Source organism: Ranitomeya variabilis, chromosome 2 (assembly GCF_051348905.1).
Source record: "Ranitomeya variabilis isolate aRanVar5 chromosome 2, aRanVar5.hap1, whole genome shotgun sequence".
In the NCBI taxonomy this organism is placed as follows: domain Eukaryota; kingdom Metazoa; phylum Chordata; class Amphibia; order Anura; family Dendrobatidae; genus Ranitomeya; species Ranitomeya variabilis.
The window spans coordinates 904046776-904118864 of record NC_135233.1 but is presented as its reverse complement, the minus strand read 5'-3'; positions in this window follow the sequence as shown (position 1 = coordinate 904118864).

The following is a 72089-nucleotide window of genomic DNA, read 5'->3' as shown; positions in this document are numbered from 1 at the left end:
AGTATTAGTGGGCCTCATTTGCTGAATCTGCTTTCACCCCTGTGTATGTGCCTTCCTCTTACCTCACCGTTATTATTTGTTGGGGGCTTCTATATCTTTGGGGATTATTTCTCTGGAGGCAAGTGAGGTCTTTCTTTCTCTCTAGGGGTAGTTAGTTCCTCAGGCTGGCTCGAGACGTCTAGGATTTTAGACTCGTTCACCGGCTACCTTTAGTGTGTTGGATAGGTTCAGATTTGCGGTCAGTCCAGTTTGCCACCTCTCTAGAGCTTGTCCTATGTTTTGTTACTTAGCTGGAGTATTTTCTGATCCTCAACCACTAAGGATCATAACAGTTAGGCTGGTAGTTTTACTACCCCTGCTGATGCGGACATGACCGGTGGTGCATATGGCCTTTTTGGGGTTATCGGCAGAGTCTTTAAAAAACAACCAGACTGTTACGGGGACATTCAGTGTCTTCACCTCCTCATCTCGACCCCTGTCTTTCGGTGTTCCCCAGGTCTAAGTTCTAGGACCCCTACTCTTCTCCATTTACACCTTCTGCATGGAACAGCTCATGTAATGGCACTGTCTGCAATATCATCAGTACGACGATGACACAAAGATCTACCTATCTGTACCTGGCATCACCTTCTTACTGACCCAAATCACACATCTTCCTGCTATTTCATCCTTCTTTTCTGCTCGCTTTCAAAAAGTGGACATGGACAAAATGGAATACATCATCTTTCAACCATCTCACACGGAGAAGACATGAGAGCTGTGTATGCATCATTCGTTACCACTTTAGTAAAAGGGAATTTTTGTTCATGAGAAAACTATTTTCTAGACATTCATGGCCTTTTTTTGCACATTGTTTGCAGCTGTGATCTTCATCTTCTTGGTGGGGATGTGGTAAAGTTCAAAATCGTCATCAATAATATCATCGTCCATATCTTGTAAAGAGGAAATCTGGTGTTTCCAGGGACGTGGTTATGTACGTTTAGTGGCATTCCTTTAACAGTGTTTGTTACACTAGAACGAATAATTTTCAGCTGTGACATTTGTATATTATTGGTAATGTATGGGTGAATATGAAGAACCTTGTGCCACGGGTGTGTTGATACTTACGGACGGTGCACTCTTTAAACTTAGTTTTTCACAAGCATCCATCAGTTTGTTTGGTTTTCCTCCAACACTGATCTGCTTTGTCTAATTCAGCATATCACGAACATGTTGCACTTCACCCTTTAGACAGACACGTGGGTCTTTGGCAACATATTTTTTATGGGCATTTTTTGGGCCGAGCCTCGCACTCGCATGTTACACCGATCTTCTGTCGGGCAAGAAACACATTCTGGTAATTGGTGATGGCTAAACAACTAATCATTGTAGGCTGTATCCTGGATCTTATACCTTCCATAGCCACTGCTGTTATTAATTATGTACGTTCCTATTCCTGTCATTACCATGGCCCTTTTCCTGATCACTTCTTTCAACGATTCGTCTGCCATATTTTTACTAAAAACCTGCAGCTTCCCAGCAGCAACTGATTAGGAAACCACTTTACAGTTTTGCAAGGTGTTTATGATGCCCGTAATCATTTTTTTTTTTAAATGTACCCCCATGGGGAAATGTTTGTCAGCCTATTAACTTAGTGTATGGGCATTACAAGTCTAGGAGACCCGCTCCTTTAAATTGGGCCTATTTTTTAATGATGCCTTCCTTCACGTCTCATCATCCACCGCCACTGGATCACCAGGATTAACGTGTTCCATGCTGCTACAGCCAGTCTATTTTTTGGCAAGGATGTCTATAATTCCCATAAAAAAAATTTTAAAAATGTACCACCCATGAGGAAATGTTTGTCAGCCCTTACACTTAGTGTACGGGCATTATGAGTCTAGGAGACCCGCTCCTTTGTAATGGGACAGTTTTTTTATGAGGCCCTCCCCCATGTTTATTCCAAGGGGGATTGGAGTGCGTGTAAATGTGGGTCAAGGCGGCCCTTGCATTCAATACATAAGGAAACAGTATGGCAGCACCAACTGAAGAATGTGAAGTGGGTTTTCCTGCGGCCATCCAGTACCTGGGTTCAAAGGATTCTTGGGGTGCATATGACTTGATAGCAGGGCAGGCTTTGCATTCAATGCAATATTTTTTCAGGAAGCCCTCCTGTACTTCTCGTGAAAGTGGTATTGGGGTGCGTCGTAAATCTTGGCAGCCCAGCCACTTACTGCATAGGCAATAACAGCATAGGAGACCCACTTTTTAATAATGGCTCTTTAAGAATATTAATGTTTCCTGATGCCCCTCTAAAAATAGGCTTTGTGACTTTAAGAGTCCCTCCTTCATAAATGAAACAAGATGTTTCTCCTTATTTGTCACACACGACATGGTCAGCTAGGGTTGTTAAATGTTACAATGACATTTCCCAGTGAATACATTTGTAATACTTGAGTATTCCAATTTGCTCGACCCGAGCAACGAGCACCCGAGCATTTTAGTGCTCGCCCATCACTAGATGGCTGTAGTGGAAGAGATGTCTATCCCTATTATACTATTTCTAGTCTTGTGAAATTGATGCCACTTTGATGGTGTCTGCAAATAATTTATGTAAATGTGGAGAGTGCTGATTAGGTCTCTCGATCTACTGGGTTGGCTTCAGTGAAAGCGATATCATTCTCCATTATACTACTTCTGTTCTGGTGAAATTGATGCCATTTCAGTGGTGTCAGGCTCTAATTTTTTGAAAATATGAACACTCCTGGTTGAGTGTCCATCTGCTAGATTGTGTGTAGTGGAAGACCTGTCCGTCCTTATTATACTACTTCTACTGTGATGAAAATGATGCCACTTTGGTAGTGTCTGTCACTAATTTTTGAAAATGTGTAGACTCCTGGTTAAGTCTCCTTCATGTGTGTTGCCTGTAGCAGTAGGCTTCTGAGACCATCAGGCCTCCATTTCCTTTAAGTCAACTACCCATCTTACTACTATCCTTAGATTTTTCTGACAATAGTAGTCTATGAAACTGATATTTGTGCCACATGAGTGTGGCCGAGCATGAAAGCAGGTTGAGCTGTTGCATGTGGTATCAGGGCTCCCAACACAGGAGGCCTACATTGATCCCTCACCCACCTTGTCTTATTTTTAAGTTCAATTCAAAGCTATAAATGCTGTCCCAGACTCCAATACCTCATGCGTGGCTGATTGCTACAGTGCCATGCTACAATTTGTACTGTGGATGAATTGAGGCCACTTTCCTGGTGTCTGTCCCTCATTTCATGTGTTTTGGCAGCTTTTGAACCCATTTGAAGATGTTGTGTATGCATTTGGTTTTGCCTCCCATTGACTTGAATGGTGTTCGGCTGTGTTCGGCAAATGTTCTATGAATAATTTGGTGAATATTGCAAATTCATGGATCATAATCCGAACCAAACTTTGAAATATTCGCTCATCTCTATTGGAAATAACTCTGGAACTCTTCAATGGATTCCAGTGATTCTGATAATGTTTTCTTTTGACATATTGTGCTCTATGGTAGCAGTAAAATTTGTTCAATATGAAGCGAGTGTATTTGTAAAAATATTGGAAATTTGATTAAAATTTTGCAATTTTAAAAGAATTATTTCTTATGTACTTAAACCAGAGAGTTATGTTACACAAAATAGTCATTAAATTATATTTACCACAAGTCTACTTTCCATCTGCATAATTTTTGAAGCATCATTTTTTTAATAAAGAAGTTAGAAGAGTTAAAAGTTGATCAGCAATTTTTCATTTTTCCAACAAAATTTACAAAACCATTTTTTTAAAGACCACATAACATTTGAAGGGCTTTGGGGGCTATTTACAGTATCAGAAAATAATCAAATGTGACAACATTCTTAAAACTGCACTGCACTCCTCAAAACCACATTCAAGAAGTGTATTATCTCTTCAGATGCTTCACAAGATTTAATGCAAAGTGGGAGAAAAAGGGAACATTTTTCTTTTTCACAAAATTTTACTTTAGCCTCAAATGTGTTATTTTCACAAGGGTAACATGAGAAAATGGACCCCAAAATGTAGTGTGCAATTTTGTCTCACTACGCCACTACCCTGTATGTGGGGGAAGACTACTGTTTGGGTGCATGGCAGGACTCGGAAGGGAAGGAGCACTGTTTGACTTAATGAACGCAAAAATTGTTGGAATCGAGAAAAGATGCCATGTCGAGTTTAGAGAGCCCCTGATGTACCTAAACAGTAGAAACCCCCCAACAAATAACTTCAACTTGGAAACCCCTCAAGGAATGTTTCTAAATGTTTGGTGAACACCTTGAACTCCCAGGTGCTTCACAGAAATTTATAATGTAGAGCAGTGAAAAAAAAATCCCATTTTTTCTACAAAAATTTTCTTTTAGCCCCAGATTAATTCATTATGCAAGATTAGCTGAAGAAAATAGACCCCAAAATTTGTTGTGCAACATCAACTGAGTATGCTTCAACTGAGTACGACAAAGCACTATTAGCCTCCTGGAGCATAGATTTTCCAAAAATAGTTGGCAGACTCCATATGCAGAGTCCCTAAGTACTAGAAGAGCAGAATCCCCCTGAAGTAATCCCATTTTGTGAAATTATCCATGTTTGTGAATTTATCTACAGATGTAGTGGCGATTTGCCTCCATAGGTGTTTTCCAGAAACAAGCAGCAGTGGGTGTTGCCGATTGCAAATCTGCTATTGTAATGGCCATACATTGTATTGCCCAGTACTTTGTAGTGCCCAGTACAGTGTGCCCTGCTTGTGCTTCTGCAGACATGGACCAATAAATTAGGCATTCTCTTATAGTTACAGAAATGCCAAACATTTGGACGATAAATGTGGTTTAGGCACACTGTAGGGCTCAGAACAGAGAGGGGCATTTGGATATAGGGCTGCTAAATTCTCTGGATTTCATTTGTGGGTTGAGGAGCTATAGCACTTTTCCAGATCCTCTGCTACCAGTAAAGTGAAAGCACCCTAGATTTTTAGTTAACAGATGACAGACCGGAGTGGGGACTTTTTTGTGGCATTGAAGATTTTATTGGGAACATTTTATATAACATTTTGGACCCATGACATTTTTTGATTTCTTTCTATTCTGATTTTTGGGACTGCAGAATATCAGCAATTCAGGAATTTTTTATGCCCTTCCATTTGTGATAAAGTTGATAAGATGACTTTATTCTTTGGGTCACTACGACTACAGTGATAATGCATTTTTATAAAACTTTTTTTTATGTTTTATGACCTTTACAAAATAAACAACTATTTTATAGAAAAAGAATTGTTTTTGCATTGCTGTTTTCTAGGAACTTTAACTTTTTATTTTTCCACTGATGTTGCCGTATGGCGTCGCGTTATTTGGGGGACAAGTAGTGTTGAGCATTCTGATACTGCAAATATCGGGTATCGGCCGATATTTGCTGTATCGGAATTCTGATACAGAGTTCCGATATTTTTGCGATGTTGGAAATCGGAATCGGAAGTGTGCGGTGCGTATGGTTCCCAGGGTCTGGAGGAGAGGAGACTCTCCTTCAGGCCATGGGATCCATATTCATGTAAAAAATAAATAATAAAAATAAAAAATATTGATATACTCACCCCTCCGGCGGATCCTGGCTCTTAGCGGTGCCTCCGTTCCTAAGAATGCAGGGAGTGAAGGACCTTCGATGACGTCGCGGCTTGTGATTGGTCACGTGAGCGGTCACATGAGCGGTCACGCGACCAATCACAAGCCGCGACGTCATCGAAGGTCCTTCACTCCCTGCATTCTTAGGAACGGAGGCAGACGCTTGGACCGGTGAGAGCCGGGGCCGTCTGAGGGGTGAGTATATCAATATTTTTTTATTTTTATTCTTTATTTTATACATGAATATGGATCCCAGGGCCTGAAGGAGAGTTTCCTCTCCTTCAGACCCTGGGAACCATTCCGATATTTTGTGTCCCATTGATATGCATTCGTATCGGGTATCGATATCGGCGATATCCGATATTTTTTGGATATCGGCCGATCCAATCCGATACTGATACCTTTGCATATCGGAAGGTATCGCTCAACACTAGGGACAAGATAACATTTTTAGATATACTATTTTTATTTTCATGCCTTATTTATCGCATTTTATACCACTTTTTGTTCAGCAGTATAATGAAAAGCATAGTATTTTTATTTATTTTTTTAGGTGTTCACTGAAGGGATGAATTAGTGTGACAGCTTTATAGGTCCGTTAGTTCCAGACACAATGATAACAAATATGTGTACTTTTTTTTACATAAAAATATTTATTTTTGGGAACCTATATTTTTTGTAATATTTTGTAATAATATTTCTACAATTTGTTTAACTTTTCTTTTTTGTTTTACTTTTTACTTAGTTCCTTTTTGGCCTTTCACTTTTAGCAGTCTCATTGCTTTTATAAAGCATTGCACAAATATTACAGTGCTTTAGAAACTATCAGTTCTTCTCTCACATAAGTTTGTTAGGCCATTGTCTCAGCATGGTCTAACAAGCTTGCTGGCCTGATGACCCAGATGTCATCATGATGACCTTGGGTCACCATGGCAATGATCGGGCCTCGTGATGACATCGCAGAGGCGCCGATTGGAGGGGAAAGGGAGCCCGTTCTCACGGTCTTCTAAATGATGCGCTCGATATCAATGACAGCATTTAGGGGGTTAAACTGTTGGGAGAAGTGAGAGCCAAATGTCAGCTGTCATATTCGCACACACAAGAACTGTGAGCACAGAAAACCCGGGCTTATCCACTCATCCAAGGCCAAAAAGTCTTTACTAAGCAGAACATATGGATATGTCTAAGGGTACTGTCACACAGTGCCATTTTCATCGCTACGACGGTACGATTCGTGACGTTCTAGCGATATCGTTACGATATCGCAGTGTCTGACACACAGCAGCGATCAGGGACCCTGCTGAGAATCGTACGTCGTAGCAGATCGTTTGGAACTTTCTTTCGTCGCTTGATCACCCGCTGACATCGCTGGATCGTTGTGTGTGACACCGATCCAGCGATGTGTTCGCTTGTAACCAGGGTAAACATCGGGTAACTAAGCGCAGGGCCGCGCTTAGTAACCCGATGTTTATCCTGGTTACCAGCGTAAACGTAAAAAAAACAAACAGTACATACTCACATTCCGGTGTCTGTCCTCCGGCATCTCAGCTTCTCTGCACTGTGAGCGCCTGCCGGCCGGAAAGCGAGCACAGTGGTGACGCGGTGACGTCACCGCTGTGCTTTCCGGCTATGGTGCTTACACAGTGGAGAGAAGCAGAACGCCGGGGGACAGACACCGGAATGTAAGTATGTACTGTTTGTTTTTTTTACGTTTACGCTGGTAACCAGGGTAAACATCGGGTTACTAAGCGCGGCCCTGCGCTTAGTTACCCGATGTTTACCCTGGTTACCCGGGGACTTCGGCATCGCTCCAGCACCGTGATTGCAAAGTGTGACCGCAGTCTACGACGCTGGAGCGATAATCATACGACGCTGCGACGTCACGGATCGTGCCGTCGTAGCGATGAAAATGGCACTGTGTGACAGTACCCTAAGGTCAGAAAGGTGTTATATCAGATTATGTGTCCGGTTATGGTTCAAAAATTGCAGATATCAAATCAGGCCACTAGAGACACTTTGCATAATTCTACAGTACAAGTGAATTTAACCAGTTCAAGACCAGGCCATTTATCCTCATTGCTGACCACGTACATTTTTTTCCTAAAAAGAACTGTGCATTTTTTCTCGCTATGATTTTAAAATAAGTTTTGTATTTTTTTTTCGTAATACGCGGGCCATAATTTTTAGTTATTTTCCTATACTGTTTTGTTTGGTCAATCTGGCGTTGTTGGTGGGGAAGCACAAAAAATGTCTGCTTTTCAGATTTTTTAAAAAAATGTATGAACTAAAAGGACCACTGTTACCCATTATACAGTATAACAATTAGTTTTTTATATCAAACACTTTTTCATGGTGGTGGGGGTAGCAACAATGATTTGGATTGACAGCTGTATTTTGTCTTGCCTATTTATTTCTTTCTTTCTTTTTCATTTATTTCACATATTGTGCCCCCCCCCCCCATGAAAGACATTTGGTGGCATTGCAATATTTAACTAATTTTATTTTTACATAATTTTCCCTGCAATTCGGACTATTACATTAGCCCCCAGATACATGAGAAATTCAGCCTCCTGACTAAATAGCAGAGTTGACTGTGTCTCCTAGAACTCAGACAGTTTCTTCTCTTTATCTACTTCCAGTGATCACAAGAATGCTTGGTCCAGAGCTGGAAACACTGTCAGGGTTTCCTATATGGTATGTACACAACACTTGTCTAGTTTCATCAGGAAGGCAGAAATGGCAATAAGTAGAGATGATTAAAGTTTTTACCCTTCAGTTCAACTATATTTGCCAAACTTCCCGATGTTTGTCGAACAGTTTGCCAAACACCATTGAATTCAATGGGAGGCAAAACGAAACGCATAGACTACACCTTCAAGGGGCCCAAAAGCTGCCAAAACAGCTCAAAATAGGGGCAGACACCAGGAAATGTGGCATCAATTGACCTATCAATTGCGCTATAAATAAATACTAAAACATTTATGTGGGTTCGCCTGTATTTTTGATAATCAGCCAGGCAAAACTGACAGCTTTTGGGTGCAACCCTCAGAATCGAGTTGTCCCCATGCCATTTTTTTTAAATCTTGTAAATAAATAATTTTAAAACACGGCGCAGTGTCCCCCCATTTTTGACAACCAGTCAAGCTAAAACTGATAGCTGGGGACTGATATTCTCTGGCTCATAAGAGACCATGGAATAGCAGCCTGAATCCACCCTAGGAAAGGCACATCTGATGCTCTGCCCAACTCTTCTCACTTGCCCTGTGGTGGTGGCAAGTGGGGTTCATATTTGTGGGATTGATGTTACCTTTGTATTGTCCAATAACATCATGCCCAGCCAGCATATAGCCCAAGAAAGGTGCATCTAGCGCTTTGCCCAGCTCGTATAACTTGCACTGTGGCGGTGGCAAGTGGGGTTCATATTTGTGGGATTAATGTCACCTTTGTATTGTCTGGTAACATCATGCTCAAAGGTTAGTAATGGAGAGGCATCTATAAGACACCCCCATTACTAACCCCATAGTGATATTGTATAAAAAAACTCACCTAGAACAAAGTCCTTTATTTGACATAGAGACACAGAATCCTTCATTGACTCTAAGTTTTAACCATATTCACATCATGGACCAGTCCACTGAAGCCAATGAATTAAAATAGTAAGCAATCATATTCTGCACTTGTCTGAAGTGAAGATATAATCTATAAGGTCCCACAATGATCCTGATGACTTTGTAAACAGTCACTAATGTGACTGATCTACGCAGCAGGCAGTGACAAGCAGTGGTGTCGTAAGTGAGATTACAGGGGCTCATCAGCTGGTGAACTCCAGTGAACTTTCTCACCAAAGCTCAATGCTACACCCCTCCATAGTGATTACACAATCTTGACAGCGTGTAGCCGGCTGCTGGGTACAGCAGTCACGTTAGCAGATTTAACTGCTTTTACAACTGATCTGAATCATTGTGGGACAGTATGGATTATGGCAGATTGGCGAGAGATATGGTGTTTTTTTTATTTTTTCTCTTTTGCAAGTGACATGGGCATCAGGAATTAGGTGTTTTGGTGAGTGTATGGTATTTTTTACATAAGACAATGGCTTCATGGATTAGGTCTTAAGCGAGTACATACTGTGTTTTTTTTCAATATGCATTTATTTTAACTTTTTTCTTTACTTTGATCACAGTTGCCTGCTGGTGGCAACACACCCATCAGCCGCTGCCTGCTCTTGTTGTTACTAGTGACAGCAAGCATAGGGTGATGGGAGTAGGAGTCTCTTATCAGCTGACGCCTATGACCTGTTGTAAGCTTTTTACCGTGGGTTCCAGTCACAGTTGTGGGGTCACGCAGACATTTGACAGCTTGATCCTGCAGCGCTTTCACTGACGGTAATGATCTTACCAGCGGTAATGTTACTGCCAATCAGAGCAGCCAATTGCCCCTAGCCTTAGTGGAAACTTGCTAATTCACCGAACTTAAGCAAAATTTTGCCAAGTTTGAGGAAAATGCTCTGGAAGTCGAACAAGAATCCTAATGTACAACATTTGTGCCGACTTAAAGATTGGTGACTGTTTTCCTCTCTAGTAATAAGCCATAACTTCTCTATGGGGAATCCAGATGTGTCTGGCAGCTGCCTCCCCACATCCACAGCAGAATGACTGCATGCAGCTGCTCTACTATACTGTACACAGGTATTTTAGAATGTCAATGCAAAGTAGAAGGTGGACTGACCGATTGTTTATTGTCTATTTGCAGTCTGGAAGTAGTTAAGAAACCTCACAATAAATCTTAACAGTTAAAGATGATGCTTTCTCAAGTTATGAGTTATGTCCCCCCTTCCTTTCTTCCTTTTGAACTCATCATTCACTCTGAAAAACAGCAAAATTCAATGTTGATCATAATAAGATGAACTGACTACTGAGACCACTGAGGTATCAGAATACAGCTGTCTTTTGAAGCCAATGGAGAGAAAAGGAAAAGGTAAAAGCAAATAGGGACACAAGCAAACCCTATGGTGTCACTGCTTTCTAGTAAATGTCTTACTTTGACCCCAGAGCTGGATTTACAGGAATACACATAAGTACTGCTTTATAATGAACATTGAGATTTGATTTGTAATTCACAAAAAACAACTTGCTTGGCTCCATTTCCCACACTGGTGAAGCATCAGAGAGTTGGCTAATGTCATTATGCATAGCTGAGCAGGCTTCCCCATAATACCCTGCAGCTATAATATCAAATCAAAGTCTATCAATAAGATTATCATACCTTGGTGGTCAGTATATCAGTGGGTCTTCATAGATTGATCGTCCATTCCCAGTGGAGTACAGGCAGGCGTAAGACTATTGGATTCTATACCATCTCCAGATTTACTGGGTAATAGAGATGAGCGAACCTGAACAGTAAAGTTTGGCATCTATATTGAATATCTACTGTTCAGGAATGGACACTGAACACAAACATCACCAGGTAGACTTTGCTATTGTTCGAGTTAGGGCCCCAGAACACAGAGTGTTTGTTGCGCTGTCATGTGCATGTGCAAACACAGTAAAATCAACACCGCCGGTCAAATGACAACATGCACTCTAAATAAATAATTTAAAAAAAATGGCATGGTTCCTCTGTATTTTTAATAATCAGCCAGGCAAAAGTCACAGCTGGGGGCTGCAACCCTCAGCTGTCAGCTTTAGAAAAGCTGGTTAGCAAGAATAGAGGGGTCCCCACTACAATTTTTTAGATTATTTAAATAAATAATTTAAAAAACGGCGTGGGGTCCCACCCATTTTTTACAACCTGCCAAGCTAAAGCAGACACCTAGGGGCTGGTATTCTCAGGATATTGACCCCATAAAAATAGCAGCCCACAGCCACCCAGAAAAGGCACATCTATTAGATGTGCCAATTCTGGCACTTTGCCTTGTAAAGGTAGCAAGTGGGATAATATTTCTGGGGTTGATGTCACCTTTGTATTGTTAGGTGACATCAAGCCCATGAATTAGTAATGGGGAGGCATCTATAAGACACCTATTCATTACTAATCCTATAGTTGTTTTGTAAATAAACACATAGCCAGAATGAAGTCCTTTCTTTGAAATAAAGCAAAACACACTTTTACTTTTTTATTTAAAAATAACAAACACAGTTATACTGACCTAACACCCATTCCATTGAATCCCTCATCTCCTGTAGTAAAACAAAACTAAAAACAACAATATCCCTCAACTGTCCGACATTCTATCCCGTGCCATAATCCATGTCTTGGGATTGCTAGTTTTCAACCTGGACGGTCCCAAGATGCAACAATCCAAGCTGAGACCCACTGGTGAATGAGCTGCTGGGAGCAAAGCATCACTGAACAGCGGTTAACTCATTGAGGTTACTGCAGATCACTGAGGCTTCGTTCCCAGATGGGCCAATGCACTGCGGTGATCTCCCTCCAGTGAGATCCCAACTAGCACAGTGAGAAAAAGTCTCAGTGTGAAGAGGTGAATTCACCGAAGTTAAAATTCACTGCAGTGAAATTCTCCTAGTGAACTGCTGCTTGGCTGGGAACACAGCCTCAGTAACCGTTGGTAACCTCGATGAGGTCACCGCTAGTATCTGATGCTGCGCAGCAGCTCATTCATCAGTGGTTCTCAGGCTGGATGGTCACATCTTGGCACAGTCCAAGTTGAAAACTGTTTAACCCCCAGACATGTAGGACAGAACGATGGACAGGTGAGGGACATTGTTGGTTTTTATTTTTGTTTCAGTGGAATGGGAATTGATGTGAGTATGGTTTAATTTAGAATTATTAAAGGAGTCTGTGTCATTCTTTCAATTAAAGGACTTTATTCTGGGTGTGTGTTTATTTACAATATAACTATGCGATAAGTAATGGATAGGTGTCTTATAGACGCTTCTCATTACTAAGCCGTAGGCTTGATGTCACTGGACAAAAGCAAGGTAACATCAACCCCACAAATATTGCCACACTTGCCACTGCTACAGAACAAGTGGGAAGAGCAGGGCAAAGTGCCACAATTGGCACATCTAATAGATGATAATTTTCTGGGCTGCTGAGGGCTGTTATTATTAGGCTAGGGGGCCAATACCCATGGCCCCTTACCAGCCTGAGAATACCAGCCTCCAGCCGTCTGCTTTAGCTTTGCTGGATGCAAAAAAATGGGGGGGGGACACTTACCAGCCTGAGAATTCCAGCTCCCAGCTGTCTGCTTTAGCTTGGCTGGTTGTCAGTAATGGGGGACCCCACACAGTTTTTTTAATTATTTATTTCAATAATTAAAAAATTTGAAGTGGGCACCCCTCTATTCTTGATAACCAGGCTTGCTGAAGCTGACAGCTGAAGATTGCAGCTGAGTTTTTTTCTTTAAATAACTTATTTATAGTGAAGGCTCAGTTTCATGAATACTCCTATCAGCCGCCACATGCTCTTGCTGCTCATCCGAACCCGCTGGACCCGAACATCGAGGTGTCCACCCATCTATACTGGGTAAGGGAATTAGACAGTTCATACTGAAATGAAATGTATTATTCTTGGGGTCTCTTTCTCTCTTTCTCTTTCTTTCTGTCACATTCTCCCTCCACCCCTCCACCTCACTTCAGTAATGAGGTCCACGTAAATTTATCTGGCACAAAACAAATTTTTGGTGAAAATTTGGAGAAGTCAATGAATTAGAATCTTAAAAGGTATGCTTATCTCTAGAGTATATGATTCCTAGATTGTGATTGATAGCTCTGTGTTTTATTTGGAGTTTTTTTTAGCTTTTTGGGGTGTAAAAGTTTAAGAAGAACATGACTGTAAATACCTACACCCTACAAGACAGTGAAATAGCACTGTATATTACATTTACAAATAGATACCTCAAGTATCTTTCATAGTTCATTTAATCAATACTATATGTTACATTTAAATTTAAATATTTTAGAATATTAAATGCTGCTGATTGCATTCTTTGATTGGGCATATATTTGTCATATGGGAAGTAAGAATAGCATAGCCCTTGACATATTTAACTGGAAGGAAACTTTGTAACTGCTGATATTGTATATATAGTCACATAATTTTGCAGCTGTTCCACTGATATAAGTCTGATTTTTCACATACTGACAATGAAAGGTAATTACTCAGTGCTCTCTAGTGCAGACAAATAAGACAAATGCAAAATCCCCTAAAAGAGATATGGTCATTTGAGTACAAAGATATCTTTTCATGCAAGGTCATTACTGCACATTAAGTCAAGAACAAAAAGTGAATAACATATTCTCTGAAGGTTCATCTGATCCGTTTAAAAGATGTATTGCCTTTGTCATCTTTTATCATTGTTCGTGTGTTCAAAAAGGGAAAAGAAAGAAAAGTAAATTGCACATGTTTATTGTATTTTATATGATATGTGGGAAATGTGTGAATGTATAAACACAAACATATACAGCCTTATATGCACACACACACAAAACATTGGTTTAAAAAAAAGTCATATTTTATTTTACAACAAAACATACTATACATATCAGAAGGTGAATTACATTTTCCATTTAATTTGAAAAAAAAAATAATTAATTTAAAAATTTATGTCAGAAAAACATCTTAAAAATGTGGGACTAGGCTATGTCTACCATTGTATAACATCTCCTCTTTCTTTTATAACAGTCTTGAAATGTCTAAGAAATAAGGAGACCAAATGCTGGAATTTAGAGAGAGCAATGCTGTCCTATTCTTGTCTGATGTAGGATTCTAGCTGTTCAATAGTCCTATGTGTTATTTGACAGATTTTGTGTTTCATAATCAGCCAAATGTTTTCTATTGGTGAAAGCGTTAGACTGTAGACAGCCGGTTTATCATCTTTACTCTTCTGTGAACTGTGCTGTAGTGATGGATGCAGTATGTGGTTTACCATGTCTTGTCGAAAAAAATGCAAGTCCTTCCCTGAAGTACATATTGTCTTGATGTTGTTCTAAACTTCTATATAATGCCCAGTATTTATAGTGCTTTTCAAGATATGTAAGCTGCCCAGGCTATAGGCACTAATACAGCTCCATTCCATCAGAAATGCAGGCTTATGAACTGTGTGTGGATGATAGCTTGATACTCCCTCTCCTCTTGAGTCTGCAGGACCCAACATCCACGAAGACTGTTCATTCAGAGGGCCTATGTATATAAATACCAGCAACTGTTCAGATAAGTATTCTTTTTGGAAGTGACAGTCAGTCTCAGATCTTTATACGTAGGCCCTCTGACAGAGCACTCCACGCATCAGCCTATGGTGGTTTTAATCACAGCAGGATACTCTCTCACCATATAAAATGTAGACCATCAGCCCATGAGAGTAGTCACATTAAATTAAGTTCCCAGCAAAGAAGATTGCCTTGCCATGGTTGCTGAGCACACATGAATTGGACAATTTATGTGCTAAGTATCTTTGTTTTTTCGAGCAGTAATGCAATTCCAATTTCAAATATTTCATGTTTGCATGCTATAGCGCTACAGAGTGCAACTTTATTTGTTAGTTGGATAAGAAAAAGTCCAGGCAGTCTACCTGCCTCCATGAAAAAAAGGGATGATAAAAAGCAGCTATAATGCCACCAGGACAATTTCTGAGAAAAAAATGTTCTGTTTCTTTTGGATGTGTATGCTTACGTGTGACTGTAGTCTCAAACATATCTAAAGCTCCCTAAAGAGTCAATTAGATTCTCTAATCTACTATATAATTGTCCAAGGGTCACTTCCGCCTTTCTTTCTGTCTGTCTTTCTTTCTGTCACGGAAATCCCAAGTTGCTGATTGGTCACGGCAAAACGTCCACGACCAATCAGCGACGAGCACAGTCCGGTGGCAAAATGGCCACTCCATACTCCCCTCCAGTTAGCGTTCACACAGGGTTAATGGCAGCGTTAGCAGACTGCGTTATGCCGCTGTGTAATGCAGTCCATTAACGCTGCTATTAACCCTGTGTGACCAACTTTTTACTATTGATGCTGCCTATGCAGCATCAATAGTAAAAAGATCTAGTGTTAAAAATAATAAAAAAATAAAAAATCATATATTCACCTTCCGGCGCCTTTCCCGCTCCTCGCGATGCTCCGGTTACCGGTCCATGCATTGCGGTCTTGCGAGATGATGACTTAGCGGTCTTACGAGACCGCTACATCATCATCTCACGAGACCACAATGCACTCTTGGGATCGGAGTGTTGCGAGGAGCATCGGTAAATGCCTGGGCTGGATCCGGGGGGGGCCGACAGAAGGTGAGTATATAACTATTTTTTATTTTAATTATTTTTTAACAGGGATATGGTGCCCACATTGCTATATACTACATGGGCTGTGTTAGATACTACATTTCTGTGCTGTATACTATGTGGGCTGGGCAATATATTACATCACTGTGCTCTATACTATGTGGCCTGTGTTATATACTGCATGGGCAGTGTTATATACTAACAAAGAAAAAAAAAACCTCCGCACCGCTGTATCTGAGCTCGACTCTGCTTTTTGAAATCACCCTGTTACTAAAGAGCCGATGTTGAATCCTTTTTATACAACGGGGTGCATCTTGCAAAGTAGTACATAACAGTCCATGAAAAGTGAAAAAAAGTGCACTTACCCGTGTATGCAGAAAGTCACAATTTTATTCGGACATAATTACAACAAAAGCAAGGGAGAGTGTAGAAAAATGCGGACAACGGCCGTTTCGTGCCTCAGCACTTCAACGGGTCCAATACACTGAGAGGAAATAGGGTGGGTCCATATTAGTGTTTGCAGGAAATTCTGCCCCTCCCTCTATTCCTATCAGCATAGTGCAACAACCACCTATATCCAAAATGTGAAAAAAATCGTTAACAACAATAATGCATTAAAAACACGATTAAAAACATAGCAACCAATACATAGACTCTGACCCAGAACATTAACAATGAATTTTACAGAAAAACGGCCATGTCAATCCTTTCATTTAGTGTTCCCTTATTCTTATGAATAAGGGCCGAATGGTCTTGCCAATGTAATAAAAACCGCATATGCGATTTTTTGCCCGTGCGGTTTTTATTACATTGGCAAGACCATTCGGCCCTTATTCATAAGAATAAGGGAACACTTCAATTCTGTGAGAACAGGTAAGGGTGTTCCAAGGTTTATCAATCATGTAAGAAATCAGCATGATGGTAAGATACAGTCTTTACGATTTGCGGGGTTGGAAAAGGTATCCTTACCGAGACAAGGCGGAGACTTGCAGCGCCTGCTGCTGCAGAGAGAAGGGAGATGGATTCTGCGTGCAGGCGCTGTGGGTCCTCTTGGCCTAAATGAAAGGATTGACATGGCCGTTTTTCTGTAAAATTCATTGTTAATGTTCTGGGTCAGAGTCTATGTATTGGTTGCTATGTTTTTAATCGTGTTTTTAATGCATTATTGTTGTTAACGATTTTTTTCACATTTTGGATATAGGTGGTTTTTGCACTACGCTGATAGGAATAGAGGGAGGGGCAGAATTTCCTGCGAACACTAATATGGACCCACCCTATTTCCTCTCAGTGTATTGGACCCGTTGAAGTGCTGAGCTACGAAACGGCCATTGTCCGCATTTTTCTACACTTTCCCTTGCTTTTGTTGTAATTATGTCCGAATAAAATTGTGACTTTCTGCATACATGGGTAAGTGCACTTTTTTTCACTTTTCATGGAGTGTTATATACTACATCTCTGTGCTATATACTATGTGGGCTGTGCTGTATACTACGTGGCTGTGGTATATATTACGTGGCTGGGCAATATACTACATCACTGTGCTCTATACTACGTGGCCAGTATTATATACTGCATGGGCAGTGCTATATACTACGTCTCTGTGCTATATACTACGTCTGTGTGCTATATACTACGTGGCTGTGCAATATATTACGTGGCTGTGCAATATACTACGTAGCTGTGCAATATATTACATGGCTGTGCAATATACTACGTGGCTGTGCTGTATACTACGTGGCTGGGCAATATACTACGTGGCTGAGCAATATACTATGTGTCTGTGCTATATACTATGTGGCGCCCGGCCGCGAACAATCAGCGACAGGCGCAGTCCACCTGCGAATTGGTGCAGAATTTGATCCACACTTTGCTAATTTGTCGCGGCCGGCCAGCCGAATCCTGTGTATAAATTGCATTATTCTGAAAATTTCATAATAAACTACATACATATTCTAGAATACCCAATGAGTTAGAATCGGGCCACCATCTAGTTAAATATAATAGTAGACAGGATAATGGCACGCTATACACCTCCAAATAATTTGCATTGTATCCACAGGAAAATTAGTGTTAGGTTACAATACCACCAAGGAGGAAATAATAGCATATTAAACAATTTGCTGTTTAACCCCTTTCTGCCATTGGATGTAGTATTCCGTCCATGAGGGGTGGGCCCTAATTCCCAAGGACGGAATAGTACATCCAGCAGGATCGGCCGCGCTCACGGGGGGAGCGCGGCCGATCGCAGCCGGGTGTCAGCTGCCTATCGCAGCTGACATCCGGCACTATGTGCCAGGAGCGGTCACGGACTGCCCCCGGCACATTAACCCCCGGCACACCGTGATCAAACATGATCGCGGTGTGCCGGCGGTACAGGGAAGCATCGCACAGGGAGGGGGCTCCCTGCGTGCTTCCCTGAGACCCCCAGAGCAATGCGATGTGATCGCATTGCTGCGAGGGTCTCTTACCTCCTATCCCTGCAGGCCCCGGATCCAAAATGGCCGTGGGGCTGCATCCGGGTCCTGCAGGGATTACTTCCGGGTGCCGTGCAGGTGCTGGTAAGCCTGCACAGCTGTAAGTGAGATCGGTGATCTGACAGAGTGCTGTGCACACTGTCAGATCACCGATCTGTGATGTCCCCCCCTGGGACAAAGTAAAAAAGTAAAAAAAAAAAATTCCCACATGTGTAAAAAAAAAAAAAAGAGAAAAAAAATTCCTAAATAAAGAAAAAAAATAAAATATTATTCCCATAAATACATTTCTATATCTAAATAAAAAAATCAAACAATAAAAGTACACATATTTAGTATCGCCGTGTCCGTAACGACCCCACCTATAAAACTATATCACTAGTTAACCCCTTCAGTGAACACCGTAAAAAAAAAAAAAAAAACCGAGGCAAAAAACAACGCTTTATTCTCATACCTCCAAACAAAAAGTAGAATAATACGCGATCAAAAACACGGATATAAATAACCATGGTACCGCTGAAAACGTCATCTTGTCCCACAAAAAATGAGCCACCATATAGCATCATCAGCGAAAAAATAAAAAAGTTATTCCTCAGAATAAAGCGATGCCAAAATAATTATTTTTTCTATAAAATAGTTTTTATCGTATAAAAGCGCCAAAACATAAAAAAAATGATAGAAATGAGGTATCGCTGTAATCATACTGACCCGAAGAATAAAACTGCTTTAGCAATTTTACCAAACGCGGAACGGTATAAACGCCTCCCCCAAAAGAAAATCATGAATAGCTGGTTTTTGGTCATTCTGCCTCACAAAAATCGGAATAAAAAGCGATCAAAAAATCTCCCGTGCCCGAGCATGTTACCAATAAAAACGTCAACTCGTCCTGCAAAAAACAAGACCTCACATGACTCTGTGGACTCAAATATGGAAAAATTATAGCTCTCAAAATGTGGTAACGCAAAAAATATTTTTTGCAATAAAAAGCTTCTTTCAGTGTGTGACGGCTGCCAATCATAAAAATCCGCTAAAAAACCCACTATAAAAGTAAATCAAACCCCCCTTCATCACCCCCTTAGTTAGGGAAAAATAAAAAAAATTAAAAAATGTATTTATTTCCATTTTACCATTAGGGCTAGGGCTAGGGTTAGGGCTAGGGTTAGGGCTAGGGTTAGGGCTAGGGTTAGGGTTGGGGCTAGGGTTAGGGTTGGGGCTAGGGTTGGGGCTAGGGTTAGGGCTAGAGTTAGGGTTGGGGCTAGGGTTAGGGTTGGGGCTAGTGTTAGGGCTAGGGTTAAGGCTACAGTTAGGGTTGGGGCTAAAGTTAGGGTTAGGGTTAGGGCTAAAGTTAGGGTTAGGGTTTGGATTACATTTACAGTTGGGAATAGGGTTGGGATTAGGGTTAGGGGTGTGTCTGGGTTAGAGGTGTGGTTAGGGTTACAGTTGGGATTAGGGTTAGGGGTGTGTTTGGATTAGGGTTTCAGTTATAATTGGGGGGTTTCCACTGTTTAGGCACATCAGGGTCTCTCCAAACGCGACATGGCGTCCGATCTCAATTTCAGCCAATTCTGCGTTGAAAAAGTAAAACAGTGCTCCTTCCCTTCCGAGCTCTCCCGTGCGCCCAAACAGTGGTTTACCCCCACATATGGGGTATCAGCATACTCGGAACACATTGGAGAACAACTTTTGGGGTCCAATTTCTCCTGTTACCCTTGGGAAAATACAAAACTGGGGGCTAAAAAATAATTTTTGTGGAAAAAAAATATTTTTTATTTGCACGGCTCTGCGTTATAAACTGTAGTGAAACACTTGAGGGTTCAAAACTCTCACAATACATCTAGAGGAGTTGCTTAGGGGGTCTACTTTCCAAAATGGTGTCACTTGTGGTTTTTTTTACTGTTTAGGTACATTAGGGGCTCTACAAATGCAATGTGACGCCTGCAGACCATTCCATCTAAGTCTGCATTCAAAATGGCACTCCATCCCTTCCGAGCCCTCCCATGCGCCCAAACAGTGATTCCCCCCACATATGGGGTATCAGCGTACTCAAGACAAATTGGACAACAACTTTTGGGGTCCAATTTCTCCTGTTACCCTCGGAAAAAAACAAAACTGGGGGCTAAAAAATAATTTTTGTGGGAAAAAATTTTAGTTTTATTTTTACGGCTCTGCTTTATAAACTTCTGTGAAGCACTTGGTGGGTCAAAGTGCTCACTACACCTCTAGATAAGTTCTGTAGGGGGTCTACTTTCCAAAATAATGTCACTTGTGGGGGGTTTCAATGTTTAGGCACATCAGTGGCTCTCCAAACGCAACATGGCATCCCATCTCAATTCCTGTCAATTTTGCATTGAAAAGTCAAACGGCGCTCCTTCCCTTCCGAGCTCTCCCATGCGCCCCAACAGTGGTTTACCCCCACATATGGGGTATCAGCGTACTCAGGACAAATTGTACAACAACTTTTGGGGTCCAATTTCTTCTCTTACCCTTGGGAAAATAAAAAATTGGGGGTGAAAAGATCATTTTTGTGAAAAAATATGATTTTTTATTTTTACGGTTCTGCATTATAAACTTCTGTAAAGCACTTGGTGGGTCAAAGTGCTCACCACACCTCTAGATAAGTTCCTTAGGGGGTCTACTTTCCAAAATGGTGTCACTTGTGGGGGGTTTCAATGTTTAGGCACATTAATGGCTCTCCTAAGGCAACATGGCGTCCCACCTCAATTCCTGTCAATTTTGCATTGAAAAGTCAAACGGCACTCCTTCCCTTCCGAGCTCTCCCATGCGCCCAAACAGTGGTTTACCCCCACATATGTGGTATCAGCGTACTCAGGACAAATTGTACAACAACTTTTGGGGTCCAATTTCTTCTTTTACCCTTGGGAAAATAAAAAATTGGGGGTGAAAATATCATTTTTGTGAAAAAATATGATTTTTTATTTTTACGGTTCTGCATTATAAACTTCTGTGAAGCACTTGGTGAGTCAAAGTGCTCACCACACCTCTAGATAAGCTCCTTAGGGGGTCTACTTTCCAAAATGGTGTCACTTGTGGGGGGTTTCAATGTTTAGGCATATCAGGGGCTCTCCAAACGCAACATGGCGTCCCATCTCAATTCCAGTCAATTTTGCATTGAAAAGTCAAATGGCGCTCCTTCGCTTCCGAGCTCTGTCATGCGCCCAAACAGTGGTTTACCCCCACATATGGGGTATCGGCGTACTCAGGACAAATTGTACAACATCTTTTGGGGTCCATTTTCTCCTGTTACCCTTGGTAAAATAAAACAAATTGGAGCTGAAGTAAATTTTGTGTGAAAAAAAGTTAAATGTTCATTTTTATTTAAACATTCCAAAAATTCCTGTGAAACACCTGAAGGGTTAATAAACTTCTTGAATGTGGTTTTGAGCACCTTGAAGGGTGCAGATTTTAGAATGGTGTCACACTTGGGTATTTTCTATCATATAGACCCCTCAAAATGACTTCAAATGAGATGTGGTCCCTAAAAAAAATGGTGTTGTAAAAATGAGAAATTGCTGGTCAACTTTTAACCCTTATAACTCCTTAACAAAAAAAATTTTGGTTCCAAAATTGTGCTGATGTAAAGTAGACATGTGGGAAATGTTACTTATTAAATATTTTGTGTGACATATCACTGTGATTTAATTGCATAAAAATTCAAAGTTGGAAAATTGCGAAATTTTCAAAATTTTTGCCAAATTTCCATTTTTTTCACAAATAAACGCAGGTAATATCAAACAAATTTTACCACTATCATGAAGTACAATATGTCACGAGAAAACAGTGTCAGAATCACCGGGATCTGTTGAAACGTTCCAGAGTTATAACCTCATAAAAGGACAGCGGTCAGAATTGTAAAAATTGGCCCGGTCCATAACGTGCAAACCACCCTTGGGGGTGAAGGGGTTAAGCAATTCCACAATATTTTTAAGAAAATCTTAAGAAGAAAAAAGTTTCAATTCTTTGAGCTTGAAATTCGGTGTCACTGATTTTGAAATTAGCTCATATATTTTGGGGCTTATGTGCCCCATTGATACAGTTAGTATACACATAATAATACTTTTTAGTCTAGCCTTATAATAGTATTAGGGCCTTGGGTGGAACTTGACAGGAATGCACTTGTTTTTATAAGGATGTTGAGGGTCATTTGCAGCTTGCAGCCTCTGTAATTAGACTGTTGGCTTTAACTTAGAGAAATGAGATGCTTACTGACAGCTAATTTTTGGTTCCTCCTGAAAGCCTTTACTGGCTATGATAGACAGATTGAAAACCTCCTCCTGGTACTCATTAAGTAAATTTTTTCTACATATATTATACTGTGATTATATTGTATATTATACTGTGCTTATACAGATGTTTAAAGAGTGCCCTGCACAAGATCAATCTTTACATGTCATTAAAATATGCAATATGCAATTGCAAAGAATTTGTACATGATAGAATATTAGAGTGAAATAATGCCTGCCTCCTTTGTCAAGATTCAAATTTGCCAAATTGTGTGGATGTTACCTAAAAATACAATTCAAATTTATTCTCCACCAATTGATTGACCAATATTATGATCTAGGGTCTTTGCAGATCCCAAAGCATGATATATGTAAAATGTAAAAAATAACAACAACAAAAAAACAAACAGAACATAACTAAAAATATTTTAGGTGTCTGTGATTTTTCTGAAGCTAAAGAAAATTGCACAAATTATTTTGACTGTAATTATCATCATTTTACTGTTTGCAGTAAATGCAGCTGACATCAAAATTATGGGCTGTAGATATGGAATACTTGTAATCAGTATGATTTATTATGGTTTTTCAATGTGTCTGTAAAAAATATTGTTTGTGATTTTTTTGAAAAGCTATCCATAGAAAATAAGAAGTAAAGTTCTTACCCCTGCTCTCTGCCCACTCTCTCTTCTCACAATCTCCTGACTGGTCCTTGGCATCTCTTCTTACCAGACACTGAAATCCCAGGCCTCTTCATGGTATCCCAGGACTTACAGTTGGGACCATATCCGGGACATTCCTGCACATGCACGTCTCTGGAGTCAACAAGATCTGACGTGATGAGGCTCAAAGTTTCAGTGTACAGTAAGTAAAGGACAGGATGGGGGACAGTGAGCACCGGACACTGCCTTTAAGGTGAGCGCTAAAGTGAATATTACTTTTACAGCACTGCAAAACGGAAGCCAACTGACTACCATTTTGCTTAATTCATACCAATTGAATTACAAAAGATCCATATATTGGAGCATACAGTTTTTTGTGAAATTCAAATAAATTTCTTCTGGAAATAGTTACATTGGATGCCCCAGTAATGTATGATATTGTTTCACTGATGGTTCAGCCAGTCAGATATTCTAATTTTCTTGTCAGTGTTAGCCTTGTATCATTGCAAAGCTTAGTAAGTGGTGATTCTACTATTATTTGAAATACACTTGTGAGTAGAGATGAGCCACCTCCCTCATGTTAGGGTTCGGTTCGGTTCGTCGAACAGGGACGTGTTCGACGAACTGTTCATCGAACGTTCGACGAACACCGTCGAATCCCATTGAAGCCAATGGCAGGCAAACACAAACACATACAAACAAATGGAAAACACATAGAAAACACCTTAAAAGGTGTCCAAAAGCTGACAAATTGCTCAGAAGACACAACAAACACATGGAAAAGTCACAACTACATATAGTCATGCGAAAAGAAAAGAGGTGGAGGAGTAAAAAGAGGAGGAGACACAGATATAGGCATGTCATGCCCTTCTAAAATCAAGAAAGGCTGGCGTAAAAATCTAAACTCACTCTACCAACACCCAGACGTCTTGACAAAAAAAAGAAAAAAAGAAATATCTTTAGGTAGAATGGCAGCAGGTCCATTCAGAACACTTTCCTTAGAAGACGTAGTGGTACCCCCATTGGGAGTTGTGCCAAAAAATGAACCCAATACATTCAGACTAATCCACCATTTGTCATATCCAAGGGGCAGGTCAGTAAATGACAACATCGACACGGAACCAAGTACAGTACTATGTACTGTACCTCCTTTGATGAGGCAATCAGGTGGGTCAAGAAGTTGGTAAGGGGCACCCTAACGGCCAAAACAGACATTGAGGGGGCGTTCCGGTTACAACCTGTGCCTCCAAATAGTATCCTCCCATTGGGCTGCTTCTGTGAAAGAGCATACTACGTAGATCGCTGTTTGCCCATGGGGTGCTCCATATCCTGCTCACTATTTGAGGCATTTAGTTGCTTCCTCGAATGTGTCGGCACATATTATAAGGCGGCACATATTATCCATTACCTCGACAACTTTTTATGCCTGGGCCCAAAAGATTCACCACAGTGTGAAAACATGCGGTAGTCAACCTGTGAGAAGGAGAGAGCCTGAGAGAGAGTGGACACCCCTGAGCCGAGGGGTTAGATTGAGAAAGAAAGAAGGTGGTGTAGCTTGCTTCATGGGTGGGGTACTCTGCTGAGTAGCAGAAATTGCTACTAGGCCCAAAAGGATTTCCTGGGCTAGATGCCGTTACAAAATAGTAGTTAGGTAAACAGGCGGTGTAGCTTGCTTCGTGGGTGAAGTACGCTGCTGAGTAGCACCAAATTCTACTAAGCCCAAAAGGATTTCCTGGGCCAGATGCCGTTAAAAAATAGTACTTAGGTAAACAGGCGGTGTAGCTTGCTTCATGGATGGGGTACTGTGCTGAGTAGCACAAAATGCTATTAGGTACAAAATGATTTCCTGGGCTAGATGCAGTTAAAAATTAGTAATTAGATCAATAGGTGGTGTAGCTTGCTTCATGGGTGGGGTACGCTGCTGAGAAGCACTAAATTCTACTAGGCCCAAAAGGATTTCCTGGGCTAGATGCCATTACAAAATAGTAGTTAGGTAAACAGGTGGTGTAGCTTGCTTCATGGGTGGGGTACGCTGCTGAGTAGCACTAAATTCTACTAGGCCCAAAAGGATTTCCTGGGCCAGATGCTGTTAAATATAGTACTTACGTAAACAGGCGGTGTAACTTGCTTCAAGGGTGGGGTACTCTGCTGAGTAGCACTAAATTCTACTAGGCCCAAAAGGATTTCCTGGGCTAGATGCCGTTACAAAATAGTAGTTAGGTAAACAGGTGGTGTAGCTTGCTTCATGGGTGAAGTACGCTGCTGAGTAGCACCATATTCTACTAGGCCCAAAAGGAATTCCTGGGCTGGAGGGAGAGTGGACACCCCTGAGCCGAGGGGTTAGATTGAGAAAGAAAGAAGGAAGGAGGTATAGCTTGCTTCATGGGTGGGGTACTCTGCTGAGTAGCAGAAATTGCTACTAGGCCCAAAAGGATTTCCTGGGCCAGATGCCGTTACAAAATAGTAGTTGGGTAAACAGGCAGTGTATCTTTCTTCATGGGTGGGGTACGCTGCTGAGTAGCACTAAATTCTACTAGGCCCAAAAGGATTTCCTGGGCCAGATGACGTTAAAAACAGTACTTAGGTAAACAGGCAGTGGGTGGCTGGGCTACTCTGCTGATGAGCAGACACTGAAGCTTTGGAGCAGACCTCTGAATCCCAGGCCATAGTATGAGTAAACAACTCTGCAGATGACCCCACCCACCTGGAATTGACGATGGCAACGTCATGTAAAACTCAGCAAGGGGACTAAATAAAAGAGTCTCCATTTTCTCAAAAAAGTCGGCCACAGACACCACTTAAGTGGCATCAATTTCGCCAGAGTTTTTTAAAACGGTTGGTGAGGTGATTTTCAAAAATCATCAAGCTTTTAGTCTCCCCAAGATAACACAGGGGTAGAAAAGTCCTTGCGGATCCAGGATTTGTTCATCTTGATGAACATTAGTCTGTCTACATTGTCACTGGACAGCCGCGTGCGCTTATCTGTCAGCACACCACCAGCAGCGCTGAACACACGTTCAGAGAGAATGCTGGCTGCGGGGCCCGACAAGATCTCCAAGGCGTGAGTGGCGAGTAGTGTTGAGCGATACCTTCCGATACTTGAAAGTATCGGTATCGGATAGTATCGGCCGATACCCGAAAAATATCGGATATCGCCGATACCGATACTCGATACCAATACAAGTCAATGGTACTCAAGTATCGGAAGGTATCCTGGATGGTTTCCAGGGTCTGAAGGAGAGGAAACTCTCCTTCAGGCCCTGGGATCCATATTCATGTAAAAAATAAAGAATTAAAATAAAAAATATGGATATACTCACCCGTCCGGTGGCCCCTGGACCTTAGCGATTGTAATCGGCAGCCTCTGTTCCTAAGAATGAGCAGTTTAGGACCTTCGATGACGTCGCGGCTTGTGATTGGTTGCGTGCCACTCATGTGACCGCTCACGCGACCAACCACAGGCCGCAACATCATCACAGGCCCTAAACTTCTCAATGAGGAGTAAGGTGTGCTCCAGCATGTAAATCACCGGAATGATCATGCTGATAATGGCATCGTCAGCACTAAACATCTTCGTTGCTATTTCAAAACTGTGCAGAAGGGTGCATAGGTCCCTGATCTGAGACCACTCCTGCAGCGTGATTTGCCCCACATCTTGAGCTCATTGGCCTAGGCTATACGTCATAACGTATTGCACCAGGGCTCCTCGGATAGTGCAGACAATGATCCTAGGCCCAAAACTATTAACTGGATTAGATGCAGTAAAAATTGAGATACACAGGCGGTATAGTTTGTTTCACAGGTTGGCTACTCTGCTGACGTGCAGACTCTGCTCCTAGGCCCTAAACTATTAACTGGATTAGATGCAATAAAAATTGAAATACCCAGGCGGTATAGTTTGTTTCACAGGAGGGCTACTCTGCTGACGTGCAGACACTGCTCCTAGGCCCAAAACTATTAACTGGATTAGATGCAGTAAAAATTGAGATACACAGGCGGTGTAGTTTGTTTCACAGGCTGGCTACTCTGCTGATGTGCAGACACTGCTCCTAGGCCCTAAACTATTAACTGGATTAGATGCAGTAAAAATTGAGATACACTGGTGGTATAGTTTGTTACAGAGGCGGGCTACTCTGCTGACGTGCAGCAGACACTGCTCCTAGGCCCTAAACTATTAACTGGATCAGATGCAGTGAAAATAGAGATACACAGGCGGTATAGTTTGTTTCACAGGCGGGCTACTCTGCTGACGTGCAGACACTGCTCCTAGGCCCCAAACTATTAACTGGATTAGATGCAGTAAAAATTGAAATACCCAGGCGGTATAGTTTGTTTCACAGGCTGGCTACTCTGCTGACGTGCAGACACTGCTCCTAGGCCCAAAACTATTAACTGGATTAGATGCAGTAAAAATTGAGATACACAGGTGGTATAGTTTTTTTCACAGGCTGGCTACTCTGCTGACGTGCAGACACTGCTCCTAGGCCCTAAACTATTAACTGGATTAGATGCAGTAAAAGTTGAGATACACAGGCGGTATAGTTTGTTTCACAGGCTGGCTACTCTGCTGATGTGCAGACACTGCTCCTAGGCCCTAAACTATTAACTGGATCAGATGCAGTGAAAATAGAGATACACAGGCGGTATAGTTTGTTTCACACTGCTCCTAGGCCCCAAACTATTAACTGGATTAGATGCAGTAAAAATAGAGATACACAGGCGGTATAGTTAGTTTCACAGGCGGGCTACTCTGCTGACGTGCAAACACAGCTCCTAGGCCCTAAACTATTAACTGGATTAGATGCAGTGAAAATAGAGATACACAGGCGGTGTAGTTAGTTTCACAGGCGGGCTACTCTGCTGACGTGCAGACACTGCTACTAAGCCGAAAACCCGAAAACGTTTTACTGGGTTAGATGCAGTAAAAATTGAGATACACAGGCGGTATAGCTAGCGTCACAGGTGGGCTACTCAGATGACTATCAGACAATGCTACTAGCCCAAAAGGAATGGCTGAGCTAGATTACACCAAATGCTGTGACAAACACTTGCACAGCACTGGCTCAGACCTGCCTGGCAAACAGTGCTATGAACTGCTGTAATCTACCCTGAAAAGGGCTGATATTACAACTAGTCATGACTCCTCCCGACTCCCTAAACCTATCTCTCTGACAATTCGCTCCAAAAAAACACTCTTAGTCTGTATAGCGCCCACAGCAGCAGCGGTGCCGTCTAACACTAAGCTGCAGCAGTGAGGAAATGGTGGCGACAGGGCAAATGGCTGGTTCTTATAGGGTAAGGACATGTGACATACACAGCCAATGACACATGCCCTTGCTTGTGTGCATCACATGCACATTGCTGTGTTTGTGTGCACTGCTGATAGGTTGAGAGACGGCACCGCCCCTCTGTAAATGCGGGAAAGAAAAAAAAATAGAGATCAGCGTTATTTTGGGATAGATCTATCCCCTGCCCCACCCCACCCCCGCCCACTATACACTGAAACAGTCCATTAACAATGATAAACAGTTTTAATGTGCAAATCAAGCTAGGCTTTTAGTGAACGAACAGTTATCGAACAGAAACTCGAACAGCCGAATTTTAAGCAAATTGTTCGGGTTCGTCGAACGACTCGAACACCGCCCAAAACAGCTCGAATTTGAAATTGGCGAACAGTTCGACTCGAACACCGCTCATCTCTACTTGTGAGTGATCAAAGTGCATGAGTCAATACTGGGAAATTATATTTAAAGATCATCCACAGCAAGAGAATAAGGATGGCACTACTATGTCAAATATAAAAGGTAAAATCCACAGGTCTCCGCATTAAAAATGGGTGCTGCTCTGTGTTAATAAAAAAGATGCAACAAAATCCTTCATAAATAGAGGTATATTCACGGCATTCCCATAGTTACTTCTATTTTGAGTCTGAGCACACTAGATGGAAATGGAGTGCATCAGTATAGAAGAGTGAATGCTGTGAATATACCACTCTTAATGAAGATTATTTAAAGGTTGAAAACATTGGTCTACTTCATAATGTAAAGTCAACAAAAAATAAGATATTATAAAATGTTTCTACATTAATTGTAATGAGTATGACATAATTACATACAATACATATACAAGGCTTTTATTATTTCTGTTTAGGCTTGGGTCAAACAAGGAAGATTTGTTAGACTTATTTTGTGCATAATTGTTATCGAAAGATTGGAGTAGACCTCAAAAGGAGAAAGTATAAAAGAAAGCTCTATTCTCTTTTTTATGATATAATTCCCAGTTTAAATAAAATGGTTTAACTGGAAAATTGGAATGTACTTTTGTGATTGGAAGTTTGTGCATCCTTCAGAATTTTTCACATTTTTGAATGTGACTCTGTCTGGCTCAGGGGGTGGCCCCCTCTTCTCACCGTAACTTTCCTCCCAAGGGTGGCATTCTCTCCAATTAGCAGGTCCTTCGGAGGGATGAACGTGTTTTTTCCATTGTCTGTCTTGGGTAGGGCAATTTCTGGAAAGGTGTCCCATTCCTCCACACGTCCAACACCTACTTCTGTGCCTGTCTGGTGGGCACCTCAGTCTGGATCGTTAACCTCTCAGAGAGGCATACCTCCTTTCCTTTCGCTCTTCATTCCATGAACTGGGAGCAGGCCTTGCGACAACTGCTGGGGTGCACCTCCCCTATGACTTCTTCTGCCTTTAGTCCATGAGTTACCTCGGGGTAGGACGCTGCACTCCCGGATAGCAGCAAAGGTTTGTTTAAGGTCTTCAACTTCTTCACAAATTCTTCTCATTCCCTGCTGCAATTCGCAGGACCACTTCAGCTCTTCCTCGTTCGGGGTGGGTACTCTGCAACACCGGATCATCCCTGTCAAGGCTGCAACCCCCTGCTCCTTCTCGGCTATGCACGTCTCTGCCCCAATTTCTGTAAAAGTCATTTGCAGGTTAGCTCGCAGGCGCTCATGCAAAGCCCGCCCAAGCAGCATGTCTTTCAGACCCATCTCCAGCTGGTCTCGCAACACTATGTAAGGGGGTTCTATGTTTGGTAGGTGTTTAATGGCCCAGTCAGGGTACGCAGGTCTGTACTGTCCCCGGTCACTTTTATGGGGCACGTGTGTAGTACTCACGGACACTGAGGTCGGAATCACACCGCACGTCTCTTTCGCTCTGGTCCCCAGTGTTGGCGGCGGGCGACGGCAGGCACTGGTCTGCATGCTGCTGATGCTCTCTGGGCAGAGCACTTCTCTCTCTGGCTGCTGCACTGCTGGCTCAGCTCTACTAAGTGTTCATGGCTCAGCTCTGTGTATTTGGCTCGGCTCTGCACAGTTCTCCTCTGCTTTGCACGGCTCTGCAGCAGTCCCTTTCTCCAGATTGCTGCTGGGCACGCTTGGCTCTGCAGGCGATGGGGCCCTGTCTATGTGGCCTGCCACAGTGCCGATACTCTCTTAGGGCAGGGAAGGTAGAGTGCACCACTCACCGCTCTGCGCACTGCTCTGCTCTAGAGCAAAACTGCTCTGCTTCACGCGCTTTCACTTTTTTATCTCCCTGTTGCTGTGTGCCATTTTCTGGCTCTCAATGCCTCTCTGAGTCTGCAGGAAGGTCCCTCCCACTCAGGCTTCCCTCAGGCTGCAGGGGAAGGTCCGCCTCCTCAAAGCTGCCCCTGGGGTACAGAGGATGCAGCCTTTCTAGTTCCAAACCCGGCATGCAGGTTACCAGAGGTCCGGTCTATCTCCTTAAGGCCCCGTCTCACTAAGCGATTTACCAACAATCACGACCAGCGATACGACCTGGCCGTGATCGTTGGTAAGTCGTTGTGTGGTCGCTGGGGAGCTGTCACACAGACAGCTCTATCCAGCGACCAACGATCAGGGGAACGACTTCGGCATCGTTGAAACTGTCTTCAACGATGCCGAAGTCCCCCTGCAGCACCCGGGTAACCAGGGTAAACATCGGGTTACTAAGCGCAGGGCCGCGCTTAGTAACCCGATGTTTACCCTGGTTACCAAAAAAAACAAACAGTACATACTCGCCTTTCGGTGTCCAGGTCCCTTGCCGTCTGCTTCCTGCTCTGACTGAGATCCGGCCGTACACTGAGAGCAGAGCGCAGCGGTGACGTGACTGCTGTGCTCTCACTTCTCACTGTACGGCGGCAGTCAGTGAGAGCAGGAAGCAGACGGCAAGGGACCTGGACACCGAAAGGCGAGTATGTACTGTTTGTTTTTTTTACATTTACGCTGGTAACCAGGGTAAACATCGGGTTACTAAGCGCGGCCCTGCGCTTAGTAACCCGATGTTTACCCTGGTTACCAGTGAAGACATCGCTGGATCGGTGTCACACACACCGATTCAGCGATGTCAGCGGGGCCTCAACGACCAAAAAAAGGTCCAGGCCATTCCGACACGACCAGCGATCTCACAGCAGGGGCCTGATCGCTGGTACGTGTCACACATAGCGAGATCGCTATGGAGGTCGCTGTTGCGTCACAAAACTTGTGACTCAGCAGCGATCTCGCTAGCGATCTCGCTATGTGAGACGGGGCCTTTACACCTATATAATAGTAAATATTCAAAAAAAATCATGTCCCAATATACCATTTAAAGTAGTTGCTAACTTCTTTAGCTTTATTTCACTTTTGTAAGGAGACGTTTGTTTTGGGACATGGTCTTGCTGCATAACACACATTCTTGAGGATCAGCTAATAAACAAGGCCATTACATTTTCCTCCAAAATTTGCTGATTAAATTCAGAATTTATTGTGCTAACAATAATTGTAAGCAGTCCTAGATCAGATGTAGCACGAGAGGCCCAAACCATTATACTACCACCACAGTATTTCACAGATGTTATTACTTATTACTTGTTATACCACTTGAATGGTATAAGTTGAATGGAGCAGGTCAGATATGACCTTGGTTAGATGTGACATTACTTGAAGTGACATCTTTTAAGTGTAACAACAGAAATATACCAGAATGGTAACCCATGGTATAGTCTCCTTCAAGCTGTCATGCCCTAATCCATCTGCTTTCATCCATAGGTACATGTGAACCATCTCCTAATCTGGAATACCCGCTGCACCCCTGAATCCCATGTACTTCTCTCCCTCTGTTCTAACTGGTATGTCTGAACTCTTTCCTATTCTGGAATACCCACTGCACCCCAGAATCCCATGTACTTCTCTCCCTCTGGTACATCTGAACTATCTCCTAATTTGTAATACCCACTGCACCCCAGAATCCCATGTACTTCTCTCCCTCTGTTCTAACTGGTATGTTTGACCTATCTCCTAATCTGGAATACCCACTGCACCCCAGAATCCCATGTACTAGCTCCATCTTTCGATCTTATCCTGCCTCTGTCTTCATCTTTGATGCTAGTCAAATGTCTATTAACTGCAATCTGTTAATTGCTCCCTGCTGTGACCTGTCCTGCTCCTCCCTCCTCCCATCTCCCTCTCTTACCTGGCTTTATTTCATGGACACATGAATGGTATAAGTTGAATGTACAAGTTGTGTACATTGTGTAAATCTTTTTAAATTTGTATAATCATTTGTATATTTTTGGTTTGTTGTAATTTAATGTTTCATATATGTATGTTGTTCAAATAGATTACCGTGTTAAGCAACTTTTTATTTCTGTTCATCTCACGCCCACTTTTTAAATCAGTTACGTCAATCACTCATCCCACGGGTGTGCTTTCCGGTTTAGGGCTATTTAAGTGGGATACATGGGTTTTTTAGAATGTCATGATTAAGGGAGCTTAGTCTCCAGAAACGCATTGAGATTCTTACCCATATGGTTTGTGCTGAAGTCTGTATCCTCCATGTTTAAAGTTTGTGAATAAAGAAAACTCTTTTTTACGGACTCGGTGAAGCTGGACATTCTTTTCTTTTTTGGATTTTATACACCTGGACACAGCGGGTCCGTGCTCCCGAGGTTTGGTTTATGCATCACGGGTGAGCTGGTTTATATTCCTTCAAACACACCAGAACCCCAAAAAACACAGTGCAACTGCAGAAACTATGGTGAACAATAATAAACTAAGCACAGGTACTAAAGCATGAATCTCCTCAGAAGCACAGCAGCACTGACCTTAACCACCCACCCAAACTGAGAATAATTAGCAACAAAAGGAGGACATGGCAGATTTAAATATGCCTCCCAGCAGTCACCTGATCACACCTGGGCAACACCCAATCTCTATCCCCAGACCACAGAGACACACGGGGAGGGGAGAGAAGACTGGAGGGAACTTCCAACTATCTCACTATCCCACCAGGTATGGCGTCCCGCACCAGCTGGCAGCAGCTAACATCAGAGATCCCGGGGTCCTCGCACAGAATAATCTCTTGGAGCAGCGGCATCCCACCTCCCAGCAATGCTAGGATTGCATCTCCTAGAATGCAAAATCTGGACTGAGCTAGAACCCCTGCAAGCTCTGCCCCCGGAGGAGATATCCCTCCCCCTCATGGACAGCTAAGGGTGACCCACTGGGGAGCCAGAGCCTTCCCAAGAGCGTGAGGGGCCCGCATAGGTACAGAACTATAATTCCTGACAACTACCACTTTATTGTCTATAGAACTGACAAAAATAGTCAATTACAGTGCAAGGCTACTTCTATCAGTCCCATAACACCATGATTATATGACTCTCACTATATTTAAAGGAGGAACGTAAGAGCCATTTTTTTTAATCAGTGAGGTTCACAACAGTCAGACCATTGCATTGCTGTGCGGGTGCATCAGGTGACCACTGTGGCCAGTAAGTGGATGCTGATTTGTTGCAGCCATCACCTGTTGTACATTGCTGGAAGAGGAAACCAGGGGAATGGTGTGGGAAACCTGCAGCAGTACTGAGGAGCAAAAGTGATCCCCTATATGAGTAGTTTTTTTTTTTTATTCTAGTACCTCCATTGACCCATTTTAAGAATATACTGGAAAGCCTCTTTAATCAAAACAATTGAATGAGCTTCTTTTGCTGTGTTGTTTTTCTTGTAAACAATTTTCCTGCATATTTTTTTCATGTCGTTTATGGAAGAAAGCTACAGAAACAATGCACATGTGATCTCTCGTAAAATCAACTAATACATAGGCTTCAGTTAAAGTTTGATACATTTGGAAATTTGTTTAGAACATATTGCTTGGAATAGGGTGCTTAATTTGCATCTGCATGTAACAATTAACATACACAATCTAATTGAATGTGCCAACACACTAAGCAATTTGAATTCAATTTATTTTGTTTTGAAGTAGCAAACTCACTTTTCCTTTGTTTCATCTGAAGCTAAAGCACATATTTAATTAAAGCTGTTTACACAGGTTCAGTATAAAGACAATGCTTTTTCTAAGACAATGAGAGCTAAATTGTGGGCTAAATAGGGGATGAAATGAAACCATTTAAGACGAGGTAGGTTTGCATTTATAATACAATAGTAAGACATTAGACTAAAATGAGTTTGCAAAGTATGACATCATAATTTGTAGTGACAAATGTTTCTATTCTGTAAATTGAATATGGAGCATGTTTTAGGGGAAATTGTGAGTGAACCTTTTAGGCATCAAATTGTGTAATTTAGATATCTGTGTGATAAAGAACATTGGGAGAATTCTGCTCTGAGGCTGGAGAGGCTTCTTGGTAAATTAAGTTTCCTTTCTATTACACGCTTTAACAAAATGACAAGCTTGACAGACATATGGGTTGTTTACATTCCTAAGGCATTTTATTTTTTAAGTGCCTCTAAGATATATCTAGATGGATTATGTCACATAGCCACTCATTAATTATGTTCTAATTCATTCAACTATTGTTTAGGCTTTGTGCAATTAAGTTACAAAAACTTACTGTTTCACAAAACATTAACCCTTGGATGGCAAATTTCCATTCTCATTTAAATGTAATAACTGTAAATCAAATTTCAGAAAAAAATAAATTAATATTAAAATAGCCATACAATAGTACTGAACAAATCAATTTAAAGTAAATTGAATTCACCGGGAATGTTTTAAACAAAAATGTGAATTGATCAGAATCCTAATTTGTTTATTTGGCACAAAATCTCCTTCTCTACTCCTCTCTTATCTCTTCTTCCCACAACCACATACAAGACTTCTCCCGTGCTTCCCCCATACTCTGGAACTCTCTACCACAACACATCAGACTTTTGCCTACCATGGAAAACTTCAAAAGGAACCTGAAGGCCCACCTCTTCCAACAAGCCTACAACCTGCAGTGATCCCCAGTCTACTGAACTGTCACATGAGCAGCTCTACCCTCTCCTAGTGTATCCTCACCCATCCCTGTAGACTGTGAGCCCTCACGGGCAGGGTCCTCTCTCCTTCTGTACTTGTGTGTGCATTGTATTGCTCATGTTGATTACACTTGTCTATGTATGCCCCTTTTTTCACATGTAAAGCACCATGGAATAAATTGCACTATAAAAATGAATAATAATAATAATATTGTTATTATTATATTTTGCTGAATTATAAAGGTTTGTGAAGGGGATTAAAAGTAACAATTTTATACTTCTTACTTCTCAGAACTCATCGTTCCTGTTGTGCTGCCACTAGATATCCAATCGGCTCTTTTGTTTTGTATCTTTCTTTAATATTCCTTGAGGCATGGTTTTCTGTTCAGTAAAGGTACCGTCACATTAAGCGACGCTGCAGCGATATAGACAACGATGCCGATCGCTGCAGCGTCGCTGTTTCGTCATTGTGTGGGCGCTGGAGAGCTGTCACACAGACAGCTCTCCAGTGACCAATGATGCCGAAGTCCCCGGGTAACCAGGGTAAACATCGGGTTACTAAGCGCAGGGCCGCGCTTAGTAACCCGATATTTACCCTGGTTACCATTGTAAATGTAAAAAAAAAACAACACTACATACTTACATTCCGGTGTCTGTCGCGTTCCCTGGCGTCCTCTTCCCTGCACTGTGTAAGCGCCGGCCGTAAAGCAGAGCGGTGACGTCACCGCTGTGCTCTGCTTTACGGCCAGCCGGCGCTGACACAGTGCAGGGAAGCGGACGCCGGGGGACGTGACAGACACCGTAATGTAAGTATGTAGTGTTTGTTTTTTTTACATTTACAATGGTAACCAGGGTAAATATCGGGTTACTAAGCACGGCCCTGCGCTTAGTAACCCGATGTTTACCCTGGTTACCAGTGAAGACATCGCTGAATCAGCGTCACACACGCCGACTCAGCGATGTCTGCGGGTGAGCCAGCGACGAAATAAGGTGCTGGCCTTCTAGCTCCGACCAACGATGTCACAGCAGGATCCTGATCACTGCTGCGTGTCAAACACAAAGATATCGCTATCCAGGATGCTGCAACGTCACGGATCGCTATCGTTATCGTTGTTAAGTTGTTCAGTGTGAAGGTACCTTAAGACCCAGCCTGCCATATGGAGCATGACTCGCATCAATGATGAGTGCTACTCCCCATTTTACCACAGATGGCACAACGCATATCAATTACATGTGACCAGGTCAAATCAACAGATTTGTATGGCCCCATCCTGTATAAGAGTTATGAATCTGTAATATATATACTTTGCAAAGTATATTTATTAAAACTATAATGATAGAAGATTGATAGAGTTACCACTCTTAGAAGGGGAGTACAAATTAAAACACAAAAACAAAAAGGATTAGCTGCCTTAATAAGTTAAAGAAGCACTCCAATCAAAATTGTTATCCTCTTAATATAGCGGGTATGGAAAATATTTAGACCCCTTTACATTTTTCACTCTTTGTTCCATTGCAGGCATTTGGTAAATTCAAAAATGTTCATTTTTTTACATTAATGTGCACTCTGCATCCCATCTTGACTGAAAAAAACAGAAATGTAGAAATCTTTGCACATTTAATAAAAAAGAAAAACTGAAATATCACATAGTCATAAGTATTCCGACCCTTTGCTCAGACACTCATATTTAAGCCACATGCTGTTCATTTCCTTGTGATCCTCCTTGAGATGGTTCTACTCCATCATTGGAGTCCAGCTGTGTTTAATTAAACTGATAGGACTTGATTTGGAAAAGCACACACCTGTTTATATAAGACCTCTCAGCTCACAGTGCATGTCAGACCAAATGAGAATAATGAGGTCAAAGGAACTGGCCAAGGAGCTCAGAGACAGAATTGTGGCAAGGCACAGATCAGGCCCAGGTTACAACAGAATTTCTGCAGTACTCAAGGTTCCTAATAGCACAGTGGCCTCAATAATCCTTAAATGGAAGAAGTTTGGGACCACCAGAAGTCTTCCTAGATCTGGCTGTCCAGCCAAACTGAACAATCGTGGGAGAAGAACCTTGGTGAGAGAGGTAAAGAAGAACCCCAAGATCACTGTGGTTGTGCTCCAGAGATGCAATAGGGAGATGGGAGAAAGATCCACAAAGTCAACTATCACTGCAGCCCTCCACCAGTCAGACCTTTATGGCAGAGTGGCCCGACGGAAGCCTCTCCTCAGTGCAAGACATTTAAAAGCCTGCATGGAGTTTGCTAAAAAGCACATGAAGGACTGACAGACTATGAGAAATAAGATTCTCTGGTCTGATGAGACGAAGATGAACCTTTTTGGTAATAATTCTAAGTTGTATGTCTGGAGAAAACCAGGCACTGCTCATCACCTGCCCAATACAATCCCAACAGTGAAACATGGTGGTGGCAGCATCATGCTATGGGGGTGTTTTTCAGCTGCCAGGACAGGACGACTGGTTGTCATTGAAGGAAACATGAAAACAGCCAAGTGCAGAGATATCTTGGATAAAAAACTCTTCCAGAGTGATCTAGACCTCAGAATTGTCTGAAGGTTCACCTTCCAACAAGACAATGACCCTGAGCACACAGCTAAAATAACAAAGGAGTGGCTTCAGAACAACTCTGTGACCATTCTTGACTGGCCCAGCCAGAGCCCTGACCTAAACCCAATTGAGCATCTCTGGAGAGACCTGAAAATGGCCGTCCACCAACATTCACCATCCATCCGGATGGAACTGGAGAGGATCTGCAAGGAAGAATGGCAGAAGATCCCCGAATCCAGGAGTGAGGTGCACCAGGTGCATCAATCCCAAGAACACTTATGGCTGTACTAGCTAAAAAGGGTGCTTCTACCCAATACTGACTAAAGGGTCTGAATACTTATGATCATGTGATGTTTCAGTTTTTCTTTTTTAATAAATGTGCAAAAATTACTACATTTCTGTTTTTTCAGTCAAGATGGAGTGCAGAGTGTACATTAATGAGAAAAAAATGAACTTTTTTGAATTTACCCAATGGCTGCAATGAAACAAAGAGTGAAAAATTTAAAGGGGTCCGAATTATTTCCGTACCCACTATATTAAAATGATAACAATTTTGATTGGCGTGCCTCTAAAAATAAAAACACAAACCAAAAAGGATTAGGTGCGCTAATAGGTTATATTAGCGCACCTAATCCTTTTTGGTTTGTGTTTTTATTTTTACTCCCCTTCTAAGAGTGGTAACTCTTTACTTTTTTTTTATCAGTTTTAATAAATATACATTGCAATGTATACATATTACAGATTCATAACTCTTTTATACAGGATGAGGTCATGCAAATCTGTTGATTAGATCTGATCGCATGTAATTGATATGCGTTGTGCCGTATGTGGTAAAGTGGGGAATAGCACTCATCACTGATGCGAGTCATGCTCCATATGGCAGGCTGGGTCTTACTGAACAGAAAACCATGCCTCATTGAAGGAATACTTTCCATACCCACTGTATATTACAATCATCATTTTATATGACACTGTGTACTTAAAATTGTTCACCACCCCAATTAAAAATGTTGTTTTATTGAATCACATTAAAATGTGGAAGCAGGAGAGTCTTTAGTAGAACCTGTAACTGACGTCATCCGATATGTTCCATCAAGGACTCTCCTGTTTCTATCTCTTAATGTGATTCAATAAAAGAACATTTTTGATTGGGAAAGTGAGTGCCAACCATACTCTTTTTTTCTCACAAAAATCACTTGTATTGTATTTTTTCCTGAGTGAGCACCCAAGATCTCTTGGGCGGTAAATTCAGCTTCCTCTGCTAGGATTGACACAATTGGCATCAGGTGCATCAGTGTTGCAGATCACCTTACCTCTCATATGTGTTCTTTATAATTGCAAATTTTTCCCTTCTATCCAGTTACTTTTTCTCTTTCCATTAGGTCTATTACATCACTTATATAAAAACAGACTAGCTGAATCCTTCTAAGTTCTACGTAGAAACAGGAAGTCTCTTTTCCCTGCCTGAGTCATCACTGCAAAAGTCCCTGGGAGGGGGGAGTAGTAGAGCAGCTGAATTAGGAGATGAACAGGATGATGACTCATGCAGGGGAAATAAATTACTAGCTCCTACAAAGTGCAGAGAAAAGAGAAGCATGAATTGAGTAAAAGGGCAAAATGAGCAATTCTACATACACAGTGCTATATAATATGATGATTGCACTACATTTATAGGATATAAACTTTGATGGGAGTGTTAGATGTCGAGTTCCCGCTGCTGCACAGGGGGAATCTCGAACCACCTCCCCTGTGGTCTCTCATTCTTCTCCAGCTGCAGTGGAGACGTCGGTCCCAGCGCATGGCTCAGGCAGATACTCTGCGCTTGGTTGCTGCTGCTCTTCCAGGCTCAGCTATTGTAGCCAGTAGTGGTCAGCGGAGAGAAGACGTCTCTGGGACTAAGTCCTGCTTTTCCCCTTCTGAGCATGCCCAAAGGAAGACTTCTCATTGGACGTCGGGGGTCACTCGCTCAGGTCCTGTAGCAACTTCTATTGGTCCTCTAGGAAGGTCCTGAAGTTGCTGCAACTATAAAAGGTTTGCATAGCCACACGGTCATGCGCTAGTATCATTTGTTTATGTGTTTGATACACTACCAATCTCTCTACATGTGGTGTATGTTCGTCTAGCTTTGGGAATACTCTCAGGCAAGCAGTTAGCGTCGGTGGGGGCAATTAGCTGCTTGGCTTAGCATCTGGTTCCTTCCTGTGTGCTGTTAGCACGGAAGAGTTCCAGAGCAAGCGCAACCCTAGTTAGGGTATTATTCCCACGTGGAATCTTACAACTCTGTGTAGCAACAGGGTTTGTTCATATTCAGACCGAATGACAGAACTCGTGTCTATACCGCCATATAGTTTCACCATCTATTAGCAGCAGGTCTCACTCCTGCACAGTGGACCCCGGGCAAATTACTCGGTGCGTTCCGCTAGCCCTAACATAATACTAGCACCAGGGTCTGGCTAATAAATGGTGGATGATCAGCGTCTACAGCAGTACATCCAGAAGCTGGAGGGTAGGCTGTCGGCTTTAGAACGTGCAACCTTGGCCGTGGATGTCACCACAGTCACTGTTCAGGCTGCTAGCATGGTTGCAGTCAGTCTGTCTTCTGTCACCCCTGTCCCGACATTATCCTGTCTCCCATTACCAGATAAGTTTGCTGGTGACAGTAAGCTATGTTGAGGATTCGTGAGCCAGTGTGCCATACATCTAGAGCTCCTCTCTGCATGTTTTCCTACGGAACGGGCTAAGGTGGGATTTATCATATCCCTTCTGTCAGGCAGGGCGTTGGAGTGGGCAACCCCGCTGTGGGAGCGTGATGTTCATGTGGTGCAGAGTGCTCCTCGCTTCTTGCACTCTCTGAAACAGGTCTTTTTGGGACCTCGTGTCACCCATGATTCAACTGCTGGCATTGATAAAGGGCACGTCCATGGTCAGCCAATTCGCTGTCCATTTCCGGACCTTGGCTTCAGAGCTGGAGTGGCTGGATAATGTCCTTATCCAGTGTTCTAGAGGGGACTGGCTGACCATGTGAAGGATGCTTTGGCTACCAGGGAGATTCCCACCACACTTGTGGAGCTAATAACTACATCTACCCACATCGACCTTCGTTTTAACGAGCGGAGGTTGGAGCGGACCCAGTGTAAGCAAAGAATCTCCTGTTCAGGGGTCCGACTCCCATGAGGCCATGGAGGTTTCTCGAGCAGGACCTAAGTCCCGGGCCGCTCAAGTACCCGTGGTCTGTAATGTCTGCCAGCAGTTAGGACATTATGCCAATAAATGTCCCCAGCGGTCGGGAACATGATCGCATCTAGTAACTGTAGGAGGTGGTTCACTAGACACAGCGACACTTTCCTCTAAACTGTCCTTTAAGGGGACAATTACCATTGGTCCATCCACTCATTCGGTAGAGCTTTGTGTGGATTCTGGGGCAGAGGGCAATTTTATGTCTTCTGCCTTCGCCCAATGTCATGCAATACCCCTGGTGATGCAAACCAGTAACCGTACGAGTGGTGAATGGGTCGACACTGCCCTAACAGATTACTCACCAGACCATCCCATTTACTCTATCTATGTCCCCATCTCATCAGGAGATTATATCCTTACTTGTCATTCCGGAGGGAATTGATGAGGTCCTGTTAGGGATACCTTGGCTACGGTATCACTCCCCTCATATAGAGTGGTTCACAGGTAGAATTTTGGCTGGAGTAAATCTTGAAAGGATAGATGTCAGAGGGAATACGTTCAGGTTGCTACTACAGAGGTACCCGCAGATCTTTCCTCTCTCCCCAAGCACTATTGGTCCTTTGCAGATGTGTTCTCCAAGAGGGCTGCAGAGACCCTTCCGCCTCACCGGTCCTATGACTGTCCTATTGACCTCTTGCCTGGTGCTGAGCCTCCCTGGGGTTGAGTCTATCCGTTATCTCTCCTGGAGACAGAGGCAATATATCAGTACATCCAGTAGAATCTGGCAAGAGGATTCATTAGGAAGTCAGTCACCTGCAGGAGCTGGGTTCTTCTTCGTGCAGAAGAAGAATGGGGAACTAGGTCCATGCATAGACTACAGGGGTCTTAACGCCATCACCATTAAGAATAAGTAGGCTTCGGGGAGCAAGGGTATTTACTAAATTAGATCTGCGGGGTGCTTACAACCTGATTCGCATTCGTGAGGGGGACAAATGGAAGATGGCTTTTAACACCAGGGATGGGCACTATGAATATCTAGTGATGCCCTTTGGGCTCTGTAATGCCCCAGCCGTTTTCCAAGACTTTGTTAATGATATCTTCTGGTATATGCTCTCCACCTTGGTCGTAGTCTATCTGGATGATATTCTCATCTTCTCTCCAGAAATTGACTCCCACTGAAGAGATGTTTGCAAAGTCTTCGACCTTTTATGGGCAAATTCCCTCTACGCCAAGTTGGAGAAATGTGTGTTTGAGCAGGAGTCCTTACCTTTCCTTGGCTATATCATCTCTGCCCAGAGTTTGGCTATGGATCCTACCAAACTACAGGCTGTGATGGACTGGCAAGAACCCCATTCTCTTAAAGTGGTGCAGCGCTTTATGGGGTTCATTAACTATTATCGCCAGTTCATCCCTCATTTCTCAACTTTGGTAGCTCCCTTAGTAGCCCTCACCAAGAAGGGAGCAAATCCCAAATTGTGGTCGGAAGAGGTCTCCAAGGCCTTCACTTCTATTAAGTCTCATTTTGCTAGCACTCCCATCCTACATTGCCCCGATGTAGGTAAGCCGTTTATAATGGAGGTGGATGCCTCATCCGTTGGTGCTGGAGCAGTCCTCTTTCAAAAGGATGCTCAAGGTCGGAAGCATCCTTGCTTCTTCTACTCCAAGACCTTCACACCAGCAGAGAGGAATTATTCCATCAGGGACAGGGAGTTGCTAGAAATGAAGTTGGCTTTCTCAGAGTGGAGACACCTCCTGGAGGGGGCTCGCTTTACCTTTCAAGTTTTTACAGACCACAAAAATTTGGTGTGCATTCAGACTGCCCAGCGGCTAAATTCTCGCCAGGCTAGATGGTCCTTGTTCTTTTCCTGATTCCATTTCACCCTCCATTTTCTCTCCAGGGAGAAGAACATTCATGCCGATGCTCTCTCTCGCTCCGTGGTGTCATCTGAGGAGGAAGAGGAGGAGCCTCAGCTTATTGTCCCTTCTGAGAGTCTGAAAAAAGTGGCTCCGGTTTTGCTGGAGTCTGTGCGTCTGGATAAGACTTTTGTACCATCAAATTTGCATACGGAGGTTCTCTCTTGGGCTCACTCGTCCAGGGTGGGTGGACATTTTGGACCAAAAGGACATCTGAGCTACTGGCGAGAACATACTGGTGGCCGCTTATGGTCCGTGATGTCGGAGACTAAGTTCGCGCGTGTGTCTCCTGCGCCAAGAATAAGTCTCCTCGACAATGGCCAGTTGGGTTACTTTATCCCCTGCTGGTGGCAGACAGGCCCTGGGAGATGGTCAGGATGGATTTTGTGGTGGGCTTACCCAAGTCTCATAGCTGCACCATTATTTGTGTGATCACCGACCATTTTTCCAAAATGGTGCACTTGGTGCCTTTTCCACGGCTAGCTTCTGCACGGGCTCTGGCAGCTTTGTTTATTAAACATATCTGTCACCTACATGGTATGTCGGACAAAATTGTCAGTGACCGGGGTCCCTAGTTTGCATCTCGGTTCTGGAGAGAGCTCTGTCTTCTACTCAGCATTGAGTTGAATGTCTCTTCAGCATATCATCCCGAGACGAATGGGTTGGTAGAGAGGGCCAACCAGACCCTGGTCACATATCTGCGACATTTTGTTTCAGCCAGGCAAGATGACTGGGCATCTTTGCGACCGTGGGTGAAGTTTGCGCTGAACAACGCCATAGCCGATTCCACTGGTCAGACCCCATTCCTCCTTAATTACGGCCAGCATCCGCGGGTTCCGGTGCCCATGCCTGTGTCTTCTGCCAACTCCAGGGTGGCAGACTGGGCTTTGGGGGCACGTGACATTTGGGACCACACACAGGATGCCATCTGGGCCTTCAAGGAGAGAATGAGGTCCTCCGCCGATGCACATAGGTGCCCCGCTCCGACCTTTTCTCCTGGCGATTTAGTGTGGCTCTCCGCCCATAATATCAGGCTGCGAGTTGAGTCCACTAAGTTTGCACCTCGCTACTTGGGTCTCTTCAAGGTCCTGGAACAGGTTAACCCTGTGTTCTACCGTCTAGCTCTTCCTCCATGCCTAGGTATCACTGACACCTTCCATGTGTCCCTCTTAAAGCCTGTAGACATGTCCCGGTTTTCTGTGTCATCTGCCAGGACATCGGGTTCATCTACAGACGATTATGAAGTGAACCCTATCTTGGGGTGCAAGGTGTACATGGCAAAAAATTTCATTTAGTGGATTGGAAGGGTTATGGCCCAGAGGACAGGTCCTGGGAGCCTGCTGACCACATTCAAGCTCAGCAGCTCATTGCTGCCTTCAAGCATAGTGAGGCCCAAGGAGGAGGTGCCTAGGAGGGAGGGTGATGTTAGGTGTCAAGTTCCTGCCGCTGCACAGGGGGAATCTCGAACTAACTCCGCTGCGGTCTCCCATTCTTCTCCAACCGCAGTGGAGTCTGCCCAGCGGAGACATCAGTCCTAGCGTCTGGCTCAGGCAGATGCTCTGCGCTTGGTTGCTGCTGCTCTTCCAGGCTCAGCAATTGTAGCCAGTACTGGTCAGCGGCGAGCATATGTCTCTGGGACTAAGTCCTGTTTGTCTCCTTCTGAGCATGCCCAAAGGAAGACTTCTCATTGGAGGTCGGGGATCATACGCTCAGGTCCTGTAGCAACTCCCATTGGTCCTCTAGGAAGGTCCTGAAGTTGCTGCAACTATAAAAGGTTTGCATGGCCACACAGCCATGCCCTAATTTGTTTGTGCTTGTCGCCAGTTGATACACTACCAATCTCTCTACATGTGGTGTGTGTTCGTCTAGCTTTGGGAATAATCTCAGGCAGGCAGTTAGCGTCAGTGGGGGCAATTAGCTGCTTGGCTTATCATCTGGTTCCTTCCTGTGTGCTGTTAGCACAGAAGAGTTCCAGAGCAAGCACAACCCTATTTAGGGTATTATTCCCACGTGGAATCTTACAACTCTGTGTAGCAACAGGTTCGTTCATATTCAGACCGAGTATAGCTATAGCTATTCAGAATGGTTGAAGAGAAGCAACTTTCAATGTACCTGCAAGAGAAGGGAAAAGGAAGTATGTGACCCAAAGAAGAAGGAGGATGAGGAGGCAGTCAGCACCTATACAGCTGAAGAATCGCTACCAGGCTGTCACGCCGGACAACTTCAAAGATGTACATCAAAATAGGGCATTGCCCACAAACAATTCTCCAGTAAGCAATCAGAATCCTCTTGAAGAGAGAAAAAGTACTGTAGTGAAGAAGAAAAGGAGAGTTGTGGTTGTGGGGGATTCAATACTGATAAGAACAGAAGCTGCTATGTGCCGACATCACCTCATGACAATCATAGAATCAAAAAAACGGCAGAGTTGGAAGGAGCCTCCTTTTTCATCTGGCACAACCCCCTGATCAATCACAGATTCACTAAATCATCCCAGACAGATATCTATCCAGCCTCTGTTTGAAGACTTTGTTTAAAAGAGAACTCACCACTTCTCATTGCAGCCTGTTCCACTTATTGAACTCCCTCACTGTCCAACAGTTTTTTCTAATATCTATTCTCTCTCCTCCCATTCAGTTTCATCCCATTTCTTCTATTCTTTCCTTGTGCAAATGAGTATAAATTAGATCCCTCTGCAGTGTGACAGCCCTTGAGATATTTGTAGACAACTTTTAAGTCTATAATCAGTCTTCTGTTTTGCAAGTTAAACAATCTCAAATTCCCTAACTGTTCCTCATAAGACATTGTTTGCAGACCGGTCAACATTCTGATTGCTTTTTTCTGAACTTGCTCCAGTTTGTTCCAGTGGTTTATAAAATGTGATGCCAGGAAATGGACACAGTATTCCAGATGAGGTCTGACCAAAGTAGAGTAGAGGGAGATAAATACTTCACATGATCTAGACTGTATGCTTCTGTTAATGCAACCCAAAATTGTGTGTGCCTTATTTGCTGGTGCATCACACTGTTGGCTCATGTTCAGTCTGTGATGTATTAGTATACACAAGTATCTTTCACATGTTCTGTTGATCAGCTCTATTCCTCCCATTCTGTATATGCATTTTCTTGCCCACATGTAGAAATTTACATTTCTCCATGATAAAAACCATTCTGTTAGTTGCTGCCCACAGTTCCAATTTGTTTAGATCTTTTTTATTTCTTTCTCACTCTCTTCTCTAGTATTAGCTATCACTCCTAGAATTGTGTCATCAGCAAACTTCATCAATTTACCCTTAATTCCTTCTTCTAAATCATTGATAAAAATGTTGAACAACCCAGGGCCCAGGACAGAGTGTGATGGCTTCCAAGTGCCCAAATCAAAAATTTGTCTGATAGGGTATCAAGATTCTTCAGTGCTACAGACTATGAACCACGTCTACTAATACACATGAAGGGAGAAAAAGAAGTACTGTAGTGTAGAAGACAAGGAGAGTTGTGGTTGTGGGGGATTTCATAATGATAGGAACAGAAGCTGCTATCTGCCGACATCACCTCATGAGAATCATAGAATCAAAAAACGGTAGAGTTGGAAGAAACCTCCTTTTTGATCTGGCACAACCCCCTGCTTAATCACGGATTCACTAAATCATCCCAGACAGATGTCTATCCAGCCTCTATTTGAAGACTTTGTTTAAAGGAGAACTGACCACCTCTCATGGCAGCCTGTTCCACTTATTGATCTCCCTCACTGTCCAAAAGTTTTTTCTAAAACCTAATCTGTTTCCTCCTATTCAGTTTCATCCCATTGCTTCTAGTCTTTCCTTGTGCAAATGAGAATAAGGGTACTGTCACACCGTGCAATTTTCGTCGCTACGACGGCACGATCCGTGACGTCGCAGCGTCGTATGAGTATCGCTCCAGCGTCGTAGACTGCGGTCACACTTTGCAATCACGGCGCTGGAGCGATGCCGAGGTTCGCTGGTAACCAGGGTAAACATCGGGTTACTAAGCGCAGGGCCACGCTTAGTAACCCGATGTTTACCGTGGTTACCAGCGTAAAAGTAAAAAAAAAAAAACCGTACATACTCACCATGTGATGTCCGTCAGGTCCCTTGCAGTCTGCTTCCCGCTCTGACTGAGTGCAGCCGTACAGTGAGAGCAGAGCGCAGCGGTGATCACCGCTGTGATCTGCTCTCACTTTCCGGCCGGCGTCGGCCGGGTAAGAGTCTGGGGGGAGGTTCCATGGTTTGACATGTGAGATATGAGTCAGTGTACAGGGCTCATGGCATTGGTATACAATTGGTTATACGCTCCCCGTTTCTAGACCCATGTTATACTCTGCACAATACAAGTGATCTGCTTTTACATGTGGCATCAGACCGATTTCTGCACCGTTTTTCTTGTCTGTGCTACCCCTACCCTTCTAAAGCGCTTGAGTATTATCTTTATGTATTTGTTTGTAGTTGTAAATTATTGGTAAAAATTGCTGTAAATTAATAAAATATTTATATAAATGTTCTTTGGACATGAAACTCCGTTTTTCCTCTTTTTGCTTGATTACAATTAGTAACAATCCTGAAAAGAAGGAAGAATTGGAAACAGTTAACTAGACCAGGATGGATGAACACAGAACTCAAGCACTTGCTAAAAAGGAAAAAAGAAATGTATATCAAATGGAAATAGGGGTGCATATCTAAAGAATAATATAATGCTGTCTGCAAGGAATGCAGGGTAAGCATTAAAAGAGCTGAAGCCAGTAATGAAGTGAGACTGTAAGGGTGACCAAAGCAAAAAAAGATTTTGGGGCTATGTCAATAGCAAAATGAACAGTCAAAGGTGCTATAGGATTTTTACAGGATGAAAAGGGTGAAGTCGTAAAAATTATGTCAAAACTGATGTTGAGAAGGCCGAATTATTAAACTGTGATTTTGCATTGAAAGCAAATGTACCATCACCTGATCTACACCGTGCTATGAAAGGAATAAAATAATCCACACTATCTATAAGCAGAGAGATGATTAGGGAACACTAGGCTAATTTAAATTAATTTAAATCTTCTGGTCCAGATGAATTACAGCCTAGGATACTGAAATAGATAGAGGAAATTGCAGAACCACTAGCCAGAATCTTTGAAAAATAATGGAGAACAAGAGATGACCCTGAAATTTGAGAAAGGCAAATGTTGTCGCTATCTCCAAAAAAGGAAAGAAGACGGAGCCAGGAAATTACAGGTCAGTGAGCCTTACTTCAAAACCAGGAAAAATCTTTGAACAAATTATTAAACAGCATGTATGTAAGTACTTGAATAAGAATACAGCCAGCATGGGTTTCTAGCAAGCAAGTCATGCCAGACTAATCTAATTTCCTTCTATGATCGAATCCCTGACTGGGTAGATCAGGGAAATGTGACAGATATAGCATATCTCAAGTTCAGCAAAGCATTTTATAACATATCTAAGTCTGGGATTGACAAGGCTTTGATTAGGTGGATTTATAACTGGCTCAGTGATCATACTCAAAGAGTGGTAATATATGATTGCACATCCAATTGGAAGAGTGTTTCAAGTAGTACCACAAGGCTTTGTCTTTGCCCCAGTGTTGTTTAACATTTTTATATTTTAATAATCAAGATATGGGAACTGAAGTTAAACTAAAAGTTGCAGACAATGCAAAGCTAGGAGGGATAGCTAACACTAGAGAAGACAGAGAAAAGATTTAGAATGAACCAGATAAGCTTTAAAAATGGGCAGTGACTAATAGAATAGTATTTAACAGGTAGAAATGCATCTTGGCAAGAAGGCAAGAAAAACTAAAATTACATCTACAAAATGGGAGGAATGAAACTTAGCAACAGCACGTGTGAAAAAGACTTGGATGTACTAATAGATCACAGACTGCACATAAGTCAACAGTGTGATGCAGCAGTAGCTAAAAAGCAAACACAGTTCTAGGATGTATTAAGAGAACCATTGAATCTCCCTCTACTCTTCTTGGTCAGACCTCATGTGGAATATTGTGTCCAGTTCTGGGCACCACATTTACAAAAAAACAATGAAAAACAGGAGCAAGGTTGGAGAAGAACTACCCGGATGGTAAGCAGACAGCAAATTATGTCCTAAAAGAAATGGTTAAAGTATCTGGGAATGCTTAGGTTGAAAAAAGAAGACTAAGAGGAGACATAATAGTTGTTTCAAATATCTGAAGGGACGTCACTGTGTACAGAGATCATCCTTATTCTCATTTGCACATGGAAACAAGAGAAGCAATAGAATGAAAATGAAAGTGAGAATATGTAAATTAGATATAACAAAAAACTTTGACAGTGGGAGTGATCAATGAGTGGAACAAACTGCCATGAGAGGTGGTGAGTTCTATTTCAATAGAAGTCTTAAAAGTCTGGACAGACATCTATCTGAGATGGTTTAGTGAATCCTGAGCTGCATTGACCAGAGGGTTGGACATGGTGACTCTGGAGGTCCAGAGTTCCAACTCTAATATTCAATAATTCAATGTTTTAGAGTTGAACACTGTACAGTGAAACTACACTGTAGTAAACAAGGGTAATTTACTTTACAAAATAGGACATTAGCACAGAGCTGGTAAAAACATTATATTAGTAACTAAATTAAATACATCTAAAAAACTAAAAAAAGTCTAAATATTTATGATGCAGCAAAAAAATTCAAGCATCTATAATGGCATTGAGTGCCCCACTGTATTAAGGCCCCCTAGATAATATCCATGTAGTATAATGCACTAGATGGTCCTCAATATAGTATAATGCACTCCACATACAGTAGGCAGAATGTATGTAGTATAATGCACCACCAAAGGCAGATTCTATATAGTATCATGCTCCCCCATAAGAAGACTGCTCTGAATTTGCAGAATGGGCAAAGCAAAAATTGGAACAGGACCCTCAGTCTAAACAGAACATTATGTTCAGTGATGAGGCAACATTTTTGGGTGGGACATTTATATGGATACACCTAAATAACATGGGAATGGTGACAGATTTCCTGCGTAGGGTGTCTTGCATTGAAATCTGCTGCAATGACCCGGGTACTGTGCTCACCGGACAACAACACAATTTCTATCTGCTCCTCACGTGTTAACCTCTGCAACATGTTAATGGCTGTAAACAAAGAGAAACTTGTAAATACTTTACGAAAGAATAGAGTTATGTTAAAACCAAGCACATCATTGTTTTTCTTGTGAAATTCTCAATAAGTTTGATGTGTGACCCTCTTCCCATTGGAAAAAATAAAGTTGGATCCAAAATGGCCACCACGGTCACCACCCATGCGGCCATGCGAACCTGTAATACTATTGTAGGAACTCTAGGATTCTGGTAGCGTGGGGCAATGAACAGACAGACGGGTTTCTTTAGTGCAAATAGTTTATTTGTACCACAGCAATAACACCCAAAACAATATACTGATAACCCGCAATGAAACAAGTCCCTTAACCATGTACAGCAAATCGGAAGAGTTCTTAGGGCAGAGTCCTCGGCAAGGTGAGTGTGACAGGTGACATGGTGCAGATTCAAAACACTGTTGGTGCAGAAAGAGTCAAATCCAGGTATGTACTAAACACAGGGAAGTCCAGAACAAGTGCTCAGGTTAATCCCAGCTGTGGCATGAATACGGGTAAGTACAGAAACAAGTTCTCAAGTTGATCTCAGTTGTGGCATAAACACGGGTAAGTCCAGAACAAGTTCACATTAAAGTATTATACTGGTATAAATTCCAGTAGCTCCCACTGGGGGGAGTAAATGAAGGATTAAGTAGCAACATAGTTCCAAAACACAGTTCAAAAACAGAGTTCTTACAAGGAGGAGTGAACCAAGGGTTAAGTTCCAAAGCCAACAGACTGAGAGTGTAGCTTACATAGGCAGAGAATGTCCAGAGCCACGGGTAGAAGCACAGTAGAGCAAGCAGATGAGCTGAAGCTGAAGAGGAAATGGAAGCAGAATACTCCAGCAAAGAGGCTGACACCTGACCTGGGTTTTAAACAAACGAACAGGAAGTAGGGCAGACAAAAACAGCAAACTCCATCTTGACACAGGGAAAAATCATTCACAAGTTGACTTGGGAAACCCAGAATACTGACAACATTACTCCCCCCCTAGAAACGGCCTCAGAATGATCCTGGACCAGGCTTGTCTGGGTATCTACGATGAAATTGAGCAACCTTCAGGGGAGCATTGATGTTACTTACTGGTTCCCAAAAATCGTTTTCAGGAGAGTAACCCTGCCATCCAACTAGATACTGAAGCCGGTTCCTATGAAGTCTTGAATCAATAATGTCCTGTACCACAAATTGTTCTTGCCATCAACCAACACTGGTGGAGGAGTAGGTGCGATACATCCCAGAAATGTGTCAAGAGAGATTGGTTTTAATAAAGAAACATGAAATACTGGGTGTACCTTTAGAGTTCGTGGCAGCTTCAGCCAACAAGCAACAGAGCTCACAATCCCTGATCTTGAATGGACCGATGAACTTCTGTCCCAGTTTCTGTGAAGTAACACCCAATCTTAGATTCTTGGTGGACAACCAAACTGAGTCTTCTACCTAGGTGCCGGTTTCCAGAATCTATCGACCGACTTCTTGTAACGCTCCTGTGCTGCGGTCAGGGAGTCTTTCAAAACTTCAAGATTACGTTGCCACACGCCACTCTGCCTTGAACTGCTGGTACCGAAGTAACAACCGGAGACCTAGGCAAAATATTTGGATGATATCCCAGATTGGCGAAAAGAAGTTCGTGGAACTGCTCTGTGAGTTGTTATAGGAAAATTCCGCTAACGGAAGTAGCTTCAGCCAATCATCCTGAAAATGACTGATGTAACAGCGTAGATATCGCTCCAAGGTTTGATTGGTCCATTTGGTCTGCCCGTTGGTCTGAGGGTGGTATGCAGAAGACAAGCAAACATTAATGTGGAGCACAGAAGAAAATCCTTTCCAAAACCTAGAGGTAAATTGTATTCCCCGGTCAGAGATGATCTCATCTGGTACCCCATGCAGCCAGAAAACATTCTGGATAACCAGATCCACTGTCTCTGTAGCTGAAGGAAGACCGGTGCAAGGAATAAAATGAACAGCCTTCGTTAAACAGTCCACTACCACCAAAATAGTATTTTTACCGCCAGAGGTGGGTGACTCCACAATAAAGTCCATCAAAATAGACCCCCAAGGGCGAGATGGTACGGGTAGTGGTTTAAGAAGGCCAGTAGGTGAAACACGAAGAACTTTGTACCGGGCATAAACCTCACAAGAGCGGACATAGTCATTCAGGTAGGCCACCAGAAAAAAGACTTAAAAATTCCTGCATTTTCTGTACCCCCCGATGACCAGCCAATACAGAGTCATGGACCAATTTGAGAATTCGAAGTCTCACAGCCTCAGGGACATAAATACATCAATCTTTAAGCCATACACCATTCTGAAAGACAAGATTCACATTGTCAGGTGGGGCAGCAAGAAATACGTTACCATCATAGGCCAGCTTGATCTCCTCCCACAAGTCCCGGTCCTGGAGCACTCCTATGAAATTGGCATCAGACAATATGGTCTTAGACGGGGTCCCATGCACGGAGTCCATCGTGTGGATTCAGGATAGTGCATCGGCTTTCCCATTACGTGAAACTGGGCGGTACGAGATGATAAAATCAAACAGGTTCAAGAACAAACTCCACCTAGCTTGTCGAGGAGAAAGACATCTGGCGGACTTATGGAATTCCAAATTACGGTGATCTGTGAGCACTACTACCTGTTGAGTTGCTCCCTGCAAATGGTGTCTCCATTCCTCAAAGGCGGAAATGATTACCAAAAGTTCCTTATCTGCAATATCATAGTTCAGTTCAGCAGATGATAACCTGCGAGAAAAGGCACACGGGTGCAGCAAACCTTTGTCTTCGGTTTGTTGTGAGAGGATTGCTCCCAGTGCACAGTCAGAAGCATCCACCTCCACGACAAAAGGCAGTGCAGGATCTGTGTGTGTCAATATCAGAGCCATGGTAAAACAAACCTTGAGGCGATCAAAGGCTTCCTGGGCTTGCGAAGACCATACAAACTTCTTCCCCTTCTTAGTGAGGAGAGTGATGGGACGGACAATTTCTGAAAAATTCCGGATAAAACGTCTATAAAAGTTAGCAAAACCAATGAATCGTCGTACCTCTTTAATGTTTCCTGGTACCGGCTAATCTATGATCGCCTGGATCTTGCTGGACTCCATATTCAATCCCTGGGGAGAAATAACATAGCCTAAAAATTGAATCTTGGAGCAATGAAATTCAAACTTTTCGAGTTTAATGTACAAATGATTATCTCTCAAACGTCTGAGCACGGTCTTGACATGTTCCTGATGTTCCTGTAGGGAATCAGAGAAAATCAAGATGTCATCCAGGTAAATTACTACATAATGATCCAGTAAATCCCTGAAAATATCATTGGCTAAGTGTTGGAAAGCAGCAGGAGCATTACTCAGTCCGAATGGCGTCACTAAATATTCAAAATGTTCATACTGACATCTGAAAGCTGTCTTCCATTAGTCTCCGGTAAATATTTTAGCTTGGTGAACTCTCTCAAACAATTCAGGAATTAACGGCAACGGGTACCTGTTACGAATTGTTACCTTGTTTAGCTCCTGGTTGTCAATACAAGGTCTTAGAGTGCCATCTTTCTTCTTTACAAAGAATATGGGGGCTCCCGCTGGTGAAGAAGATGGTTGGATAAACCCCTTGGCTAAATTCTCATCTATGTATTCTCGTAATGTCTTAAATTCTGGAGCTGCCAACAGGTAAACATGGCCGAAAGGAATCGCTGCCCCAGGAAGCAGCTCTATGGGGCAGTCATATGGTCTATGTGGAGGGAGTTGGTCTGCCTTCCTCTTGTCACAAATGTCCGAGAATTCCTGGTAAACCAGAGGGAGAGTAGATACCTGTTTTGTTTCCTCCAAATTGTGGGTAACTGGAGCCGTTACTATTGGACTGATGGTAGGACTACACTTCGGGAGGAAGGATATCTCCTTGGTTTCCCAATTGATGTTTGGATTCTGTGACCATAACCAGGGAATTCCTAAAATTACAGGAAAATGAGGAGAAGATATTAACATAAATGAAAGGGTTTCCTGATCGTCTGGTTCCATCTTACACTTCAGAAGCACTGTCTCCCGGTCTACTGGCCTGGAAACTAATGGAGAACCATCCACCGTTTCCATGGTGACTGGTGAGGCTCTTAGTTGTGTCTTAATACCATGTTCCCTGGCAAAAGAAGAATCCATGAAATTTCCACATGCTCCAGAGTCTATCATAGCAGAACTTGGTATCCACTGTCCCTCCCACAGAATCTGAATAGGAATAGAACAATGTGAGTATTTCTCCCCTTGATCTTTAGGGGAAGTCGACATCACTGTTTGAGGAACCACAGCATCTAGATGTAAACTGGTCTCCGAAACTTCTGACTCAGTGTCCGTATTGTCATAATCCCCTACTGCCACCAACACTTTGTTAGGTCACCTGGGACATTTAGGACAATTAATAAAGAAATGATCCAATTGACTGCAGTAAAAACATAAGCGCTCATGAAAACGATATTCACGGCGTTCGTTACTCTCACGTTTTTGTAGTGAGTCCACTTGCATAGGCACCTCCTCAGCTTCCCGCGGGTTCTTGCTGGTAGTTTCCATAGATGGAAGAGTAAAATTAGTGATGCGATTTAAAGCCGCCCATTTCTCTTGTCTGCGTTCAGTTAGGCAGATATCAATAAGCACACAGTGTTGTAAAAATAATTCAAACTTCTGTGGAGACTCTGAGTGAGCTAGCTCATCCTTGATTGTACTGGACAACCCTTTCCTAAAAATTGGCAATAAAGCATTGTTATCCCAGTTGGTATCCAGTACTAACCTCTTAAATTCAGTAAAATATTCTATGACTGAACGTTTCCCCTGGTGTAAGGAAAGCAAGGATTTTTCAGTGGAGGCACGGCGGTTGGGATCATCAAACATTTGCACCATAGCTGCCACAAATTCATCCAAATTATTTAGACGGACATCGCGTCTTTCAACCATAGGATTTGCCCAAGCCAGTGCCCGTGATGTCAACAACATAATAATACATAGTACCTTAGATCTATCAGACTGATAGTAGGAGGCATGTACATCAAAAAATAATATGCATTGATTAACAAACCCCCAGAATTGACTTCAGTCACCATTAAACTGGAAAGGAGGCAATTTAGGCATACTGGTGGGTGGTGTATGCTGAACAGGTGGTGTAACCTGAGCTTCTACCAAGGTATGTGTTAGGGGTCGAGTTCCCTCCTCTGCACAGGGGGAATCTCGGTCCATCTCCGCTGTGGTCTCCCATTCTTCTCCTGCCGCAGTGGAGCCTGCTAAGCGGAGACGTCGGTCCCAGTGTCTCGCTCAGTCTGACTCTGTGCTAAGAGTTACTGCTGCCTTTCCTGCTTCTGCCATTGAAGTCGGTGCTGGGCAGCGGCGAGCAGATGCTTCTGGGTCTAAGTCCTGCTTTGCTCGTTCTGAGCATGCCCAGAGTAAGATCTCTCAGTGGAGATCGAGGGTCTCATGATCTGATACTGCAGCTAAGGTCATTGGCTCCTTCTAGGAAGGTCCTGTACGTGCTGCAGCTATTTAAGGTTCGCATGACCGCATGGCCATGCGCTAGTATTGTTCTTTGTTAAGTGCTTTGCGCCAGTGTGGTCACGAGAGTATGTGTTCAGGGACCCGGCTGAAATAAGCCCCTAGAATGCTGGCACCTCTGGAGAGGAGTTTTCTGTGCATGCGTGACCACTGACTGCTCTGTGTGGGCAGTTAGCCTGTGCCTCTGTGAAGCCTAACAGGGCACAGTGCTTTTCTTTCATGACTACTCGGTGAAGTAACTGAGTTAGTCCATACCGCCATATCGTGCCACCGTTACAAGCAGCAGGTACTCCTGCACGGTGGACCCTGGGCTGCGAACGCACCAATATCAATAAAAACATCTCCATTTATTCGGTGCGTTCCGCTAGCCGTAACCTAATACTAGCGCCAGGGTCTGGATAGTAAATGGCGGACATTCAGCAAACTTTGTGGTATATCCAGCAGCTGGAGGGTAGGTTGGCGGCTCTCGAGAGCTCAACCCCAGCTGTGGATGTTACCGCAGCTGCTGTACAGGCTGCTAGCGTGGCTGCAGCTACCTTGTCCACTGCCACCCCTGTTCCGACATTATCTCGCCTCCCGCTGCCAGAAAAAATTTCTGGAGACAGCAAATCTTGTAGGGGTTTCGTGAGTTGGTGCTCTATTCATCTCAAGTTCCTGGCTGCACGTTTCCCTACTGAGCGGGCTAAAGTGGGATTTATTCTGTCTCTCTTGTCGGACAGGGCGTTGGAGTGGGCTACGCCGCTGTGGGAGCGTGGCGATCATGTGGTGCAGAGTGCTCCGCGGTTTCTGAGCACTCTGAAACAGGTCTTTTTAGGACCTCAAGTCACCCATGACACAGCGCTCCAACTGCTGGCATTAAATCAGGGTGAGTCCATGGTCAGCCATTTTGCCATCTGATTTCGGACTCTGGCTTCTGAGCTGGAGTGGTCGGATAAAGCCCTTATTCCCATATTTTGGAGGGGCCTGGCTGATCACGTTAAGGACGCTCTGGCCACTAGGGAGATTCCTGCCACACTGGAGGAGTTAATATCGGTCTCTACTCGAATTGACCTCCATTTTAACGAGCGGAGGTTAGAGCAAGCCCAGTGTAGGCAGAGGTTTCGGCTGGGTCCCACCTTCGCCAAACCTCTCGAATCTCCGGTCATGGTACCTGAGTCACATGAGGCCATGGAAGTGTCATGAGTGGGTTCTAAGTCCCGGACTGCTCATGCACTCCAGGTTTGTCATGTTTGCCAGCAGTCAGGACATCTTGCCACCAGATGTTCTCAGCGGTCGAGGAAACGTCAGCGTCTAGTGGTAGTAGGTGGAGGTACACTAGACACGGCGACGTTTGCCTCCAAATTGTCCTTTAAGGGGACAATTATTATTGGCTCATCCTCCCACTCGGTAGAGCTCTGCGTGGATTCTGGGGCGGAGGGCAATTTTATGTCTTCTGCCTTCGCCTAACGTCATGCAATACCCCTGGTTATGCTTGCTCAACCAGTGACGGTACGAGTGGTGAATGGGTCGACACTGCCCTCACAGATAACACACCAGACCATCCCTTTTACTCTGTCCATGTCGCCATCCCATCAGGAGATTATATCTCTGCTCGTCATTCCTGAGGGAATTGATGAGGTCCTGTTGGGGATACCTTGGTTACGGTACCACTCTCCTCATATCGAGTGGTCCTCAGGCAGAATTTTGGGATGGGGTGAACCTTGTGGGGGTTGGTGTCAGAGGGAGTGCGTTCAAGTTGCTACTACAGAGATACCCGCAGATCTATCCTCTCTCCCCAAGCAGTATTGGTCTTATGCGGACATGTTCTCCAAAAAGGCAGCGGAGATCCTTCCACCCCATCGCCCCTATGATTGTCCTATTGATCTCTTGCCTGGTGCTGAGCCTCCTCGGGGTCGAGTTTATCCATTATCTCTCCCGGAGACGGAGGCAATGTCTCAGTACATTCAAGAGAATCTGGCAAGAGGGTTCATCAGGAAGTCAGTGTCACCTGCTGGGGCTGGGTTCTTCTTTGTGCAGAAGACGAATGGAGAACTGCGTCCATGCATAGACTACAGAGGTCTTAACGCCATCACGGTTAAGAATAAGTACCCTTTGCCCTTGATATCTGAGCTCTTCGATAGGCTTTGGGGAGCAAGGGTGTTTACTAAACTAGATCTGCGGGGTGCTTACAACCTGATTCGCATCCGTGAGGGGGACGAATGGAAGACGGCTTTTAACACCAGGGATGGGCACTATGAATATCTGGTGATGCCCTTCGGGATCTGTAATGCCCCAGCCGTTTTCCAAGACTTTGTGAACGACATCTTCCAAGATATGCTCACCACCTCAGTCGTAGTCTATCTGGATGATATTCTCATCTACTCTCCAGATATTGACTCCCACCGGAGAGATGTTTGCAAAGTCTTCGACCTCCTACGGGCAAACTTCCTCTATGCCAAGTTGGAGAAGTGTGTGTTTGAGCAGGAGTCCTTACCTTTCCTGGGCTATATCATCTCTGCCCAGGGATTGCCCATGGATCCTGCCAAACTACAGGCTGTGATGGACTGGCAGGAACCCCATTCTCTTAAAGCGTTGCAGCGCTTTATGGGGTTCATAAATTATTATCGTCAGTTTATTCCGCACTTCTCGACTTTGGTAGCTCCCTTGGTTGCCCTCACCAAGAAGGGAGCAAATCCCAAATTGTGGTCTGTGGAGGTCTCCAAGGCCTTAAAACTCCATAAAGTCTCACTTCGCTAGCGCTCCCATCCTACATGGCCCCAATGTAGATAGGCCATTTTTCATGGAGGTGGATGCCTCATCTGTTGGTGCTGGAGAAGTCCTCTTCCAAAAGGATGCTCAAGGTCGGAAGCATCCTTACTTCTTCTTTTCTAAGACCTTCTCACCAGCAGAGAGGAATTATTCCATCGGGGACAGGGAGTTGCTAGCCATGAAGTTGGCGTTCTCGGAGTGGAGACATCTCTTGGAGGGAGCTCGTTTTCCCTTCCAAGTCTACACAGATCACAAAAATTTGGTGTACCTGCAGACAGCCCAGCGGTTAAATTCTCGCCAGGCCAGATGGTCCTTGTTCTTCTCCCGGTTTCATTTCACCCTCCATTTCCTTTCTGGGGAGAAGAACATTCGTGCCTACGCTCTCTCTCGCTCCGTAACATCAGGCTGCGTGTTGAGTCCATTAAGTTTGCTCCTCGCTACTTGGGTCCTTTCAAGGTCCTCGAACAGGTTAATCCTGTGGTCTATCATTTAGACCTTCCGCCACACCTGGGTATCACCGACACCTTTCATGTGTCCCTCTTGAAACCTGTATACATGTCCCGGTTTTCCGAGTCATCTGCCGGGACATCGGGTTAGTCTACGGACGATTACGAGGTGAACGCTATTTTGGGGTATAAGGTGGTTCGTGGCAAAAAATTTTATTTGGTGGACTGGAAGGGTTACGGTCCTGAGGATAGGTCCTGGGAGCCTGCTGAGCGCATTAGGGCTCCGTAGCTCATTGCTGCCTTCGAACGTAGCGAGGCCCAAGGAGGGGAGTAATGTTAGATGTCGAGTTCCCTCCTCTGCACAGGGAGAATCTCGGTCCATCTCCGCTGCGGTCTCCCATTCTTCTCCTGCCGCAGTGGAGCCTGCTCAGCGGAGACATCGGTCCCAGCGTCTCGCTCAGTCTGACTCTGTGCTAAGAGTTACTGCTGCCTTTCCTGCTTCTGCCATTGAAGTCGGTGCTGGGCAGCGGCGAGCAGAAGCTTCTGGGTCTAAGTCCTGCTTTGCTTGTTCTGAGCATGCCCAGAGTAAGATCTCTCAGTGGAGATCGAGGGTCACATGATCTGATACTGCAGCTAAGGTCATTGGCTCCTTCTAGGAAGGTCATGTACGTGCTGCTGCTATTTAAGGTTTGCATGACCGCACGGCCATGCGCTAGTATTGTTCTTTGTTAAGTGCTTTGCGCCAGTGTGGTCACGAGAGTATGTGTTCAGGGACCCGGCTGAAATAAGCCCCTAGAATGCTGGCACCTCCGGCGAGGAGTTTTGTGTGCATGCGTGACCACTGACTGCTCTCTGTGTGGGCAGTTAGTCTGTGCCTCTGTGAAGCCTAACAGGGCACAGTGCTTTTCTTTCACGACTACTCGGTGAAGTAACTGAGTTAGTCCATACCGCCACATTGTGCCGCCGTTGCTATCAGCAGGTACTCCTGCACGGTGGACCCCGGGCTGCGAACGCACCAATATCAATAAAAACATCTCTATTTATTCAGTGCATTCCGCTAGCCGTAACAGTATGTAAATCTTGGAGAGCCTGACCAAAGACCTGTGCATTGTGGTTAGCCCAGGAGTCCATGTCTCTAATCTTATTTTGTACAGCTGCCATCTCCTGCTGCAAGGAGTTAATCATAGTAAACATCTTGTCTACCCGTGTCTCTGTCATTGCCCCAGCTGAATCCTTTTTTGTCTGGAGTACACTGTAATACTATTGTAGGAACTCTAGGATTCTGGTAGCGTGGGGCAATGAACAGACAGACGGGTTTCTTTAGTGCAAATAGTGTATTTGTACCACAGCAATAACACCCAAATCAATATACTGATAACCCATAATGAAACAAGTTCCTTAACCATATACAGCAAATCGGAAGAGTTCTTGGGCAGAGTCCTCGGCAAGGTGAGTGTAACAGGTGACGTGGTGCAGATCCAAAACACTGTTGGTGCAGAAAGAGTCAAATCCAGGTATGTAGTAAACACAGGGCAGTCGAGAACAAGTCCTCAGGTTAATCCCAGGTGTGGCATGAACACGGGTAAGTCCAGAAATAAGTTCTCGAGTTGATCTCAGTTGTGGCATAAACACGGGTAAGTCCAGAACAAGTTCACATTAAAGTATTATACTGGTGTAAATTCCAGTAGCTCCCACCGGGGGGAGTAAATGAAGGATTAAGTAGCAAAAACACAGTCCAGCAACATAGTTCCAAAACACAATTCAAAAACAGAGTTCTTACCAGGAGGAGTGAACCAAGGGTTAAGTTCCAAAGCCAACAGACTGAGAGTGTAGCTTACATAGGCAGAGAATGTCCGGAGCCATGGGTAGAAGCACAGTAGAACAAGCAGCTGAGCTGAAGCTGAAGAGGAAACAGAAGCAGAATACTACAGTAAAAGACTGACACCTGACCCGGGTTTTAAACAAACGAACAGGAAGTAGGGCAGACAAAAACAGCAAACTCCATCTTAACACATGGCAAAATCATTCACAAGGTGACTTGGAAAACCTGGAATACTGACAGAACCTTTTATAGCTGTAGCACTCCAGGACCTTCCTAGTGGTCCAATAGGAGCTGCTACAGGACCTGAGCATGTGACCCCCATCCTCCAATGGGAGGTCATCCTGTGGGCATGCTCAGTATGGGAAAAGCAGGACTTAGTCCCTGAAACGCCTGCTCGCTGCTGATCAGTACTGGCTACAAAGGCAGAGCCTGGAAAGGCAGCAGTAACCAAGCACACAGTAACAGCTTGAGCCAGACGCTGGGGCCAACGTCTCCGCTGAGCAGGCTCCACTGCGGCTGGAGGAGAATGGGAGACTGCAGTGGTCATGGTTCAAGATTCCCCCATGCAGCAGCGGGAACTCGACTCCTAACACTCTATAGTATAATGCACCCCTATAGGCAGACTCTATAACATAATGAACTTCCCATAGGCACAACATATCAGACTCTCACCTACCATCGAAACCTTCAAAAAGAACCTGAAGACCTACCTCTTCCGGCAAGTCTACAACCTGCAGTAATCACCGATCGACCAAACCACTGCACGAACAGCTCTATTTTTACCTATTGTATCCTCCCACATCCCTTGTAGATTGTGAGCCCTCGCGGGCATGGTCCTCTCTCCTCCTGTACCAGTTGTGACTTGTATTGTTCAAGATTATTGTACCTGTTTTAATTATGTATACCCCTCCTCACATGTAAAGCGCCATGGAATAAATGGCACTTTAATAATAAATAATAATAATAATAGGCAGTTTATATAGTATAATGCACCCCCATAGGCAGAATCTATAGTATAATGCCCTCCCCATAGTCAGACTCTATAGTATAATGCGCCCCCAAAGCCAGACTCTATGGTAAGATTTTTCCCCCCCTAGGCAGACTCTATACTTCCCATAGGCAGACTATATAGTATAATGCACCCCCCATAGGCAGGCTCTATATAATAAAAAGCACCCACCACCTCTCCTCCTCATTCCCCTGCTGCTCCGAGTGCCCGCACATCTCCGGACAGCAGTCAACAGGTAATGGTGTCATAAGGGATGTCAGATGCTGAGAGGGGGATGATGGGAAAGGGAGTGTAACGCTATCTGTCTCATCAATGAGGTGAACTGTATCGGCATTGAGCAGATACAGTTGAACTTGTGATGACGGGCAGGGGGCCTGGCCCCCCTACTACTCAGGGGCCCTAGAGTGGCTGGGTGGCAGAGAAGGGAGATAAATTCTCCCTGCTCTGCCAAAGAGTGTAACTGTATGGGCACACTGGGCAGGCCAATAAAGTTACAGTAGAATAGCTCCAGGTGGGCCCCCTCAAAGCGCTAGACCCGGGTCCGCCTCTGCCTCCCGGATGCTACACTACTGATCCACTGATTTATATGCATTTTCCCCATGTTATAGATTCTTTTCATTTTTATTTTTGCAAATGCAATTTAAAAAATAATTAATGTTTGAAATGCACAACACCATTAAACATTTTCACTAAATAATTAATGAATCAGTTTATTATTGTTCTACACTTTGAATCAAATAGATATGCATAAAATGTGAAACTAATGCCCCCAATATACTTTAGCTTGCTGTCAGTAGTATGATTGCTTGGCTGTATAAAATTGGAAATGCCAGACCCTTATCTCCCAGAATAATCATCAGTCGAGGGCCTCTATGTTCAATAGAACCCATCCATATTAGCGAATTCGACTGATGTTAATCTAATGTGTGTGGGTACCTTGAATGGAACCTACCATCAGAAAAGGACCTATTAAATAGCGATTTTATGATAGCGATGCCTGTGATATTAGCTGTGAATAGAAAAGTTACCTTGAATTGTAATCCTACCTCTTCTAAGAAAAAAAATATTTTAAATTCTTCCTGAAAGGACAGAAAATATGAGTTTAAAAATACCCCAGTGGCCAGTGTGAAAATTACAAGATTACTATTACACATTTTTTTTTATAAAGATCATGTTATGAAAAATAGCATTGCCATTTTTAAAATACATGTAACACAAAAACCTGATTTAAACAATATGTAATGCTGTAGCTTCTCTTTAAGGCTATAATCACACATCCATGTCTATTTTTACTTTTGCGTAAATCTTACCATTTTTCTCTAGAAACATAGAAAAATTTGAGAGTCCTCAGTGGTTGATACCTTTTAATGGCTAACTGAAAAGATGGTAACAAATTGAAAGCTTTCGAGACTACTTAGCCCCTTCGTGCCATGCGCCGTACTAGTACGGCGCTGCCGGCACTGCATTAGTGCCAGCCGCAGTACTAGTACGGCGCCCCGATCACCGCGGTCTCGCGCTGAGCGCCGCGGTGATCGGGTGCGGGTGTCAGCTGTATATGACAGCTGACACCCCGCAGCAATGCCCACGATCGGCGCTGTCGCCGATCGCGGGCATTTAACCCCTCTGATGCCGCTGTCAATAGTGACAGCGGCATAGAGGGGGATCGCGCAGGGACGGGGGCTCCCTGCGCTCTCCCACCGGAGCAACGCGATGAGATCGCGCTGTTCCGGTGACCTGGAAGGAGTCCCCGGATCCAAGATGGCCGCGGGACTCCTTCCGGGTCATGAGATGACCCTGCTTGCCGGCGTCTGCTGAGAATCCTCATAGCAGGCGCCGGCAAGCCTGTGGAACGTGCCTGTCACATCGGTGATCAGACCGAGTGCTATGCACACGGTCTGATCACCGATCTGTGATGTCCCCTCCTGGGACAAAGTAAAAAAGTAAAAAAAAATTTTTTCCACATGTGTAAAAAAAAAAATATATATTCCCATAAATACATTTCTTTATCTAAATAAAAAAAACACCACACAATAAAAGTACACATATTTAGTATCGCCGCTTCCGTAACAACCCCACCTATAAAACTATATCACTAGTTAACCCCTTCAGTGAACACCGTAAAAAAGAAAAAAAAAAACGAGGCAAAAAACAACGCTTTATTCTCATACCGCCAAACAAAAAATGGAATAACACGCGATCAAAAAGACGGATATAAATAACCATGGTACCGCTGAAAACGTCATCTTGTCCCGCAAAAAAAAGCCACCATACAGCATCATCAGCAGAAAAATAAAAAAGTTATAGCTCTCAGAATAAAGCGATGCAAAAACAATTATTTTTTATATAAAATAGTTTTTATTGTGTAAAAGCGCCAAAACATAAAAAAATTACATAAATGAGGTATCGCTGTAATCGTACTGACCCGAAGAATAAAACTGCTTTATCCTTTTTACCAAACGCGGAACGGTATAAACGCACCCCCTAAAAGAATTTCAGGAATTGCTGGTTATTGTTCATTCCGCCTCCCAAAAATCGGAATAAAAAGCGATCAAAAAATGTCATGTACCCGAAAATGGCACCAGCAAAAATGTCAGCTCGTCCCACAAAAAAAAAGATCTCACATGACTCTGTGGACCAAAATATGGAAAAATTATAGCTCTCAAAATGTGGTGATGCAAAAACTATTGTTTGCAATAAAAAGCGTCTTTTAGTGTGTGACGGCTGCCAACCATAAAAATCCGCCCAAAAAACGCTATATAAGTAAATCAAATCCCCCTTCATCACCCCCTTAGTTAGGAAAAATAATAAAATTTTAAAAAATATATTTATTTCCATTTTCCCGTTAGGCTACTTTCACACTAGCGTCGGTACGGGGCAGTCGCACTGCGTCGGCCCGACATACCGACGCATACTGTGCAAGCGCCGCACAACGGGGGCAGCGGATGCTGTTTTTCCACGCATCCGCTGCCCCATTGTGAGGTGCGGGGAGGTGGGGGCGGAGTTCCAGCCGCGCATGCGCGGTCGGAAATGGTGGACCGTCAGCACAAAAAAAGTTACATGTAACGTTTTTTGCTGCCGGCGGTCCGCCACAACACGACGCAACCATCGCACGACGCTTGCGACGTGTGTCAATACGTCGCTAATGTTAGTCTATGGGGAAAAAACGCATCCTGCAGATGACTTTGCAGGATGCGTTTTTTCGCCAAAACGACGCATTGCGACGTATGCAAAAAAACGCTAGTGTGAAAGTAGCGCTAGGGTTAGGACTAGGGTTAGGGTTGGGGTTAGGGTTTCAGTTAGAATTGGGGAGTTTTCACTGTTTAGGCACATCAGGGGCTCTCCAAACGCGACATGGCGTCCGATCTCAACGCGTTTGTTTGCGTTAAAAACACATGCGTTTTTATAGAAAAAAAACAGAACACACACTGAAAAGTCACCCACCACCATCAAGGTGATAAAGGGATCCAAACCCTAACCCTAACCCTACCCCTAAACTCATCCCTAACCGTTTAATGAACATTTTCTGACAGTCATAGTGCCACGTATTTCAGTGCCACGTATTTCAGTGCCACGTATTTCAGTGCCACGATATTTCAGTGCCACGATATTTCAGTGCCACGATATTTCAGTGCCACGTATTTAAGTGCCACGGTATTTCAGTGAAATACGTGGCACTGAAATATCGTGGCATTTACGTGAAATACGTGGCACTTAAATACGTGGCACTTAAATACGTGGCACTTATATACGTGGCACTTATATACGTGGCACTTATATACATGGCACTTATATACGTGGCACTTATATACGTGGCCACTGAAATATCGTGGCACTTATATACGTATATACGTATATACGTATATAAACGTATTTCAGTGCCACGTATTTCAGTGCCACGTATTTCAGGTTAGGGGTAGGGGTAGGGTTAGGGTTAGGGTTTTTTGGTTTTTCCTTGTTTTCTTGTGTTTTTCTATAAAAACGCATGCGTCTAAAAAAACGCATGCGTTTTACCGCGATTACATGCGTTTTTTCACACATGCGTTTTTTAAAAAAACGCAAGTGTGAAACCAGCCTTACCCTTGGGAAAATAAAAACATGGGGGCTAAAATATAATTTTCATGGAAAAAAATATATTTTTTATTTTTGCGGCTCTGCGTTATAAACTGTAGTGAAGCACTTGGGGGTTCAAAGTTCTCACAACACATCTAGATAAGTTCCGTGGGGGGTCTAGTTTCCAATATGGGGTCACTTGTGGGGGGTTTCTACTGTTTAGGTACATCAGGGGCTCTGCAAATGCAACATGACACCTGCAGACCAATCCATCTAAGTCTGCATTTCAAACGGCGCTCCTTCCCTTCCGAGCTCTGCCGTGCGCCCAAACAGTGGTTCCCCCCAATGTATGGGGTATCAGCGTACTCAGGACAAATTGGACAATAACTTTTGTGGTCCAATTTCTCCTGTTACCCTTGGGGGAAAAAAATTGCGGGCTAAAACATCATTTTGTGGAAAGAAAAAATGATTTTTTGATTTTCACAGCGCTACATTCTAAACTTTAGTGAAACAACTGGGGGTTAAAAGTGCTCACCACACATCTAAATAAGTTCCTTAGTGGGTCTTCTTTCCAAAATGGTGTCACTTGTGGGGGTTTCCACTGTTTAGGCACGTCAGGGGCTCTCCAAACACGACATGGGTTCCGATCTCAATTCCAGCCAATTTTGCATTGAAAAGTCAAATGGCGCTCCTTCCCTTCCGAGCTCTGCCATGCACCCAAACAGTGGTTTATCCCCATATATGAAGTATCAGCGTACTCAGGACAAATTGCACAACAACTTTTGGGGTCCAATTTATCCTGCTACCCTTGGGAAAATAAAAAATTTGGGGCAAAAATATCATTTTTTGTGAAAATTAATATTAATTTTTTTTACGGCTCCACATTATAAACTTCTGTGAAGCACTTGGAGGTTCAAAGTGCTCACCACACATCTAGATTAGTTCCTTAGAGGGTCTACTTTCCAAAATGGTGTCACTTGTGGGGGTTTCCACTGTTTAGGCACGTCAGGGGCTCTCCAAACACGACATGGGTTCCGATCTCAATTCCAGCCAATTTTGCATTGAAAAGTCAAATGGCGCTCCTTCCTTTCCGAGCTCTGCCATGCGCCCAAACAGTGGTTTATCCCCATATATGAAGTATCAGCGTACTCAGGACAAATTGCACAACAACTTTTGGGGTCCAATTTATCCTGCTACCCTTGGGAAAATAAAAAATTTGGGGCAAAAATATCATTTTTTGTGAAAATTAATATTAATTTTTTTTAGGGCTCCACATTATAAACTTCTGTGAAGCACTTGGAGGTTCAAAGTGCTCACCACACATCTAGATTAGTTCCTTAGAGGGTCTACTTTCCAAAATGGTGTCACTTGTGGGGGTTTCCACTGTTTAGGCACGTCAGGGGCTCTCCAAACACGACATGGGTTCCGATCTCAATTCCAGCCAATTTTGCATTGAAAAGTCAAATGGCGCTCCTTCCCTTCCGAGCTCTGCCATGTGCCCAATCAATGGTTTACCCCAACATGTGGGGTATCGGCGTACTCAGGACAAATTGTACAACAACTTTTTTGGTCCAATTTCTCCTGTTACCCTTGGTAAAATAAAACAAATTGGATCTGAAGTAAAAATTTTGTGAAAAAAAAGTTAAATGTTCAATTTTTTTTAAACATTCCAAAAATTCCTGTGAAGCACCTGAAGGGTTAATAAACTTTTTGAATGTGGTTTAGAGTACCTTGAGGCGTGCAGTTTTTAGAATGGTGTCACTTTTGGACATTTTCTGTCATATAGACCCCTCAAAGTCACTTCAAGTGTGAGGTGGTCCGTAAAAAAAATGGTTTTGCAAATTTTGTTGCAAAAATGAGAAATCGCTGGTCAACTTTTAACCCTTATAACTCCCTAACAAAAAAAAATTATGTTTCCAAAATTGTGCTGATGTAAAGCAGACATGTGGGAAATGTTGTTTATTAACTATATTATGTGATATAACTCTCTAATTTAAGGGCATAAAAACGAAAAATTTGAAAATTGCTAAATTTTCATAATTTTCAACAAATTTCTGTTTTTTTCACAAATAAATGCAAGTCATATCGAAGAAGTTTTACCACTATCATAAAGTACAATATGTCACGAGAAAACAATCTCAGAATCACCAGGATCCGTTGAAGCGTTTCAGAGTTATGACCTCATAAAGTGACAGTGGTCAGAATTGTAAAAATTGGCCGTGTCACTTAGGTGAAAACAGGCTTTGGGGTGAAGGGGTTAGGTCTGTTCATCTAGCATAGAATAACACAAAATATGAAGAGTCACATATTTATGTACAAGAGGACACAGGAATAATGCAATGTGTCCACTTGTGTATAAATATGTGACTCTTCACATTTTGTGTTATTCTATGCCTGATGAAGAGACCTGAGTAGTCTCTAAAGCTTGAAATTTGCTACCATCTTTTCAGTTAGCCATTAAAAGGTATCAACCACTGAGGACTCTCAAATAGTAATAATTTTCTATCTACTGGCTAAAACGATACAAAGATATACATTTTTCACTAATGTGTCTTCTGTGTTAGCTCCATTTTACATCCGTGTTCCATCCTCTTCTATCTGTTATTAAAACTGAAATATATATAATGTCTGAACTTATATTTATCTATTGAATCTTAGCATTAAATCAATGAAAGAAGGATGAATCACAGATGGAACTTTGTTGTACAAAAGTATCTTTTATTTTCCATCTCTATTTAACAAATCCTCATATTCTCATACTGCCGAATCTCAAAATGGATGAGAATAGGATATGTTCTGAACTGTGCAGACTAGGGACATATATCCATTTTTTTAAATGGATATATGTTTGGAGAAATGAATCTCTTTGGTCAATGTGCTGTCTAAAAAAAACTGACAGCACATGGAAGTGTGAATGTAGCCTAAGGTAGAACATTGTAAAACAGTTCATAAAGGCTAAATTAAGTTTGAATCTACAAAATGTCCTCCAATTTTCAGCGTAAGAAGATTCATCTGCGAAGCAGCGCAAGACAAAACCTATTAACCAGCAATAATAGATCAATAGACAATCAATAGACAAGAGGCAGTCTTAGTCTTTACTACATTTTGAGGATTTTTAGACAAAGAAATCAAAGCATAATTCTATTTTACATGAGATGATAGGACAGATTTGTTTTAAGAAGATTATTGTATTGACATAAAATGCACTAAACTTAAACAGTTTTCAGAGATTTTTTTATTTATCTACTTCACTTACAAATCTAGCTTTCATTTCAATTTCTCGATGTCTATTGTGAACTACTGTACACCAGAAACATAATCTTCACTATGATTTTTCTTGATCTTGTTTTTGGTAAATATAGTAACACCACTGTATTTAGTCATAATTAAATTAGTCTGTTCAACAGCTTGGAACGTAACTTAGCTATAACATGATATGATTAGAAATGCTAAAAAAAAAAAAAAAAAACAGATTAAAGAATATGGACACTTTTTGTGAATTATTAATTTTTTTATTTAAATAAATTTTGATTTTGACCAAAAAAAATAATTTTTGAAATTAGGTTTTTGTACTTTTTATCTTTTACAGGCTCCTTGTTTCCCTGCACATTGCTGTCTGTTGAATGAATTAACTGATAATTCATAAATCAGCTTGTTTTGAGATAAGAGTAGTGTTGAGCATTCCGATACCTCAAGTATCGGATATCGGCCGATACTTGCGGGTATCGGAATTCCGATACCGAGATCCGATACTTTTGTGGTATCGGGTATCGGTATCGAAACAACATTAATGTAATAATGTGTAAAAGAAAGAATTAAAATAAAAAATATTGCTATACTCACCTCTCCGACGCAGCCTGGACCTCACGGAGGGAACCGGCAGCGTTCTTTGCTTAAAATTCGCGCGTTTACTTCCTTCCGTGAAGTCCCGGCTTGTGATTGGTCGCGTGCCGCCCATGTGGCCGCGACGCGACCAATCACAGCAAGCCGTGACGTAATTTCAAGTCCTTCAGGATTTTAAAATTACGTTCTGGCTTGTGATTGGTCGCGTCGCGGTCACATGGGCGACGCGACCAATCACAAGCCGTGACGTCACGTGAGGCAGGAAACGCGCGCATTTTAAAATGCGCGCGTTTCCTGCCTCACGTGACGTCACGGCTTGTGATTGGTCGCGTCGCCCATGTGACCGCGACGCGACCAATCACAAGCCAGAACGTAATTTTAAAATCCTGAAGGACCTGAAATTACGTCACGGCTTGCTGTGATTGGTCACGTCGCGGCCACATGGGCGGCACGCGACCAATCACAAGCCGGGACTTCACGGAAGGAAGTAAACGCGTGAATTTTAAGCAAAGAACGCTGCCGGTTCCCTCCGTGAGGTCCAGGCTGCGTCGGAGAGGTGAGTATAGCAATATTTTTTATTTTAATTCTTTCTTTTACACATTAATATGGATCCCAGGGCCTGAAGGAGAGTTTCCTCTCCTTCAGACCCTGGGAACCATCAGGGATACCGTCCGATACTTGAGTCCCATTGACTTGTATTGGTATCGGGTATCGGTATCGGATTGGATCCGATACTTTGCCGGTATCGGCCAATACTTTCCGATACCGATACTTTCAAGTATCGGACGGTATCGCTCAACACTAGATAAGAGTGAAAATCTCTTTGTCTTTTTTCAGAGCTTTTCTCAGCTGATTTATGACCATGAAGTTCAACTCAACTGTGTGGAGCATGGAAGAGACAGATAAAATACATAAACTCTAATCAAAACAAGTTGACACAAATAATTCAGATAACTCATTGTGCAGTCAACAATAGTCTATTCAACACATTGACCATAGAAGTGCAAAAATGTTAATAAAACCCAATTTCAAAAGGTTTCTTTGCCCAAAATTCATGCAGTTGAGTAACTTAAATGCCCATGGAGCTTTCTATTTCCTTTAACCCCTTCATGACCTTGGGATTTTCCGTTTTTCTGTGTTCGTTTTTCGCTCCACCCTTCCCAGAGCCATAACTTTTTTATTTTTGCATCAATATGGCCATGTGAGGGCTTATTTTTTGCGAAACAAGTTGTACTTTTGAATGACATCATTGGTTTTAGCATGTCGCATACTAGAAAACAGGAAACAAAATTCCAAGTGTGGTGAAATTGCAAAAAAGTGCAATCCCACACTTGTTTTTTGTTTGGCCTTTTTGCTAGGTTCACTAAATGCTAAAACTGACCAGCCATTATGATTCTCGAGATGATTACGAGTTCATATACACCTAAAATGTCTAGGTTATTTTTTATCTAAGTGGTGAAAAAAAATTCCAAACTTTGCTAAAAAAAAATAGCGCCATTTTCCGATACCCGTAGCGTCTCCATTTTTCATGATCTAGGGTCGGTTGAGAGCTTATTTTTTGCGTGACGAGTTGGTGTTTTTAATGATACCATTTTGGTGCAGATACGTTTTTCTGATCACCCGTTATTGCAATGTCGCGGCGACCAAAAATTGTAATTCTGGCGGTTCAAATTTTTTTCTCACTACGCTGTTTAGCGATCAGGTTAATGCTTTTTTTTATTGATAGATCGGGCAATTCTGAACTCGGCGATACCAAATATGTGTAGGTTTGATTTTTTTCTATTGATTTATTTTGAATGAGGCGAAAGGGGGGTGATTTAAACTTTTATATTATTTTTATTTATTTTTTTAAATTTTAACTTTTTTTTAACTTTTGCCATGCTTCAATAGCCTCCATAGGAGGCTAGAAGCTGGCACAACTTGATTGCCTCTGCTACATAATAGCGATCATCAGATTGCTGCTATGCAGCAGAAATGCAGGTGTGCTATGAGCACTGACCACAGGGTGGCGCTCACAGCTAGCCAGGATCAGTAACCATAGAGGTCTCAAGGACCTCTATGGTTACTATGCAGAAGCATCGCTGACCCCCGATCATGTGACGTGGGTCAGCGATGTGCTAATTTCCAGCCGGATGGCCGGAAGCGCCGGTTAAATGAGACTTCTGCACCTATCGACAGGTATTTTGGCCCACTCCTCAAGAGCAAACTGCTCCAGTTGTCTCATGTTTGAAGATTGCCTTTTCCAGATGACATATTTCATCTCTTTCCAAAGATGCTCAATAGGATTTAGGTCAGGGCTCATAGAAAGCCACTTCAGAATAGTCCAGAATAGTGTGTTTTCCTCTTAGCCATTCTTGGATGTTTTTAGCTGTGTGTTTTGGGTCATTATCCTGTTGC